The sequence below is a fragment of the Lepisosteus platostomus genome, chromosome 7, assembly GCF_059453375.1.
Source record: "Lepisosteus platostomus isolate fLepPlt1 chromosome 7, fLepPlt1.hap1, whole genome shotgun sequence".
NCBI lineage: Eukaryota > Metazoa > Chordata > Actinopteri > Semionotiformes > Lepisosteidae > Lepisosteus > Lepisosteus platostomus.
In genome coordinates, this window is record NC_142617.1 from 13,325,949 (window position 1) to 13,384,935 (window position 58,987).

General features: G+C 34.7%; 1 protein-coding gene across 2 annotated transcripts; it reads left to right on the forward strand.

Annotated features, from left to right (window-relative positions):
- Positions 1-21,251: 21,251 nt before the first annotated feature.
- Positions 21,252-47,845, forward strand: slco2b1 (solute carrier organic anion transporter family, member 2B1). Of its 2 annotated transcripts, none has more exons than XM_088639370.1 (15): positions 21,252-21,347; positions 25,842-25,942; positions 30,815-30,952; positions 31,384-31,546; positions 32,508-32,735; positions 33,573-33,671; positions 34,900-35,030; positions 38,378-38,477; positions 39,350-39,514; positions 41,222-41,411; positions 42,902-43,058; positions 44,799-44,968; positions 45,920-45,984; positions 46,971-47,091; positions 47,241-47,845. In XM_088639370.1, exons 2-15 carry the CDS (start codon positions 25,856-25,858, stop codon positions 47,449-47,451), a joined length of 2,025 nt encoding a protein of 674 aa, XP_088495496.1. In that variant the 5' UTR covers positions 21,252-21,347; positions 25,842-25,855; the 3' UTR covers positions 47,452-47,845. The 2 variants fall into 2 exon arrangements, with proteins under 2 accessions (XP_088495496.1, XP_088495497.1); XM_088639371.1 differs by having other exon boundaries at positions 21,289-21,347; positions 25,847-25,942.
- Positions 47,846-58,987: the final 11,142 nt, after the last annotated feature.

Below are 58,987 nucleotides of genomic sequence, written 5' to 3' on the forward strand. Positions count from 1 at the left end.
CCAGTGCATTCAATGCCAAATGCAAGAGATTAAGACATTTAACCACTTTCTTTCACTCTTTTGCTTTTTCGGGATATAGACTACATCCCCACAAGGCCAATGCAGTACTGTATATAGAGCCATAAATGCAAGAAAAAAAATGTGAAGAGAACATTAAAATATTACATTTCCTAACTTTCTCTTCTGTCCTACAACACAGCCATACCATCAAACATCCTCTATGTTTTCTAATAATACTAACCCTAACCCTAGGTAAGGGTTTGGGTAGTTAGGGTTAGGGCTGAGATTTTCTTCAATCCAGCCGATCACTCATTTAAGCAGAAAATATAAGTCAGGGCATCAAAATATTATTCTTGAAAAGACTTAGCAGCCTTGCCACAACAAATAAAATGTATCAACTGTGGTACAATTTCATTTTTTGACAAGTATTCTCCTATTGAAATTTTGTGTGGAATCGTGCTCTCCATAAGCATGGTATCAACATCAAATAGGTTAAGAATAAGGAATACACAATAGATATTAGCTACACCTCTTAAAATGCCAGTGCATCCAATGCCAAATGCAACAGATTAAGACATTTAACCACTTTCTTTCACTCTTTTGCTTTTTCGGGATATAGACTACATCCCCACTTAGGCCAATGCAGTACTGTATATAGAGCCATAAATGCAAGAAAAAAAATGTGAAGAGAACATTAAAATATCACATTTCCTATCTTTCTCTTCTGTCCTACAACACAACCATACCATCAAACATCCTCTATCTTTTCTAATAATACTAACCCTAACCCTAGGTAAGGGTTTGGGTAGTTAGGGTTAGGGTTCAGATTTTCTTCAATGCAATCTAACACTAATTTAAGCAGAAAATATAACTCACGGCATCAAAATATTAGTCTGAAAAGACTTAGCAGCCTTGCCACAACAAATAAAATGTATCAACTGAGGCACAATTTCAGTTTCTGACAAGTATTCTGCTATTGAATTTTGTGGAATTTTTGTGGGATTGTACTCTCCATAAGCATGGTATCAGCATTAAATAGGTTAAGACTCATGAATACACAATAGATATTAGCTACACCTGTTAAAATGCCAGTGCATTCAATGCCAAATGCAACAGATTAAGACATTTAACCACTTTCTTTCACTCTTTTGCTTTTTCGGGATATAGACTACATCCCCACAAGGCCAATGCAGTACTGTATTTAGAGCCAAAAATGCAAGAAAAAAAATGTGAATAGAACATTAAAATTTTACATTTCCTAACTTTCTCTTCTGTCCTACAACACAACCATACCATCAAACATCCTCTATGTTTTTTAATAATACTAACCCTAACCCTAGGTAAGGGTTTGGGTAGTTAGGGTTAGGGCTCAGATTTTCTTCAATGCAATCTAACACTAATTTAAGCAGAAAATATAACTCACGGCATCAAAATATTAGTCTGAAAAGACTTAGCAGCCTTGCCACAACAAATAAAATGTATCAACTGAGGCACAATTTCAGTTTCTGACAAGTATTCTCCTATTGAAATTTTGTGTGGAATCGTGCTCTCCATAAGCATGGTATCAACATCAAATAGGTTAAGAATAAGGAATACACAATAGATATTAGCTACACCTCTTAAAATGCCAGTGCATCCAATGCCAAATGCAACAGATTAAGACATTTAACCACTTTCTTTCACTCTTTTGCTTTTTCGGGATATAGACTACATCCCCACAAGGCCAATGCAGTACTGTATATAGAGCCAAAAATGCAAGAAAAAAAATGTGAAGAGAACATTAAAATATTACATTTCCTAACTTTCTCTTCTGTCCTAAAACACAGCCATGCCATCAAACATCCTCTATGTTTTCTAATAATACTAACCCTAACCCTAGCTAAAGTTTTGGGTAGTAAGGGTTAGGGCTCAGATTTTCTTCAATCCAGCCGAACACTCATTTACGCAGAAAATATAACTCATGGCATCAAAATATTAGTCTGAAAAGACTTAGCAGCCTTGCCACAACAAATAAAATGTATCAACTGAGGCACAATTTCAGTTTCTGACAAGTATTCTCCTATTGAAATTTTGTGTGGAATCGTGCTCTCCATAAGCATGGTATCAACATCAAATAGGTTAAGAATAAGGAATACACAATAGATATTAGCTACACCTCTTAAAATATCAGTGCATCCAATGCCAAATGCAACAGATTAAGACATTTAACCACTTTCTTTCAATCTTTTCCTTTCTTGGGTTTTAGACAACATCCCCACTTAGGCCAATGCAGTAATGTGTAGAGAGCCATATATGCAAGAAAAAAAATGTGAAGAGAACATTAAAATATCACATTTCCTATCTTTCTCTTCTGTCCTACAACACAACCATACCATCAAACATCCTCTATCTTTTCTAATAATACTAACCCTAACCCTAGGTAAGGGTTTGGGTAGTTAGGGTTAGGGTTCAGATTTTCTTCAATGCAATCTAACACTAATTTAAGCAAAAAATATAACTCACGGCATCAAAATATTAGTCTAAAAAGACTTAGCAGCCTTGCCACAACAAATAAAATGTATCAACTGAGGCACAATTTCAGTTTCTGACAAGTATTCTGCTATTGAATTTTGTGGAATTTTTGTGGGATTGTACTCTCCATAAGCATGGTATCAGCATTAAATAGGTTAAGACTCATGAATACACAATAGATATTAGCTACACCTGTTAAAATGCCAGTGCATTCAATGCCAAATGCAACAGATTAAGACATTTAACCACTTTCTTTCACTCTTTTGCTTTTTGGGGATATAGACTGCATCCCCAGTTAGGCCAATGCAGTACTGTATATAGAGCCATAAATGCAAGAAAAAAAATGTGAAGAGAACATTAAAATATCACATTTCCTATCTTTCTCTTCTGTCCTACAACACAGCCATACCATCAAACATCCTCTATCTTTTCTAATAATACTAACCCTAACCCTAGGTAAGGGTTTGGGTAGTTAGGGTTAGGGTTCATATTTTGTTCACTGCAATCTAACACTAATTTAAGCAGAAAATATAACTCACGGCATCAAAATATTAGTCTGAAAAGACTTAGCAGCCTTGCCACAACAAATAAAATGTATCAACTGAGGCACAATTTCAGTTTCTGACAAGTATTCTGCTATTGAATTTTGTGGAATTTTTGTGGGATTGTACTCTCCATAAGCATGGTATCAGCATTAAATAGGTTAAGACTCATGAATACACAATAGATATTAGCTACACCTGTTAAAATGCCAGTGCATTCAATGCCAAATGCAAGAGATTAAGACATTTAACCACTTTCTTTCACTCTTTTGCTTTTTCGGGATATAGACTACATCCCTACAAGGCCAATGCAGTACTGTATATAGAGCCAAAAATGCAAGAAAAAAAATGTGAAGAGAACATTAAAATATTACATTTCCTAACTTTCTCTTCTCTCCTAAAACACAGCCATGCCATCAAACATCCTCTATGTTTTCTAATAATACTAACCCTAACCCTAGCTAAAGTTTTGGGTAGTAAGGGTTAGGGCTCAGATTTTCTTCAATCCAGCCGAACACTCATTTACGCAGAAAATATAACTCATGGCATCAAAATATTAGTCTGAAAAGACTTAGCAGCCTTGCCACAACAAATAAAATGTATCAACTGAGGCACAATTTCAGTTTCTGACAAGTATTCTCCTATTGAAATTTTGTGTGGAATCGTGCTCTCCATAAGCATGGTATCAACATCAAATAGGTTAAGAATAAGGAATACACAATAGATATTAGCTACACCTCTTAAAATATCAGTGCATCCAATGCCAAATGCAACAGATTAAGACATTTAACCACTTTCTTTCAATCTTTTCCTTTCTTGGGTTTTAGACAACATCCCCACTTAGGCCAATGCAGTAATGTGTAGAGAGCCATATATGCAAGAAAAAAAATGTGAAGAGAACATTAAAATATCACATTTCCTATCTTTCTCTTCTGTTCTACAACACAGCCATACCATCAAACATCCTCTATCTTTTCTAATAATACTAACCCCAACCCTAGGTAAGGGTTTGGGTAGTTAGGGTTAGGGTTCAGATTTTCTTCAATGCAATCTAACACTAATTTAAGCTAAAAATATAACTCACGGTATCAAAATATTAGTCTGAAAAGACTTAGCAGGCTTGCCACAACAAATAAAATATATCAACTGAGGCACAATTTCAGTTTCTGACAAGTATTCTGCTATTGAATTTTGTGGAATTTTTGTGGGATTGTACTCTCCATAAGCATGGTATCAGCATTTAAATAGGTTAAGACTCATGAATACACAATAGATATTAGCTACACCTGTTAAAATGCCAGTGCATTCAATGCCAAATGCAACAGATTAAGACATTTAACCACTTTCTTTCACTCTTTTGCTTTTTCGGGATATAGACTACATCCCCACAAGGCCAATGCAGTACTGTATTTAGAGCCAAAAATGCAAGAAAAAAAAATGTGAAGAGAACATTAAAATATTACATTTCCTAACTTTCTCTTCTGTCCTACAACACAGCCATGCCATCAAACATCCTCTATGTTTTCTAATAATACTAACCCTAACCCTAGCTAAAGTTTTGGGTAGTAAGGGTTAGGGCTCAGATTTTCTTCAATCCAGCCGAACACTCATTTACGCAGAAAATATAACTCATGGCATCAAAATATTAGTCTGAAAAGACTTAGCAGCCTTGCCACAACAAATAAAATGTATCAACTGAGGCACAATTTCAGTTTCTGACAAGTATTCTCCTATTGAAATTTTGTGTGGAATCGTGCTCTCCATAAGCATGGTATCAACATCAAATAGGTTAAGAATAAGGAATACACAATAGATATTAGCTACACCTCTTAAAATATCAGTGCACCCAATGCCAAATGCAACAGATTAAGACATTTAACCACTTTCTTTCAATCTTTTCCTTTCTTGGGTTTTAGACAACATCCCCACTTAGGCCAATGCAGTAATGTATATAGAGCCATATATGCAAGAAAAAAAATGTGAAGAGAACATTAAAATATCACATTTCCTATCTTTCTCTTCTGTCCTACAACTCAGCCATACCATCAAACATCCTCTATGTTTTGTAATAATACTAACGCTAACCCTAGGTAAGGGTTTGGGTAGTTAGGGTTAGGGTTCAGATTTTCTTCAATGCAATCTAACACTAATTTAAGCAGAAAATATAACTCACGGCATCAAAATATTAGTCTGAAAAGACTTAGCAGCCTTGCCACAACAAATAAAATGTATCAACTGAGGCACAATTTCAGTTTCTGACAAGTATTCTGCTATTGAATTTTGTGGAATTTTTGTGGGATTGTACTCTCCATAAGCATGGTATCAGCATTAAATAGGTTAAGACTCATGAATACACAATAGATATTAGCTACACCTGTTAAATGTCAGTGCATTCAATGCCAAATGCAACAGATTAAGACATTTAACCACTTTCTTTCACTCTTTTACCTTTTGGGGATATAGACTACATCCCCACAAGGCCAATGCAGTACTGTATATAGAGCCATAAAGGCAAGAAAAAAAATGTGAAGAGAACATTAAAATATTACATTACCTAACTTTCTCTTCTGTCCTAAAACACAGCCATGCCATCAAACATCCTATATGTTTTCTAATAATACAAACCCTAACCCAAGCTAAGATTTTGGGTAGTATGGTTAGGGCTCAGATTTTCTTCAATCCAGCCGATCACTCATTTAAGCAGAAAATATAACTCAGGGCATCTAAATATTAGTCTGAAAAGACTTAGCAGCCTTGCCACAACAAATAAGATGTATCAACTGTGGTGCCATTTCATTTTTTGACAAGTATTCTCCTATTGAAATTTTGTGTGGAATCGTGCTCTCCATAAGCATGGTATCAACATCAAATAGGTTAAGAATAAGGAATACACAATAGATATTAGCTACACCTGTTAAAATGCCAGTGCATCCAATGCCAAATGCAACAGATTAAGACATTTAACCACTTTCTTTCAATCGTTTGCTTTTTGGGGATTTAGACAACATCCCCACTTAGCCCGACGCAGTATGTAGGGCCATATATGCAAGTAAAGAAATGTGAAGAGAACATTAAAATATCACATTTCCTAACGTTCTCTTCTGTCCTAAAACACAGCCATGCCCTCAATCATCCTCTACGTTTTCTAATAATACTAACCCTAACCCTAGCTAAGGATTTGGGCAGTTAGGGTTAGGGCTCAGATTTTTTTCAATCCAGCTGAACACTCATTTACGCAGAAAATATAACTCATGGCATCAAAATATTAGTCTGAAAAGACTTAGCAGCCTTGCCACAACAAATAAACTGTATCAAATGTGGTACAATTTCAGTTTTTGACAAGTTTTCTGCTATTGAAATTTTGTGGAATTTTTGTGGAATTGTACTCTCCATAAGCATGGTATCAGCATCAAATAGGTTAAGAATGAGGCATACACAATAGATATTAGCTACACCTGTTAAAATGCCAGTGCATCCAATGCCAAATGCAACAGATTAAGACATTTAACCACGTTCTTTCAATCTGTTGCTTTTTGGGGATTTAGACAACATCCCCAGTAGGCCACTGCAGTATATAGACCATATATGCAAGAAACAAAATGTGAAGAGAACATTAAAATACCACATTTCCTAAATTTCTCTTCTGTCCTAAAACACAGCCATGCCATCAAACATCCTCTATGTTTTCTAATAATACTAACCCTAACCCTAGCTAAAGTTTTGGGTGGTAAGGGTTAGGGCTCAGATTTTCTTCAATCCAGCCAAACACTCATTTACGCAGAAAATATAACTCATGGCATCAAAATATTAGTCTGAAAAGACTTAGCAGCCTTGCCACAACAAATAAAATGTATCAACTGAGGCACAATTTCATTTTTTGACAAGTATTCTCCTATTGAAATTTTGTGTGGAATCGTGCTCTCCATAAGCATGGTATCAACATCAAATAGGTTAAGAATAAGGAATACACAATAGATATTAGCTACACCTGTTAAAATGCCAGTGCATCCAATGCCAAATGCAACAGATTAAGACATTTAACCACTTTCTTTCAATCGTTTGCTTTTTGGGGATTTAGACAACATCCCCACTTAGCCCGACGCAGTATGTAGGGCCATATATGCAAGTAAAGAAATGTGAAGAGAACATTAAAATATCACATTTCCTAACGTTCTCTTCTGTCCTAAAACACAGCCATGCCCTCAATCATCCTCTACGTTTTCTAATAATACTAACCCTAACCCTAGCTAAGGATTTGGGCAGTTAGGGTTAGGGCTCAGATTTTTTTCAATCCAGCCGAACACTCATTTACGCAGAAAATATAACTCATGGCATCAAAATATTAGTCTGAAAAGACTTAGCAGCCTTGCCACAACAAATAAACTGTATCAAATGTGGTACAATTTCAGTTTTTGACAAGTTTTCTGCTATTTAAATTTTTTTGGATTTTTTTTGGAATTGTATTCTCCATAAGCATGGTATCAGCATCAAATAGGTTAAGAATCAGGAATACAGAATATATTTTAGCTACACCTGTTAAAATGCCAGTAAATCCAATGCCAAATGCAACAGATTAAAATATTTAACCACTTTCTTTCAATCTGTTGCTTTTTGGGGATTTAGACAACATCCCCACTAGGCCACTGCAGTATATAGACCATATATGCAAGAAACAAAATGTGAAGAGAACATTAAAATACCACATTTCCTAAATTTCTCTTCTGTCCTACAACACAGCCATACCATCAAACATCCTCTATGTTTTCTAATAATACTAACCCTAACCCTAGCTAAAGTTTTGGGTAGTAAGGGTTAGGGTTCAGATTTTCTTCAAAGCAACCGAACACTAATTTAAGCAGAAAATATAACTCAGGGCATCAAAATATTAGTCTGAGAAGACTTAGCAGCCGTACCACAACAAATATAATGTATCAACTATGGAACAAGTTCAGTTTTTGACAAGTATTCTGCTATTGAAATTTTGTGGAATTTTTGTGGAGTTTTACTCTCCATAAACATGGCATTAGCATCAAATAGGTTAAGAATCAGGAATACACAATATATATTAGCTACACCTGTTAAAATGCCAGTGCATCCAATGCCAAATGCAACAGATTAAGACATTTAACCACTTTCTTTCAATCTTTTGCTGTTTGGGGATGTAGACAACATCCCCACTAGGCCACTGCAGTATATAGAGCCATATATGCTAGAAAAAAAATGTGAAGAGAACATTCAAATATCATATTTCCTAACTTTCTCTTCTGTCCTACAACACAGCCATGCCCCCAAACATCCTCTATGTTTTCTAATAATACTAACCCTAACCCTAGCTAAAGGTTTGGGTAGTTAGGTTTAGGGCTCAGATTTTCTTCAAAGCAACCTAACACTCATTTAAGCTGAAAATATAACTCAGGGCATCAAAATATTATTCTGAAAAGACTTAGCAGCCTTGTCACAACAAATAAAATGTATCACCTGAGGCACAATTTCGTTTTTTGACAAATATTCTGCTATTGAAACTTTGTGGAATTTTTGTGGAGTTTTACTCTCCATAAACATGGCATTAGCATCAAATAGGTTAAGAATCAGGAATACACAATATATATTAGCTACACCTGTTAAAATGCCAGTGCATCCAATGCCAAATGCAACAGATTAAGACATTTAACCACTTTCTTTCAATCTTTTGCTATTTGAGGATTTAGACAACATCCGCACTTATGCCAATGCAGTATATAGAGCCATATATGCCCAAAAAAAATGTGAAGAGAACATTCAAATATCATATTTCTTAACCTTCTCTTCTGTCCTACAACAAAGCCATGCCATCAAACATCCTCTATGTTTTCTAATAATACTAACCCCAACCCTAGCTAAGGGTTTGGGTAGTTAGGTTTAGGGCTCAGATTTTCTTCAAAGCAACCGATCACTCATTTAAGCAGAAAATATAACTCAGGGCATCAAAATATTAGTCTGAAAAGACTAAGCAGCCTTGCCACAACAAATAAAATGTATCAACTATGGCACAATTTCAGTTTTTGACAAGTATTCTGCTATTGAAATTTTGTGGAATTTTTGTGGTATTGTACTCTCCATAAGCATGGTATCAGCATCAAATAGGTTAAGAATGAGGCATACACAATAGATATTAGCTACACCTGTTAAAATGCCAGTGCATCCAATGCCAAATGCAACAGATTAAGACATTTAACCACGTTCTTTCAATCTGTTGCTTTTTGGGGATTTAGACAACATCCCCAGTAGGCCACTGCAGTATATAGACCATATATGCAAGAAACAAAATGTGAAGAGAACATTAAAATACCACATTTCCTAAATTTCTCTTCTGTCCTACAACACAGCCTTGCCATCAAACATCCTCTATGTTTTCTAATAATACTAACCCCAACCCTAGCTAAGGGTTTGGGTAGTTAGGGTTAGGGCTCAGATTTTCTTCAAAGCAACCGATCACTCATTTAAGCAGAAAATATAACTCAGGGCATCAAAATATTAGTCTGAAAAGACTTAGCAGCCTTGCCACAACAAATAAAATGTATCAACTGTGGTACAATTTCATTTTTTGACAAGTATTCTCCTATTGAAATTTTGTGTGGAATCGTGCTCTCCATAAGCATGGTATCAACATCAAATAGGTTAAGAATAAGGAATACACAATAGATATTAGCTACACCTGTTAAAATGCCAGTGCATCCAATGCCAAATGCAACAGATTAAGACATTTAACCACCTTCTTTCAATCGTTTGCTTTTTGGGGATTTAGACAACATCCCCACTTAGCCCGACGCAGTATGTAGGGCCATATATGCAAGTAAAGAAATGTGAAGAGAACATTAAAATATCACATTTCCTAACGTTCTCTTCTGTCCTAAAACACAGCCATGCCCTCAATCATCCTCTACGTTTTCTAATAATACTAACCCTAACCCTAGCTAAGGATTTGGGCAGTTAGGGTTAGGGCTCAGATTTTTTTCAATCCAGCCGAACACTCATTTACGCAGAAAATATAACTCATGGCATCAAAATATTAGTCTGAAAAGACTTAGCAGCCTTGCCACAACAAATAAACTGTATCAAATGTGGTACAATTTCAGTTTTTGACAAGTTTTCTGCTATTTAAATTTTTTTGGATTTTTTTTGGAATTGTATTCTCCATAAGCATGGTATCAGCATCAAATAGGTTAAGAATCAGGAATACAGAATATATTTTAGCTACACCTGTTAAAATACCAGTAAATCCAATGCCAAATGCAACAGATTAAAATATTTAACCACTTTCTTTCAATCTGTTGCTTTTTGGGGATTTAGACAACATCCCCAGTAGGCCACTGCAGTATATAGACCATATATGCAAGAAACAAAATGTGAAGAGAACATTAAAATACCACATTTCCTAAATTTCTCTTCTGTCCTACAACACAGCCATACCATCAAACATCCTCTATGTTTTTTAATAATACTAACCCTAACCCTAGCTAAAGTTTTGGGTAGTAAGGGTTAGGGTTCAGATTTTCTTCAAAGCAACCGAACACTAATTTAAGCAGAAAATATAACTCAGGGCATCAAAATATTAGTCTGAGAAGACTTAGCAGCCGTACCACAACAAATATAATGTATCAACTATGGAACAAGTTCAGTTTTTGACAAGTATTCTGCTATTGAAATTTTGTGGAATTTTTGTGGAGTTTTACTCTCCATAAACATGGCATTAGCATCAAATAGGTTAAGAATCAGGAATACACAATATATATTAGCTACACCTGTTAAAATGCCAGTGCATCCAATGCCAAATGCAACAGATTAAGACATTTAACCACTTTCTTTCAATCTTTTGCTGTTTGGGGATGTAGACAACATCCCCACTAGGCCACTGCAGTATATAGAGCCATATATGCTAGAAAAAAAATGTGAAGAGAACATTCAAATATCATATTTCCTAACTTTCTCTTCTGTCCTACAACACAGCCATGCCCCCAAACATCCTCTATGTTTTCTAATAATACTAACCCTAACCCTAGCTAAAGGTTTGGGTAGTTAGGTTTAGGGCTCAGATTTTCTTCAAAGCAACCTAACACTCATTTAAGCTGAAAATATAACTCAGGGCATCAAAATATTATTCTGAAAAGACTTAGCAGCCTTGTCACAACAAATAAAATGTATCACCTGAGGCACAATTTCGTTTTTTGACAAATATTCTGCTATTGAAACTTTGTGGAATTTTTGTGGAGTTTTACTCTCCATAAACATGGCATTAGCATCAAATAGGTTAAGAATCAGGAATACACAATATATATTAGCTACACCTGTTAAAATGCCAGTGCATCCAATGCCAAATGCAACAGATTAAGACATTTAACCACTTTCTTTCAATCTTTTGCTATTTGAGGATTTAGACAACATCCGCACTTATGCCAATGCAGTATATAGAGCCATATATGCCCAAAAAAAATGTGAAGAGAACATTCAAATATCATATTTCTTAACCTTCTCTTCTGTCCTACAACAAAGCCATGCCATCAAACATCCTCTATGTTTTCTAATAATACTAACCCCAACCCTAGCTAAGGGTTTGGGTAGTTAGGTTTAGGGCTCAGATTTTCTTCAAAGCAACCGATCACTCATTTAAGCAGAAAATATAACTCAGGGCATCAAAATATTAGTCTGAAAAGACTAAGCAGCCTTGCCACAACAAATAAAATGTATCAACTATGGCACAATTTCAGTTTTTGACAAGTATTCTGCTATTGAAATTTTGTGGAATTTTTGTGGTATTGTACTCTCCATAAGCATGGTATCAGCATCAAATAGGTTAAGAATGAGGCATACACAATAGATATTAGCTACACCTGTTAAAATGCCAGTGCATCCAATGCCAAATGCAACAGATTAAGACATTTAACCACGTTCTTTCAATCTGTTGCTTTTTGGGGATTTAGACAACATCCCCAGTAGGCCACTGCAGTATATAGACCATATATGCAAGAAACAAAATGTGAAGAGAACATTAAAATACCACATTTCCTAAATTTCTCTTCTGTCCTACAACACAGCCTTGCCATCAAACATCCTCTATGTTTTCTAATAATACTAACCCCAACCCTAGCTAAGGGTTTGGGTAGTTAGGGTTAGGGCTCAGATTTTCTTCAAAGCAACCGATCACTCATTTAAGCAGAAAATATAACTCAGGGCATCAAAATATTAGTCTGAAAAGACTTAGCAGCCTTGCCACAACAAATAAAATGTATCAACTGTGGTACAATTTCATTTTTTGACAAGTATTCTCCTATTGAAATTTTGTGTGGAATCGTGCTCTCCATAAGCATGGTATCAACATCAAATAGGTTAAGAATAAGGAATACACAATAGATATTAGCTACACCTGTTAAAATGCCAGTGCATCCAATGCCAAATGCAACAGATTAAGACATTTAACCACCTTCTTTCAATCGTTTGCTTTTTGGGGATTTAGACAACATCCCCACTTAGCCCGACGCAGTATGTAGGGCCATATATGCAAGTAAAGAAATGTGAAGAGAACATTAAAATATCACATTTCCTAACGTTCTCTTCTGTCCTAAAACACAGCCATGCCCTCAATCATCCTCTACGTTTTCTAATAATACTAACCCTAACCCTAGCTAAGGATTTGGGCAGTTAGGGTTAGGGCTCAGATTTTTTTCAATCCAGCCGAACACTCATTTACGCAGAAAATATAACTCATGGCATCAAAATATTAGTCTGAAAAGACTTAGCAGCCTTGCCACAACAAATAAACTGTATCAAATGTGGTACAATTTCAGTTTTTGACAAGTTTTCTGCTATTTAAATTTTTTTGGATTTTTTTTGGAATTGTATTCTCCATAAGCATGGTATCAGCATCAAATAGGTTAAGAATCAGGAATACAGAATATATTTTAGCTACACCTGTTAAAATACCAGTAAATCCAATGCCAAATGCAACAGATTAAAATATTTAACCACTTTCTTTCAATCTGTTGCTTTTTGGGGATTTAGACAACATCCCCACTAGGCCACTGCAGTATATAGACCATATATGCAAGAAACAAAATGTGAAGAGAACATTAAAATACCACATTTCCTAAATTTCTCTTCTGTCCTACAACACAGCCATACCATCAAACATCCTCTATGTTTTTTAATAATACTAACCCTAACCCTAGCTAAAGTTTTGGGTAGTAAGGGTTAGGGTTCAGATTTTCTTCAAAGCAACCGAACACTAATTTAAGCAGAAAATATAACTCAGGGCATCAAAATATTAGTCTGAGAAGACTTAGCAGCCGTACCACAACAAATATAATGTATCAACTATGGAACAAGTTCAGTTTTTGACAAGTATTCTGCTATTGAAATTTTGTGGAATTTTTGTGGAGTTTTACTCTCCATAAACATGGCATTAGCATCAAATAGGTTAAGAATCAGGAATACACAATATATATTAGCTACACCTGTTAAAATGCCAGTGCATCCAATGCCAAATGCAACAGATTAAGACATTTAACCACTTTCTTTCAATCTTTTGCTGTTTGGGGATTTAGACAACATCCCCACTAGGCCACTGCAGTATATAGAGCCATATATGCCAGAAAAAAAATGTGAAGAGAACATTCAAATATCATATTTCCTAACTTTCTCTTCTGTCCTACAACACAGCCATGCCCTCAAACATCCTCTATGTTTTCTAATAATACTAACCCTAACCCTAGCTAAAGGTTTGGGTAGTTAGGTTTAGGGCTCAGATTTTCTTCAAAGCAACCTAACACTCATTTAAGCTGAAAATATAACTCAGGGCATCAAAATATTATTCTGAAAAGACTTAGCAGCCTTGTCACAACAAATAAAATGTATCACCTGAGGCACAATTTCGTTTTTTGACAAATATTCTGCTATTGAAACTTTGTGGAATTTTTGTGGAGTTTTACTCTCCATAAACATGGCATTAGCATCAAATAAGTTAAGAATCAGGAATACACAATATATATTAGCTACACCTGTTAAAATGCCAGTGCATCCAATGCCAAATGCAACAGATTAAGACATTTAACCACTTTCTTTCAATCTTTTGCTATTTGAGGATTTAGACAACATCCGCACTTATGCCAATGCAGTATATAGAGCCATATATGCCCAAAAAAAATGTGAAGAGAACATTCAAATATCATATTTCTTAACCTTCTCTTCTGTCCTACAACAAAGCCATGCCATCAAACATCCTCTATGTTTTCTAATAATACTAACCCCAACCCTAGCTAAGGGTTTGGGTAGTTAGGTTTAGGGCTCAGATTTTCTTCAAAGCAACCGATCACTCATTTAAGCAGAAAATATAACTCAGGGCATCAAAATATTAGTCTGAAAAGACTTAGCAGCCTTGTCACAACAAATAAAATGTATCACCTGAGGCACAATTTCGTTTTTTGACAAATATTCTGCTATTGAAACTTTGTGGAATTTTTGTGGAGTTTTACTCTCCATAAACATGGCATTAGCATCAAATAAGTTAAGAATCAGGAATACACAATATATATTAGCTACACCTGTTAAAATGCCAGTGCATCCAATGCCAAATGCAAAAGATTAAGACATTTAACCACTTTCTTTCAATCTTTTGCTATTTGTGGATTTAGACAACATCCGCACTTATGCCAATGCAGTATATAGAGCCATATATGCCCAAAAAAAATGTGAAGAGAACATTCAAATATCATATTTCTTAACCTTCTCTTCTGTCCTACAACAAAGCCATGCCATCAAACATCCTCTATGTTTTCTAATAATACTAACCCCAACCCTAGCTAAGGGTTTGGGTAGTTAGGTTTAGGGCTCAGATTTTCTTCAAAGCAACCGATCACTCATTTAAGCAGAAAATATAACTCAGGGCATCAAAATATTAGTCTGAAAAGACTAAGCAGCCTTGCCACAACAAATAAAATGTATCAACTATGGCACAATTTCAGTTTTTGACAAGTATTCTGCTATTGAAATTTTGTGGAATTTTTGTGGAATTGTACTCTCCATAAGCATGGTATCAGCATCAAATAGGTTAAGAATGAGGCATACACAATAGATATTAGCTACACCTGTTAAAATGCCAGTGCATCCAATGCCAAATGCAACAGATTAAGACATTTAACCACGTTCTTTCAATCTGTTGCTTTTTGGGGATTTAGACAACATCCCCAGTAGGCCACTGCAGTATATAGACCATATATGCAAGAAACAAAATGTGAAGAGAACATTAAAATACCACATTTCCTAAATTTCTCTTCTGTCCTACAACACAGCCTTGCCATCAAACATTCTCTATGTTTTCTAATAATACTAACCCCAACCCTAGCTAAGGGTTTGGGTAGTTAGGGTTAGGGCTCAGATTTTCTTCAAAGCAACCGATCACTCATTTAAGCAGAAAATATAACTCAGGGCATCAAAATATTAGTCTGAAAAGACTTAGCAGCCTTGCCACAACAAATAAAATGTATCAACTGAGGCACAATTTCAGTTTCTGACAAGTATTCTGCTATTGAAATTTTGTGGAATTGTACTCTCCATAAGCATGGTATCAGCATCAAATAGGTTAAGAATCAGGAATACACAACAGATATTAGCTACACCTGATTCATACCCTAATCAAATAGGTTATGAATCAGGAATACATAATAGATATTAGCTACACCTGTTAAAATGCCAGTGCATCAAATGCCAAATGTAACAGATTAAGACATTTAACCACTTTCTTTCAATCTTTTGCTTTTTGGGGATTTAGACAACATCCGCACTTAGGCCAATGCAGTATATAGAGCCATATATGCCAGAAAAAAAATGTGAAGAGAACATTCAAATATCATATTTCCTAACTTTCTCTTCTGTCCTACAACACAGCCATGCCCTCAAACATCCTCTATGTTTTCTAATAATACTAACCCTAACCCTAGCTAAAGGTTTGGGTAGTTAGGTTTAGGTCTCAGATTTTCTTCAAAGCAACCTAACACTCATTTAAGCTGAAAATATAACTCAGGGCAGCAAAATATTAGTCTGAAAAGACTTAGCAGCCTTGCCACAACAAATAAAATGTATGAACTGTGGTACAATTTCAGTTTTTGTCAAGTATTCTGCTATATGAAATTTTGTGTGTTATCGTACTCTCCATACGCATGGTATCAGCATCAAATAGGTTAAGAATCAGGAATACACAATAAATATTAGCTAAAACTGTTAAAATGCCAGTGAATCCAATGCCAAATGCGACAGATTACGACATTTAACCACTTTCTTTCAATCTTTTGCTTTTTGGGGATTTAGACAACATCCCCACTTAGGCCACTGCAGTATATAGAGCCATATATGCAAGAAAAGAAATATGAAGAGAACATTAAAATATCACATTTACTAACTTTCTCTTCTGTCCTAAAACACAGCCATGCCATCAAACATCCTCTATGTTTTCTAATAATACTAACCTTAACCTTAGCTAAGGGTTTGGTTAGTTAGGGTTAGGGTTCAGATTTTCTTCAATGCAACCTAACACTAATTTAAGCAGAAAATATAACTCAGGGCATCAAAATATTAGTCTGAAAAGACTTAGCAGCCTTGCCACAACAAATAAAATGTATCAACTGTGGTACAATTTCAATTTCTGACAAGTATTCTGCTATTGAAAATTTTGTGTGGAATCGTACTCTCCATGAACATGGTATCAGTATTAAATAGGTTAAGAATCAGGAATACACAATAGATATTAGCTACACCTGTTAAAATGCCTGTGCTTTCAATGCCAAATGCAACAGATTAAGACATTAACCACTTTCTTTCAGTCTTTTGCTTTTTTGGGATTTAGACAACATCCCCATTTATGGCAAAGCAGTATAAAGAGCCATATATTGTATTTGAGATGTCCACGTTGTCCTCATTTTCTAGACCAATGAAACAAATGTTATTGTCCTTCTGTACAAATTGTAATGTACTGTATAAATTATTTACTATGTCAGCTCATGATATCGAAAATACAACATATAGAATCAAAGGCTTATTTATCACCTCTCAAAATAGCTTGTCTTTTTAAATTAACAATTATATTTATGTACATTACTAAATAAAATAAAAAAAATATTTGTCTGGGCATCATGACGTACTGTAATCTTGAAGCTTTTTTTTCATTTTAATTTATATGCAGCTACATGTGCTATCCATCGCTGCATAATTTTTCTCAATAATACCTTGAAAAAAGAAAAAGTATATTTTCAAGGAAATCTTTAAATTAGCAAGAAGCTATATTAAGTTAAGAGAGTGAATCATGTATACAATTTACAATATTTGTAAGACCAAAAAGAATGCACCTGAAGCTCAGGAAGGCAGATTTAAGTCAAGTACAGTAAGTCTGTACTGTACAGAGTTTAAGATTCAATATGAAGATTTCTACTGCAATGTTTTTTTAGTGGACATTTAAAATTTATTATAAATATTTTCATATTTTTAAAATATTTACACCCTCACAATTAACTGATCATAAATCCGAAATAAAAACAAAAATGTCAAGAGTATGTAAACACCTAAATATTCCGTCTAAAGTGATGTGAAAGAGAATATGAGAAAATGTCGTATAGTCGCTCTGTGTTCATGTGAACAATTTTCTGTTCTGATTTGTTTATTGTAATATGATTTCCAACATTCTGTGTTTAAGATCCTGATTGTTTTGGCTCTTGAATCCTACCTTTGGGGTGTGTTATCTTTAAAACAGAAATGCAGGCCTCATTGTTTCCTGTTTCTGTTGCCAGAAAGTATTTGTCATGCAATGACTTATTTTGTGCTTATTTTATTTTCTTACCCGTATTCAGATTTTATCCGGGTTTTGTTTTTGTAGTTTCACTTTTCCAAGGTCTGAAAATACAGCTGATTCAAAGACACCTACTGTATATAAAACCTGCTGGCCTGCAGAACTCCAGGGCTGAGCCTCACCTACAGTTTTTATATAGATTTCCTAACTCAATCATTTAAAATGTTAGCTGTGCTAAAATATTAGCTGTGCTAACATTTTGAGTTGTTCTCAAAAGCAGTTAGAATTTGACCTACTCTTTTCTTAAGACATGTAGCAATTATCAGAAAGATTATGCCTTTTCGTGCTGTGGACAAAACAGTTATAAAAGTTTAAACAAGTTAAAATCCTGTATACAGTAGCTTCATGTCCGGTATAGCTATACTCTACAAAGCTCTAGGTCTTGGCAAGCAGCTTCTATGAACTTTAGGGAAATATGATGAATGCAAGTACTGAACACATATCACAAAGTTATCTTTTGGCAGTCCACACTCCTTGGAGCTGTCTTAAATTTCTGTTTAATTACTGTTACCTCTAAGATGGTCTATATTTCCTAGCCAATACAGCCTTAAGATACTGTGTACTGTAAATGCAAATATCCAAGAAAATTCAGGCCATGCTGAAGGGCTTTAATCTGTAGTTAATTTGCAAGAAACTTTATTACTCTCTTTTTGGATGACAATTCTTTAAAAATGAAACAAATTATGCATTTGCATAAGATTTTTTAAAGAAGCATATTGATCACATATCATATTTATCTTTGATTCTGTGTTACTTAATATTCACGTTCGAATTTAGGTTTTACTCCATAATGTCGAGTTACCGAATTACTGTGTTATGTCTCCACCCAGTGGCAATCTAGTTAAATCACAAGCTTTGACCAGCTTTACAGCTGGATCTTAAAATTCTGATAGGAAACAACCTATACATCGTTTCACTTTTTTTCCTGGTGAAAAACTATTTCACTTTTCTACATGAAAAGCAGAATTTTAAAGTAAAAGCAACTGTCTTCTGCATCCAAAGAGAGTTCTACAAGAATATGTAGGCTGGATTTTGGCACATCTAATAAATATGCTGTGATAGAAAATAAGAAAAAAACCACAGCATTGTTAGTACTGATTTAAAATGTTTAAAGAGCTTTGGTGTTGAGTTTGCTTCATATATTAATTATATATAAATATAACTATATACATTTGCTTTAAAACATTTAGTTTTAAATAATTAGCAGTATCTTGTGTATTCAGAATATGAATTAATAATAAGTCAAATAAAACAATCAGTTTGAGACATTTCAATTAGTTGATAGTACAGAGGAACAATTTATTCTTTGGAATATATTAGCTAAGACTTTCCAACATGAGGAGACTTGCTTCCTGAATATTTTGGAGTATGAGATGGATATCAGTCATAGACCTGCGTCAGGAAAGCTGCAAACTTTGGTTGCTATAAACAAGTCCAAAACTAGTTTGCTCCTGATCAAAACGACAGCTATGTTAGTTTTATAGAAAATGGTAATAACATTAAACTTGTCTTATATGTTACATATAGCACATTGCGGCAATTAATAATGGGCTTTCATTAAATTATTATTCTGTACTTTTAAATTACTTTTAAATTAGAATTATTTATCTTATTTAAAATAATTAAATCTATCAAAATCGAAATCGTTACTTGTAGTAAATATCTTGGGATGGTTAACATAAGCATTCATTAATAAATTGGAGATTTTAATGATTGTTGATTATGCATATTACAGTACAGTATGTACATTAAAAAAATGTTATGTATTAAAAACAGATTAGAAATAATACAGAACACTGCAAGTCATCATGTTTTATTCATTACAGTTTTCTGTTATATCATTTTACTTTTACTTGATAACACCTCTGACTTCAGTAGAAAAATGCGAAGCGGTGCCTTTCGCCGTGTGAAATGCTACTGTACTGCATGTGCAGACACTTTTAGCAGTTATGACTGAGTTGTCAGCACCTGTCCTGTGAAATGTTTCTCCATTTTTTGAGGCAAGCAAATGAGTGCAATCACACATTGATTTTGCAATATACAGTACAGTACACCTCTTACTTCCAGACCACCCAAAATATCCTCACGATATTCAGGTCATAAGTTTTCTTAAGTTCATAAGAAACTGTGCATCCCTTTCTTATGCATTTGCAATAAAACAGATTTTTTTCTTCAATAAGGCCTGTATCTGTACGCTTCCATTCTTCCATTCTGAACCCATATCACTTCCAGAGCCTTTTAAATGTTTAATTACTAACAAAAAGGAACACAAAGACAGTCCATTACTTAAACAGAACCATTTATAAAGGGATCTGATGTGAAGTATTTAAAATCTTCAATGGCATTGAGTCGAGTCAAAGCCAATGGACCTCTTTAGAATCTAGAAACAACAAGGAAATACAAACCCTGAAATAGAAATGAAAACTATGAGGACATGTATTTAAAGTTGGGAACAGATGGGACGGTTTAACACAAAAACTGGTTTGGAGAGTCTGGCACAAACTACCCAGCCATGTTGAAAAAGCTAATATGTTGTTTTCTTTCAGCAAAAACAATATAATGAGCCAACAACAATAAAACAGATCGTAGAAATCAACTTAGCTAGATAATCATGAGGTGTACACTCTCATTTGTAACATTTCTTGAGTCCTATGTTAATGTCTTAGGGATCCAGCATGAAGCAGTTAATCCCTTGGCCTAAGGTGTTTTTTGTTGTTATTGGAAATACAGTATACCCTGATATATTTCTGTCTGAACAAACACATGACTTTATATGGCACTTGTAAAAAGAATTTGAATTCCTCAATCCCTGGCATTCATCAAATGGTTTTAATTTGAGGTTAAATGTCTCACTGTAAATTACAAAATTGCATGTTCAGCATGATTCAACGTGAAGAGCAGAGTAGGAAAATGAGGAACCTCTTCTGGAAGTGAAATAAAGTTTTTTATATACTAAGAGTGTTTTCTTAGTTTTCTTGCAGAGTGATTTTAAACAAGCTTAGATGTGTCTTCAAAGCTGTAAATACATTGTTTAAAAAATGATGATTGAAACTAACATTTTGAAGCAAAATACATACAATCCAAACTTAATTTTGAATTTAGATAGAATGCTAATGCTCCCACAAACTTTATTGCAAATATATTGCAATGATTTGTAAGACATAAGAGTAAAAATGCAAACATACAAACCATATCACCATATGGCTGGCAGAGAAAGTATGATCATAAAATGATTGCATGACTGAAAGACATTATGTGTTTTAGGAAAATGTAGTAGAAAGTAGCTCAAATTCCATGTAAATGCTTTGTCCCGCCCATTTCCTCTTTTGAGCAATAAACCTCCTGCTTCTCTTCAGAGTTCATTTTGGAATTCCTTCTTGTAAGAGTCTGAAGATTGCATTATCCAAAAAGGGTTTTCGTCAACTACTGTAAGTTTCTTGCTATTACTATTATTGGTAAATTCATTATGGTAATAGTGAAATCACATACTGTATCTGTTCTTTATAAGAGTGTAGCAGTAGAAACTGAAACATTTGTTCTTTACACCAATAAATTGTAAAGAAAATGTAATTATTTATGTCTGCACAATGCACAGCTGTAAGTGTTAACCAATCACTTGTTTTACAAGCTGATGTTTGCATTTGTTTTCATGAAAAAGGAAAATCTCTTTTCTCCTTAAGCATAGCTTATAAACCAGCAACCACACAAATGCAGATATAATATATACTGTAATTCAGCAAATTAGTTAATCTTTAAGCTTTAAAGTTTCACTTCAATATATTATTTACCGTTATAGCACTTTCTGTGGCACACATTTTGCTTCTAGTTCATTGGTTTCTTCCTCCTGTTTGTCTGACTGAAATTTACTTTAAAAAAGATTTCACTATAACTATGGATCCAGGCTCACTTATGTGGGAAAGATTCAGTTTTCTTTATGTGTTCTACATTTTTAAAGAATGAGATATGTTTTTTCACAGCCTGTTTAGTAATATATTTGTGCTTAAACATTTAAAAATGAGTTTAGGTAATTAGTTTCTCAAATAATGCAAAAAGTACAAAACCTGCACTAGAAAAGAACTCCGGCTGTTGACTTTCTATTCTATATAACCCACGTACAGTACCATTCAGTGCTGGTTTTCTATTATTATTTCTCTTGATATTGTTTCTATTGTTTCTAAATATCAGCTTTGCTTTTCTCAGTAATAGTCAACAGTGGAGGTCTTCTATTATTACAAGTGAGATGTTGCATTTACTCATGAAGCATGTACTGCAAAGTCGCTGACACTGTGTTCTGACCCAGAATCGCCTGTCACTGTGTATTGAGACAGTTCTGAAGGGTTCTCTTCTCGAGGATATAACCAGATTTACACCTCGTCAGTTCTTGCTCTTTCATGAACATATTACTTTATGCCATACTGTAAGTGCACATCTCCACTGCTGCTAGAATACATTTTTCTAGGGGTCTAAAATCATCATCTGAAGCCTTTTGAAAAGTGTTACAGTATTGGTGCAAATAAGCTGATGTTCAGTTCAATTAGGTCAGCAGAAATGGGAAGAAAACCTGCTATTGGTTGTATGGTATTACAGTATATGTGTTGATGTATGACCCTAGATCACCAGATTGATTTCTTTTTCCTGATGATCTTCATAGCAAATGCTCTAGAAACTGCAAGAGAAATGGCTGATAAATCTGATGAAGTGAAGTCACTTAATCCTCTCCCATGCCTTTCCCATCAATTTCACCATGTTGGATATCAGTTTAACTTTTGCCCCTAATTACAAAGGTTTATCCATTTCACTGGCTTGGATTTTCACTTAATTCTTAGCTCTCTTTCCTTTCAAGGGTTCTCTCTCCAAGTGAACATGAATTGAAGGTGCACATTGTTTAATTGATAATTTCTCAGTTAACTGACTCATCTTTCTTTGCTGTAGAGTCTTATACACTCTATAAGAATTTGCCAGAGATTGAATTTAGGAAATGAATTGACATAAACCTCTCTTTTATCATTTCTATAAATAACTTGAAGATGTTATCATGCTACCAACTTCCAAATAAGATTACCTTGTTTTCTACTTCTGCTTTACAAAATGGCCACACGTGAGTTTAAAAATGGTAAAATTACACCTTACAATGGATAAGAACCATTTTTATTGCATTTATAAAATAGAAAAGGTTACTTTCTACAAATAACTTCAGGGTAAATTGCAGATATCCTTAAGGATTAGATTACTCACATTCAATTAACATACAGTAATGGTTGTTTTTTATCTAATTAATGCCGCTTTCTTATCTCTGCATCAAGTTAAAAATGAATCAAGTAAACATTTAAAAATAACTTTTGAACTCAATTAATGTTTATTGCCTAAAGGTAATTTTTTATCCTTGAACCTTTGATCCTTAATCTCTTGCCCTGAATTTTTAAAAGCCTTTATGAATTTTGTCACACTTTTTAATTGGCTCAAAGTACATGAGTTACTCCATTTGGAAAACCATGAGAACAAAAAAAAAGTTACAAATGAGAAGATGCCATTGGTCATCTACTATAAATTTGCTTTAAGTTCCTAAAAGGTCAAATGGGATTTATTATTATCGTATCAACCCTATACAAATTTCTTAATTTGAGAACAGTTTGAAAGTTGCTTGAAACGTAACCTATTGGACCTATGCAGAGGGAAAAAATGCTTACTGTGGGAATGACTGATAAAATGTCTTTCTCACCTGTTTCTGTTCATCATAAATTTATCAATGAGTACATCAAGTAGCTGGGTCAGAAATAAGGCCACACTTAGAAGAGGCAGCATAATGCACTGTATGCTAGGGTTATTGGAAATAGTACCCCGAAAGAAGGGAGGTTTTGACTCTCAGGACTGACTGAAAAAAATAGTTAAAAGTACAGTGTAAACAATCAGATAAAGTCATTGATTAACACTGGAGACTTACTGTAGAAATGAAATCTGTCAGGCACAGTGTTCCTCAAGGACCAGAGTTGGGAACCACTGATATTGTTACTTCTGTCAGAATAGGATATTCCTTTAGGTGGGAATGTGTATTATTAATCTTTGAATCTAGAGCACTCTTCACTATTTTGTACTGTGGAGATGGAAATTGAACACAATTGTCTAAATAAGGTCTTAATTGTGCTTTGTTCAATTTTAATATAGCATCCCTTGAATTAAAGTTTTAAGTACTGTATATAGACTATGCAGTAGCTATTATTTTAAATGCTAAATAGACTGTTTGATGTCGATTGCTTCCCTTCATTGTCAGAAATATGAAATTGATCTGTCAGCATAAACACTGTTTTTGCTACCTGTATGTACCCGCTGTTTTGCTTTGTAATTAACTACTTTACTGACTTGTAACTACAGTACTGTATGTTCCAAGGACTTGCTTTAGTTCTTAGTTAGGCAAGATCTGCCTGGTCTAAATCCATGTTTATGATCTCCTTGAATCATACTGTATTGCCATACAGCTGAACCTCTAGTTTAGGTGTCATGATCATGTCCATACTATTACATGTGATAGAACTACTGTATTGTTATACTTTTAGGCCTATGATTACTTGATTCAGTTTTGTCTCTCTTTTTCTAAATGGGTGCTATCTGTCCTGAGCAACTATTGAAAGAGTTTTGCCATTGGTTTATGAATAACAATCTGATTCTGCAGCAACTCATTATGATGCTCAACACTGAGAAATCCACGGAAGGATAAATGTCATTGTAAATTGCTAATTCTGCCTGTTGTTAGGTCATATAAGCTTTATTTTGTATAACTTAAAATCTTGTATACCCTATATGAATGCCATGAGAACATTTTACAAGAACAAAAACATTGTTTTCTATTTATTTTAAATAGATCATATATTTTATTTGTTATTTGTAACAGTAAAATGATGATTGAACAGAATGTAAGGTAAATCAAAGCCTCAAGAAACAAGGATAGACATATATTGTATTACAAATTAAAACAGTTGCTCCCTTACCATATATCTAAATCAGGTAAAATATCCAGAGAGTTACTAAAAGTTCAAAGAGTATAATTTTCCAGTTGTATTTAAAACCAGAATTACCATATGTTTTTATTTTTTTTGCTTTTGGAGATGATTTCATTGCACAGAGATAGTAAACGTGATCAAATATACATTTCATTCATTACCACTGTATATTGAATTGATATTAAACCCCATTACTTTTAGAACACATACTGTAATCCACTTTCTTTAGAAGTAAACTGCTTCATCTTACAGCTGAATGTGATTTAATTAGAAAGCGTTTAAATAATAATGCATTTAATGTTTTAGACACATTCTCCTTTTATGGTGCATGTGCATGTAAAGCGTCTAAAATTGTAAAATGCATGCATAGGTGTAAAAGGATAGCGTGCAATCTTTCACAGGTGTTGTGTAAGAAGCCTTGAAGGCACTGAGTAAGAAAGAAACTATGATGTCACTGGAATCAAATAACAAGTGAAATTTGTTTTCGATTTGAAACATAATGTGCTAACTAAATATAAAGGTAAAATGCCTAATTTTAACTGGCTGGAGAGATTTTTGTAATATGCCAGTTTGAACATATGCTGGCTCTTCTACCTTAAATGCAAATAATGAATTGTTATTTTTAATTGATTAGTAAATTGATTTTTTTTTTAATTTTGGCATAAAATGCCTACTTTAGGCATAATAGAATAGCAAATTTACCACTTTGCCACCTTCCTAAGGGATGCTCTTTAGGACTAAGCCATGCAAAGACATAAGTTCAACTGAACAGTTTGGATTATGTGTTCCACTCTGGAGTTAATCATTTTAGGCCATTTTACTTTCTTTGAAGGCTGTGAGAGGGTGCAAAGTACAAAGATAAGCAATATCCACACAGGGCAAACAGATGTCCAAACTCATTCTTTCCTTTTGTTGTTTTGATTGAAGAAAAGGTTGACAACATGACTGCTGAAAACCCCCAGAGTAGCAGCCCTGCTGACCAAAGAAGACCAACGACACGATGGAGAAATCCATTTTACAGTATAAAGGTAGAGTATAAAAATTTAGCTTTTGGGAGCACAGGAAGTGTGAGTGATCTCATTTAATGCTAAAAAGGTAACAACATTGGAATCTCACTCTATAATATAGAATATTATAGAGTACCCTAGTATATAGGGTACTCCATGATATAATATTATAGGTATATAGTACCCTAATTCTGTTTAGGTGGAGCAAAACTGTTCTAAATATGAGCCAACCAGTTTGACAATATAACATTACTGACACTCTTTCTATTCTTGCTGCAATAGGAATGGAAAACGATTAGTTCATTGTTAACAAACTTTGGTAGCACACTTACAGTACACACCCCAATTTTGAATCCTTCCTCTTCACTTGCATGACTTTTTTTGTGGAGTCGGGCTGTTGTAAGATCTGTGAATACAGCTTATTTTGATTTTGAGAAACCCACCCCCTAAGGGGTAAATACGCTGGGAAAATAACTTGCAGATTTAGTTCTTCTTGAGCTGAATGCAGGGCTGCAATTAATTTGAAATCGTTGAGGAGAGTTTTCAGCATGACTGTGTTTAACTGTGTGTACTTTTTTTGTAAGATACTACTAAAACTGCTCTCATTCTGCTGTCCATTGTATAACAGTCACTATGTCACTGTATAAGTATAAGTATGAGTCGCTGTATAAGTCACTAACTTGTTTCGTAATGGGAAATACTGTATAAGGAAGTCCAGATTAGCAATTTGTGTTTAAGGTTTTCTTTTATACTGTATGCTTTGAAATCAGGTTGCACGCAGTTAACATTGCTGCCTTGTAGTGCTGGACCCTGGGTTTATTTCCCATATACAATTTGTATCTTCTCCCCATGCTCAGATACGTTTTTGTCCAGGTGCTCTGGTTTCCTGTTATAGTCCAAAAACATACTGATGGGTTGATTAGTTGCTGGGAAAATTAACTCTGAAGTGAGTGTGTCTGTGATCTTTCTGTATGGTGGGATGATGTCCTATCCAGGGTGTATCCTGATCAAGATCATGTTGCTTGCCGGGATAGGCTCAATCTATCCAGTGACCCTTTATTGGATAAATAATCTAGAATTAAATCATTGCTAGATAAATATTTCTATATTATTAGAGAACAGTGAAAATATTGTGCTTATTCTATTTCACTATACTAAAAATACATTTAATTCTTACTGTACACAAAAATCTACTTTTAGAGCTAGTCGTGTCATACTTAAGATAAAAGCATATTTATAGTGCTTAGCTTTTATGTTTAAAACAACAGCTGTCCTAAATGCCATGTTCGTGGTAACAAATTATTTAAATATTTACGAGATGACACGTATTAAAATGATTAGAAGCTCTTGTTAAAACTGTGCTTCTTTGTGAGTCAAGAAAAGCATTAAATTTCTTAATGGGAAATACTGTCTTACATAAAATGTGGTATTATATTTTGCAAAGTGAAGTACATTAGGCTTGCTTTAAAAAACTCCACTTTAACCATATTTTTGCATATATGTTTGAGATTTTTATGTACTGTAGTTTATAAGGTCTGTTTAACAAATAGTATACAGTGTATGGATTAACATTTCCAACAAACAGTGAAATGTTAGAGTCTACACGTAAGAGTTAATTTTAAGAAGATGCACATATCAAATCACTGGCAATAAATAAAGTAAGATACCATAATGTTTCTTGTTACTTATTTTGTTTCTGTCTTGGATTCAAAATTGCAGGTAAATATCCAATTAAATAAATGTACAGTTGTGAGAAAAAAGTTGCGAACCCTTTATAATTATCTGGATGGTTCCTTAAATGTAAGATATGGCAATGTAAAATGTTGTGTGTGTTGTTTGTTAAATAAGACTGTCTTTATTTATTATTATGGCATAGCTGAAGATCAGATCACATTTTAGGAGCCATTCATGCAGAAATCCATATGAAACAATCAACGGTTCACAAACTTTTTCTCACAACTATATATGGGAAATTCAGCTTGTGCTTGGAAATTCTCCAGATGTAGGTGTCCTTTCCCAGAAACCTGATACTATAAGACAAGGAAGGGAAGCCATGTGTTTTGCATCATTGAAAGCATGCATACGTATTTTTGTTATTATTTCCTGAAAATCATTTTTGTGCAGGATCATCAGTTCTGTGTGGCCTGTTGATTCTTGAAGGACAGTTTTCTGTTTAGACTTTTATTGACCTCGCAATCATAGTTACAGAAACTTATCAGAAGAGATTAATCTAAATACCTATTTTCTTACTGAAGAAAGATACTGTACAGTTCTAGTACGTAACTCAAGACACCTTCTCTTTCCATATTCCTGTCAATATATTACTTAACCAAAACTAAACAGTATATCAGTGGAATAAAAAATCTTCATTGATCTGAAGCTGCAGTACCATTCTCTGATTTTCAAGGCTTTATATGCTGCAGGTTTTACACTGTGTTTCCTGCCCAGAAATAAACATTAGAATTGTTTATGCCAGAAAATCTTTTGATCTTAGTAACACATTGTTGAAGGGGGAAATGATAAAAAATGGAAAGCCTCTGCTCCTGCAGTGTAAATTTACACATTAAGGTACCACTGACATGAAATCGTAATTTTAGTGACAGTGTCTTCAGGTGATAAATATGGCAATAAGGCAATACGAATATAGAAATGTGTCCCATCTAGCTATTTTGTTTGCTGGTCAGTGATTGATTCAAGGATCAAAACTAAAAATGCTCAATGTGCAGGGGTAGCTCATTCTAGACCCTCAGAACCTTCTGTAGCCTCCAGATGATGTTCTTCAGTTGATCTTGTAGAGGTCCGTTGTGCAGACTTTGTCAATACCTTTTTAAAGGATTATAAATACTTCAATTTTTCATTAGAGAAAAAGATAATTGACAAAACATATCTATTACATTGAAAATAATCATGAACAATCTAACATACTTCCCTGACTATTCTAAGGGCCAAAGAAGTACATTGAAAGCAAGGCAAATTGTCTTAGAAAGCAGAACATCCCAAAAATCTGTTTAGCAATGCAAATGATCATATTTTAATCAGGATTCAAAGAAGAAGTAGTACTTTTAGTCTCATATTAGTGTGTGCGTTAGAATTTTTCATAACTAGAAAATGCATTACTTCTCCATGATCCTCTTGAAAAGGGAACAAACACTAAACGAGCTCAAGGTTTAGACTTGGCACTTTATGTGTAACAGGAAACACTTCTTCATTGTTACATTATTTAGTTGCTAAGAGGTCAAACATTTTACCATATGTCAATTAAATAATGTACAGTAGCAAAGGGACTTCATCTGAGTATCTTGTATTTCTAATGATTGTTTTGCAAATCAACTGTAATTTTAAGGAAAAAAACTATTAAAACTGGAATCTTAAAACAACATGGCAGATTGTGGTTTAAGAGAATTGGGATGTTTGACTCATAGGAAATATTATTTAAATGAAATAAGCTTAGTCAGTATTACCTTTCCCCGAGTTGTTGAAACACAGACAAGAACTCATGACGTCACTAAACTTCCTTTTTAAATTTTCGATTGTTTTCATGTGTTTCTTAGAGGATTATTTTTTTTCAGCAGACACTTAAAAATAGTTTTCTAATACGGCTTCTGCCACCCTTTACTGTTCTGCACACATTGTATTAATGTACACGTCTGTATTTTCCTCAAGATTTAATGTAGCATAAACAGAGCAAACATCTGGTGCACAAATAAAAATAAAATAAATTCGCCACAAAATGGTGCTCTTAATACACTCAAGGAGTGCATCAAGTGACCTGAAGTAAAATGATTCAAACAGTGGCTGCAATAATTTATGGTTTAACTGGTAACAGATATGCAAAAATATTTTTTTCTTACAGAAACATGTAATGGTGAAATGTGTTGATTTTTCTCAAGGACTGTGTTGCTTACATTTCTTTCGCATTTAATAAAAAAAATGTAGCAGAGTGTTTGAATGCACTGTAAGAGAAATGAGGTCATCAAAAGCTGCTTTTAACATAGTGAGTTTCAACAGATGCATTTCAAATTGCACTTACAATGTGTATGCCTTGTGTGATATACTACTGTACATTCTCAATACATTGCTCAGTGGTAGCTGCACCCACTTGCTGCATGAAAGGCAGATGAGACTTAGGGCACTGCAGGCAGCACGCTGGCAAGAGAACAGAGCAGTGCTGCGCACAAGCAGACGGGTCCTACAGCAGGCTAGGGACTCTGGGAAGCAGTGCTGGTCAAATTCATGGTTGAGCAGGTGGGGGTCAGGCCAGTGAAATCATAAAACACAGTCCAAAGAACAATGGGGAAATCTGTAAGACAAGATTTAAGCATGACACGCTCTAGGCCAAATTAAGCTAGGTAGAGATACTGAGCCGAGGCATGATCCTGAACAAGGTAGGATCAAAGCCGAGGTCAGAATTCCAACAAAGCATGGAAGAGAAAGAAAGCTAGGAAAGCTCAAAGATAAAACTCTGTAATATACTGTATCTCTGAGAAGAGTCAGAGAAGCCCTTAAATATCCCGCCTGAGGAGGAGAGGTAATAGTCTCCAGGTGATCCAGGTCACCAGGTCTGTCAAATTGCTGTCAATGGCAACCAGTGCTGAGTACTGGATAGATCAGTGGCTGGCTGCCACACCAATGTCAGCTCACCCCACAGAGCAGCAGGAGCAAGCGTGGCAATTGGTGAGGGTGCATTAGTGGTAATGTTAAAAAGCAGGGAAGAGGTGGATGCTGCACATTGGTGGTGGTGGAGGGGAGTCCCCATTACCTGTAAAGCGCTTTGAGTGGAGTGTCCAGAAAAGCGCTATATAAGTGTAAGCAATTATTATTATTATTATTATTATTATTATTATTATTATTATTATTATTATTATTATTCAACCTGTTCCATTTGTATTACAGGTTTTTGTCTTCTGCCATGGACTTCTTCAGCTAGCCCAGCTTCTGGTCTCAGGTTATCTAAAGAGTTCCATCTCCACAATTGAAAAGAGATATGGACTTTCCAGCCAGACATCAGGCCTTTTGGCTTCCTTTAATGAAGTAAGTATAGATGTACAGTATATATACTTTATCTTAGGTGCACTGTACCAAATAATTTTAAAAAATACTGTAAAGCTTAAATAACATTTTCATTGATTAATGGATTGTAATAGCAGTGCACTGCAGAATTATTTATTGACTTCAGACATAAATCATGTGATACTTTTCCTCCTACGGAAGTGAATAGAACTAATCCTCCTGATACAACTACTGTTCATAAGACAAACTGTCGTAACACGATTGAGGAACAAGTCTTTAGTTGTTTTTAGCTTTAAAATGCTTTGTTTGAGGGACAGCTGCCTGACCTTATGGAAGAGGAAGTCTGACCCTCACTGCTTCCCGATCAAGCAATAGGATATTGCAGTGGCAGTAGATCCAAGTCTACATTTTCCACCAAATGCCTTAATGTTCGATGTGTTTTTCCATTTCAGGTGGGGAATACAGTGCTGATTGTATTCGTTAGCTTCTTTGGAAGCAGAGTGCACAGACCACGGTTCATTGGAGGTGGTGCTTGTATTGCCAGCTTGGCTGGGATTCTGATGGCCTTACCGCATCTAATCACTGAACGTTACGAGTATGACCAATCCATTAATAGTGAGTTAAAGCACTGCTTGTGCTGTGTTAGTCATTTGTTTTCTCACAGGTTACTGTACTAGAATGAACTTTGAAACTCTCAGCTGAATATGTTTATTTACCCTATAAAGAGGTGTTTCTTTTTTTTTCTAATACACTGACATATTAACTGCAGTGGGTGTTTCTTTTTAAATATGTTGACATTAACTACTGTACAGTGCTTTTTTCTTAAATGCACAGCACAGGTACTGAGGAAACAGAAAAGGCAAACAATGAAGGCTTGTTTGAAGATATAAAGCATGAAAGATTAGAAAACAATAAACTTATTTTCACCTCACTCAGAACTAAGGCACTTATTGTACTATGTTGGACTTCAGGAAGTGCAATATTTTTAGTGTTATCAGATTGCTCTGTCTTGGCTTTAGGATAATGATATTAAAGTGGTCTTTAGAATTCTATTTCATGATTATTTCATGATTGAGGCATAACTGTTAAACAGAAATAATTTTAAATCTATTTCTCTATTTCTCACTTTATTATATGTAAAAATCAGTTTCTCTTTGAATCTTTTATTGTAGTATTCTGAAGTTATTTGCTCTTTTCAATGTTCTATATCATAAGGCTAACATTCAACATGAGAAGCTCCTTGATGAAAATATTATCCTTCAATTTACTGTGGAGAAATAAGATAAGGACTCCAGCAAAATAGATTATAAATGAGTCTGTTCTGTTTAAGATTACTCAACCTGTTAGTGCTATTTCCACCCACAGTGCATAAATGTCAGGTAAAATGGATTACTTTTGTGGGTGAACATGCAGCAAGGTTTGAAAATTAAATAAACATCGAAAACATCTGCTTTTACATTTCATTACTGAGTGAAATCCAAGAAATGTGATACAGTTGTTCAATAACTAATCTTCATTTTAATATGGCTGCAGAACCTTCCTACAAACAATAAACTTAAACTTTTTTTTTCTGCAGACCACGACAACAACAGCACAGATATCTGTCAACTGGATGCAGGATCCTCACATATGGAACAACCTCATCACAACTGCTCTGCAAGGAAGGAGATTGGCCATGAGAAGGTCCTGCCTATTATGTTTCTTGGCCAGCTGCTATTGGGAATTGGTGGCGTACCAATACAACCGTTTGGTATCTCTTATATAGATGACTACGCAAGCAAAAGGAATTCCCCATTGTACATTGGTGCGTGCAAATTCCAACATTTTTGTGTAAAATATATTGTGAAATTCAGAATACAAAATGAAACATAAAAATGATTAGATGTAATGTGTAAACAGTACATACATTTTTTGTTGTTTTCCATTCAAACCTTATATATTTTTTAACATATATACTGTATATGCAAATATATGACAAGAAACCATAGATTTCACATGAAATATGCACATATTTAATCAAGAGGTGCACAAATGCCTAGATATCCCAAAAACCTGCTTTATATACCACAGTCACATGTTAAATATTTTAGGATTTAATGAAATTCCCAGTTTTACATTGATACAGTTATACTGTGTATTTTTGTGTGTGTGTATGCAAAGACTAAGAAACTAAAGTCTTCTGTTAATCGTGAAGTCTAATCTTCTTTTTTTAATGCTTGCAAAACACATAGTAGTCACACTTGTTTTATAATTTAAGTTTCAGTTTATGGTTTTCATTAATAGTTAATCTGCATTACATGGAATTTTAACCAAAAGTGTTGGAGATCTAATCTCACCCACTCCCTCTTAGCTCTTACTCATTGTACATCATTTTTGCATCCCCCTCTTTGCCCTCTCTTCACCCCTGCAGAAGCTCATTAAAGGGAAAAGGGGATGTTTACAACAATCTTATTTTTATGGATAGGTAGTCATTCTCCTTAGACAGACAAGTTACATCAAAAACTTTTTGAATCATGTCTCTTCTAAATCTAAATTTGAGTTTGACCTACTGTAGTAACTAAACTATTAATAGTAGTTTAAATAAAATTTCAGGAAAAATACAACTTGATTAAACGTTTGTTGTTTTATTCTTCCTTCACAGGAATACTCTTTGCCATCACAGTTATTGGGCCAGCTGTAGCCTTTTTGTTAGGATCCTTCATGCTCCGTATCTATGTGGATATTGACAAGATTCCCTTTGGTAAGCAAATGCAGAAAACAAGCAAATGGAAAGATTAAAATTATCTTTCTGATTCTAGATGCAGGGATTATTTACACTGAGATCGTTATCTAGTAAATAATGTTCTTGCCTTAGAAGGGAGGCATTCATTAATGGAATTTTATAATGAACATTTGTGGTCCAAGACAACTATTTATACTGTACTGTATATGGCACTGTCCAAAATGCATGATCATTGGTATTCATTGTTAACCCTACCATAACGAGGTCTGTATGTGATACAGTATGTTCGGTGTCTGCAGTTATTCATTAACAGGAAAGAATACAAACCTAAAACATTTCTCTGGATTCTTAGTGCAAAAGACAAACCAAAGACAAGTTCACTCAAAAACCACTCTAAATACTGGGGTATACCGGGCTATTTATAAACAATCATAGGCAACTGAAATATTATGTATAATATTCAATTTTGTTTCAAGATACTATAATCATGAATCTATAATGCTATACATACTGTAGCAGAACCCATAAATAACTTTTATATATGAACAATATCAAAAATTCTTACTTCTGCATTTTCACTGTATACAAGTCAAGAGCTCTGTCTCACTGAAGCACTGGGCATACTATCATGAACACTCTGCACTACCTTGAAAGCACACTGTCTTTACAAAATAAAGCATAAAAAATCAGAGTAATCATTCCAAAAGCACATTAACCTAGGGATAAAGTATCCTGCAACTCTGTCCAACTGTTGATAACAATAATACTGTAACAAATGATGGTGTCACAAGGGAGTTTAATAGTCTCATTGGTCATTAAAAGTCCCGCATTATATCTGCATACAATACATGTGTTGACTTCCTTTCTAAGGGTGATGACATTCTTACTTGTAAAGAGATCTCACTCTGGTAGAAGTTTAATTCCAAAAAGTATTCCAGAAAAGGGATTCATCAAGTTCATTTCGGCAATTTAAAAAAGTATTTCTGTCCACATTGTTTCTAAACTTATGAATTAAAGTTATGAATTAAACACCAATGGGCACACCTTGAGTAATTGGTAGTAATTTAAATGCAAATGGTATGTTTGGGCTGCATATTTAAGTGGCCTGTGATTTTAGTAATGAGTCATTCACATAACATAAACAAATGGAAAGATAAGCGCAGGTGAAAAAAAAAAAACTTATGTAAGAAATGTTCACAGTGGGGACACAGAAAGATTCTTTTGATACTTCTCTTTTTTTTTCCAGATAAAATAGTTTTAAAAAATGATGATCCCAGATGGGTGGGTGCATGGTGGCTGGGCTTCTTACTGGCTGCGTGTCTGCTTGCCCTGGCATGCATCCCATATTTCTTTTTCCCACGTGAGATGCCCGAAGAGGTGAGAGCATCATGTGTTTGAATGCCAACAACCATAGAACAGAACATTTACCATGACAAGCTTGTGCTTTGATGAAGCTGCCATGCAAACAATTATATTTTTTGTTATTAATGAAACTGTTTTATCTCTTCTCCATTTTCTTACGGCTTCTTCCAATTCGTGGTTGCAGGGGATGGCACACACAGACACAGTCACAAACACACACTCACACCAGGGCTAATTTTCCCTGAAGCCAATTAGCTTACCTGTAAATCGATAGACTGTGGGAAGAAACCCCTTAAATTTATTATGGTTTCATGCTACAGATGTATTAGTATTATAGTTACTGTTATGTAGCACTGTAAAGAAAATGGATATTCATAAACTTTATCTCAGTTGCATTAGCGATTCAGCTTCAATTTAACAACTGTCCTTAATTGCACAGATGACGTTATTGTTAATTACGTTACACTATTGGAAACAATTGGAAGGCTAATTATGCTATATAAAGGCAACATAATGCTATCCAAGAATATACTGTAAGGTCATTTACCATCCTAGTGTAGTGTTTTGTTATTATTATCTATAATTAATCTCATACGTGTGTGGGCATTTAGCAATATGCATTGTCCCAAAGATTAGTTATTTTTCAAGGAAATTTGGAGTGTACCTAATGTTAACTCTTCATAAAATCTCTGCTTTCAATGGATTTTTATGTTCAAAGTCGCTCTTAACAACACTGCAAGGAGGAAAAGTTGTGTTCTGCTTTGGTTTTTCAGATTCCTTTGATTAAAGTACAGTATTTCTGCCCACCAGACTAATTAGTTTATTCTTTTACAATCATTTTTCTTATACATTAAAAAATGTATATAGCACTTGTTTTGGAAGAGTTTTGACAAGGTTAATTTAGGCTTTCTTCATCCGAGTCAGAAAGTTAATGCTGTATGAATGGAACTATTAGGAAATGGTGTGATATACAGTACAATGCCATCAAGAACACGAAGCTTATTTGACTTTGTTGAAACTTGCCGTTCTGTCTATGGGCATAATTCCATGAAAATGACACCTTCATCTCTCTGCATCAAGGTCTTTGACATCAGAAGTATTTTATTAGTCTGAATGTTGCCAAATTATTGTGTAATTTTTACATCACTGCCAAAATTTAAAGAAATCTGTTTTTGATACTAACTGTGAGAACTAAACAGAAAATGTAGAAAAAAATTGAAACTAATTTCTTAGCAGTTTAGTGAATGTCCCAAATCTAAGATAACCCATTAAAAGCTGTTCATTTCCTGAAGGGTTATGATAACCTTAAAGGTATACACCAGGTGAGCAAGGCAAGACCAACAAGAATTGTTGTCTTCTTGTCTTGTTCAGAAGCCAAATACCAAAGTGTTGTTTTGAGTGAACATTCCCATGGTTCCAATTTAAAAAAGAATTTGAAAAATTAAAGTCTACTTTTAACTTTCAAAGTGTTCAGTTTGTTTCAGTTGCTTCCGGAAAGAGACAAGGTTAAGTTGCTAGGAACTGGAAACATTTTTATATCCTATTCTGTAGACAATAATGAAGGAATAAAAATACGTCTCACTTAGATAAGGATTTCAAGTGCAGAAGTGAAAAAATATTGTAATAATACTAAAGAGGACATGTCTGACCCAAGATTATACTGTGATGCTCTTGACAAATGGGCAAGTTACAATCAAACCAATGATTTTAACTATGGTTATTAATGTTACTTACTGTAAATCACCCAAAAAAAAGAATTTGTATCAGAAATTTTATCCACCCAATGAAAAGCATTGCTATTATCTCAGTAAAGTGAATGGGAGTGATCCTCGGTTTTGCTACTGTGTACAGTATCTCCTAGTCCTGGGAAAATAATTGATTTACGAAATTGAGTTCATATCATTTATTCAAAATGTTCTAAGTTGTTTTATTTTACAACACCAGAAATGTCTCATGGAGAGCAAAAAGACAAAAAACAAAGACAAATTCCTAATACAAGAAATTGTGCAGTTTATGGCCAATAAAGTGATCTTATCTCATACATGATATGTGATATGTGATATGTGATATGTGATATGATCTTATCTTATACAGAGGTGGGATGGCTTCCTACAGCACAGATACTGTATCTAATGTTGTTTTTAGTAAAATTGAAATGTAGTCCCTGAAAAATTCCAGAGCTAAATACAGTAGGTTTTAGTTATTATGTTTTTGCACACAATGGCCTGTTTGAAAGCAGCCCTAGTTTCTTTTGGTGGTCAAGCACTTAATGTCCAGAGCCACATGCTCTCTTCAGCCAGAGAAACAAATTCCCTTCTTCCGAATTAGAATATTTTTAAAGCATGACTTGAAGGTTTTAGTCATTGAGGTCAATAGGAATCTAAGCAGAAAGGTAGAGTGCATCCTGCAAGCTTCTCTTTTGTATTGTTCTCATTGTTCTCTTTGCTGGGAATTACAGTTTCCTTCCCACTTTTGCTGGTTCTATAACAAATGGGAATTTAACAATTGAATTAACACAATTCTCCACGGAGAAATGGGCTGGAAAAAATGGGCTTTCATTGTTTGTAACAATGGCATTTTCACTGAAGATATAAAAAATACAATTATGAGTAATACAAACGTGTTTTGAGATATGTGACAGATATAATTATAAGAAATGGAATTATTGAAGTATTTATGAATGCCTCTTGGAATAGTATTAATCTGAGAAATGCTAATTAAATGCTAATTTTATAGGGTCAATTTTTTTAAATAAAAAATATTTTCATTAAATAGCAAATCCCTATTTTGTATTTGTGGAATAATATTGGGACTATTTAAGATAACACTGAAAAAGACATAGCCTTATTGTTAAAAGATAGCATTATACTGTAAATAAATGAACATTCACCCCATGTAACAGGTGAGGAATAAAACATCACTCATCATGGAGCTTGTTTCTACACATTAGATTTTATGATTCTGTTGACAGAATAATTTATTATTTATTTATTGCTAATGGTGAATTAAATTAGCATTTTCAGTCATGCAAGACATTCACCTTTAAAGCACACATCACAAATTTGGCAAGAATAATGTTTTGTTTCAAACATAATACAATTTAGAATCATGGTAGTAATTGTCTTGTTATGCTAATATACATACTGTGACACATGTTCAGATACATACTACAAGACTAGCAATTGCCAAGTAGGGCAAATACATTAATATTAATACATTACAGTAGTTGTGTAATGCAGCTGAATTTCCAGTGACTCAGAAACACAGTGTTTCCCCATTAAGAAAACATCTTACTGCATCACAAGAATTGATTATTTGATCAAAATGTTTGTGAAGATTCACAATGTACATCTCTTTTAAAGCAATCTACAGAGAGCACCATGGAAACAAGAAATTCAGTTCAGGAAAAGAACTCCAGATCTGACCCACTCAAAGAACTTTCACTTCCAGAATTCATGAAAAGTAAGTTGTTTCACAAAGTGAAAAATTATGTACAGTAAATAGTATGCAACCATAGGAAATGTATACCCTGGTGTGTTTGAAATGGCAAATGGCACGCGGAGACACTTGTGCTGTACATAAAGAATAAGTGATTGTAAACAATTATGGAAATATACAGTAAGATGGACAGTATTATAAAGGTACAGTAAGTATGCTGGTAACAATGTTAGTGAAGAAAAGCAATGACGATTTCACTTCTGAAAGAGAATAAATCATTTAAAATATTTAAGCATTACAAATCTTATGTAAAACATTGGATTTTTGTAGTGTTTTGCAGATAATTTCTTCTAAGTTTAGGTCAATACATTCTCCATGTTCCCTGGGACCATCTTATTAATGAACCATGCATATCTGCACTGCACACTCTACAAATCTGATTAACAGGAGGCAAATACGTTACACGATGTTTCCCATATTTGGCTCATTAAATATGTTTTTACGTCTAGCATTTGTGGAACATATAGAACATATACTTTAGAACTAGATGACAGAAGGTTCAACCCCTGTGTTTTTTTGTCAGGCAACAAAGATCAATTTTAGATTTATGACTCATAACTGCTGTGCTAATGTTTTGGGTGGTGGTTTCTCTAGCTGTTTCATGAGTCTGTATGTCAAGACAGAACTAGTTCAGACTTTGGCATATTATAAAAGATAAAATAATTCTTTTCACAAGCATAAATGCTAGAACTCAAAGGGATCCATTGTACAAGTCATTATAAGTGGACATTCCTTTTTTAAATTAACTTACAATTTGTTCATGTGTGTTGAACCCACTGATTAATTTTCACAGTCCTTTGAGCTTAATTTTAGATGTAATTCTCTTTCTGCAACAGGTTTCCCAAAAATAATGCTGAGGACTCTTAGAAATCCCATATACCTGCTGGTGGTTTTGGCACAGGTAAATCTGTCTGCCATGGTAGCAGGACTGGCTACATTCATGGCGAAGTTTCTGGAGAAGCAGTTCACCAAAACAGCATCATTTGCAAACATGATGATAGGTAAGCAGAAAGATATGATTTGTGAATAAGGGAAACTGTACACCTTACCCACCCATTACAAGGTAATGCAGACCCAGTGTTTGATAGAGGGTTTCCATTAGGTAGAAAAAAAGCATGTGGTATACAATACAATACAATGAATATAATTATAGTGTTATTAATTTCTTTAGATACGCGATTCGATATTATATTCCCTTTTAATCAAATTCTAAAAGTATACTAGTTGACTCCGGTATCACGTTAGTTAAAGACTTCGATGCTTAAAATGTTTAGGGAGAAATGGAATACTGATGTGTATTTTTTCTTTAAAGTACCGAGACCAGCCATATACTGTATGTTTATGTTCCAAAATTAATATCGTTTATGGCCTTCACACGCTTTACAGTATGCTCCTATGCTTTTTATGCTCAGCTACTAAGATTTCCCTTCAGTGGTAAAATTCCATATAAATATTCAATACTTAAACGGGTACAGTAAAGACATTAAATATACACATACATACTGTATACAGTACAGTTTGCATACAGTAATATGTTTATATTCCTAAATCAATCTCTTTTATGAGCATGTGAAAGGCATGGTGAATCGGAGATTCTCAAAAATTACTGTACTTTGCTTGATTGGAAACAAATGCGTGATTGGGAAATGATGTGGTGTTACTTTTACAAAGACGGTCAATTAAAAAAAAATGTGGAACAGGGCAATACTTTGAGTTTACAGCTTGTCCAAGGTCATTCATTATTAATACTATTAGTAATATCTTCATTAAAGACTTTGATGGCGACAGCTCAAACATGAGAGGTTGAGCTTTATTAGCTCCACCTTGCGGAAATTCCGGATACTATTATTTTACTTGAGGTACTATACGAGAATTTACGGTAACTCGCGGTAGACTGCGTAAACCGCACCGGAAAATAATGCGGTATCGCCTGCTCATTTTGAATGGCTGCATCTGTACAGTAGCTGAATATTGGATTTGTGATTTGTAATTAGCAGAAGCACTGACAGACTAACCCTCTGAGAAAATTACTAACAAGAAAATCCAGTCATTTGTTCAGGATTGTGGGTTTTAAACTATAAAAGGATGACAATACAAATTTTGTAAGGTTATAATTGCCCTTTTATTCACCAGGACACAGTGTGATGGGACATGCAAATAAAATGATACTCTAATACAATGATTCTCACAAACAAATTAGCAGCATGGCCTGATTGATAGCAGGAACAATGATCTGCGTGTGGAAATTTTCATCTGAAATGTTTAATTTTTACAATATTTTCTTGGAATTTGGGATTCAAGAGCAGGTTGAGCTCTGTGATTGCAGGCACGTGTGCTGTTAGACAGGGACATGCTTGTCATAGATGCAGAAAACAGCTTACTATGGGGCTGTGCTGCTAGTAGTGGCCTGTTAAAAGACAAATGGCTTGAAGGTGGGCAGGTCAGATAAACCTGCCTGCACTCTCTCACTGCTCCCTCCCCATGTGCTGTTGCATGGTTTACAAATCAGATGGATATAACAAAAGAATTTGTGATTCAAAAATTAAACAGTTAAAAATTCAAAAATTCAAAAATTAATAGCAGTTAAAGACAATTTCAAAACCCTTGTCCCGTCTGTAAGTGTCCCTGTGAATGCTTAAAGTCATGGCTATAAATACAGCAATATGGAAAGTGAACATTGAGAATGTTTCTGTGTTTCCCTCCATCAGGTGGCATAAATATACCTTGTGCAGTGTTGGGGATTGTTGCTGGGGGAGCAATCATGAAGAGGCTGCGCATGTCTGTGAAGACCTCAGCTTTGATGAGCACCTTTGCTGTGTTTTCTTGTGTCCTGCTGGCCATCCCCTTGCTCTTCCTTGGATGTCCAACTCAAAAAGTGGATGGTATTTATCCCAAAAGGTAAAGAGTTTTCAGCCTGTTGTAGTTTATTTTCCAGTCTGAATCCAGTGGCTCTAATCAGCACAATCTCACATTTTCTCTTTTAGAATACAGTGCATATAGTTAATGCTTTGCATATGAAAAGAAGTTTTCAAAATAATACATTAATAATACTGTAAATACTTGTGCTTTATGTACTGTATTTGTATTAATACAAATTTCCATGTACAAGAATTTCAAAAGCATCTACATGTCTTTGATGGATCACTCAATTGTAACACACATTTGGGTGATATTCAGCAGCCATTTGACACATTACCCATTGAAATGATAAATTATGTTAAATGTAAGATGTAGGTACACTATAGTAACTAAGTGGAATTAAGCCAGGACACTGGCCTTAGTTCAATTAGGACTTTTAATATCTGTCTTACAGCACAGTGTCCCTATTCACTGAACTGGGACGTTGTATCAGTAATTGAGTCCAGATTGCAGAATGCCATTTAGACTATTAACACTGCTTGCAACAGCAACTTGATAATATCTTAAAAATATACATTTATGTTATGATTCTAATCCCCAAAAGAATGTTAAAAGCAGAAACAAGATGGCAAAAGAAATGTTTTATTAGCTTATCAGTGTAACAAGGGACTATATACATTATGCATATCCTACTGTATATACTGACATAAACAGAATTTCTACTTTTTTATTTTGTTTTTAATAACATTACTTCTGACTTCTTGTTAGTGTGATTCTTCTAGCTGCATCAACATTCTGAAGCTTTATGCTTTATCAAGACCCGCCACATTGTTGTGTAATGTTTTATTGTCTTTAAACACTTTTCACTGAAAAGTTCAAATCCCTGGCTGTAACAACTTAGTACTCTCTCATTGTTAATATTGAAAAATTCTTAGTCATTTTGTTAACATGTTTTCCTTGGATTGAATTGCTTTTTCTACACCATAAGACTTTTCTCAAGAAACTAAAATGGAAATGTTTTAAAAACACTTTTTATATTAAATTTATGAACTGAGCCCTATGAAAATGCGCTCTAAATAAAAGACATTAAGTTATTTGCAGGCAAAACCCAAGCTTACTATGTACTATATATGACATTGTAGAAATGTACACAGGTGTGGTAAGAACAATAAAAAATGCATTTCAATTTAATATAAATCTGAAAGGTTATAATGGCTTATATGGTTTATATATGGCTTATAATGGGTTTATTGAGGGCTGTAGGCCTGTTTTTTTATTCTCCAAAGTAATTTCAAATTAAATCAATCAGATAATGGGCCCAGACCAGTATAAAGTATCTAATGTTTTTCAACATCTTTTTATAGCCGATTGATACTGTATACAGTATATCAAAGTAGATTCCTAGACATATTTCTAAGCTGTCGTATAGTGACATTAATCATGTAAAGTAAGTGGACCTTGGGTAGTACAACTCTTTGTGAGCATAGCCAGACCTTGTAACACACTTTTAATAACTTCTGCTTTTTCAGTAATGAGCAGGGATCCATGTCAACATGCTTCAGTAATTGCTCCTGCCAAGAACATGCATTTAATCCTGTGTGTGGTTCCAATGGTGTGGAATACCGGTCACCTTGTCATGCTGGCTGCAGGACTATAAATATGGACACAGAAGGACTGAAAGTATTAGTAAGTATCAGCATTGCTGTTTTGAATGATGGAACCATTCTCTTTTTTAGAGAAACTGTTTAGTTCCTGTGTGGTGCAAGCTGATTCTTCAGCGGCAGTTTTCATGTTTATAGATACACTATTTAATAATACCACCTTTCTTTTCTTGTTTCTGTTAATCTATTACTTGTCATCTGGTTTGTCATCAATCATTTATGAGATTTTAACAGGGTAGGATCTACACAACTCCTAGCCACACCAAGCGCTCTCTTTCAGACAATACAGCCAAGTGTAGCATTGCTCATAAAAAGATCCATATGGAACAGAATTCCTAACCAACACAGAAAATGAACCATCTTTCCATTTGATCCATTTTCTGACTGCTTATTCCAATACAGGGTTGCAGGGGAGCCAGAGGCAAGCTACAAACACAAGGCAGGATGCACCCTGGATAGGATGCTAGTCCATCGCAGAGCACACTCAGACAAAAACACAAGACACTCATACAGTACCAGGGTGAATTTTCTCAGAAGCCAAATCACACCCAGAGTAAACCCCCCTAAAATGGGGACAACATACATAGGCCATGCAGATAGCACCTCAGGAACTGAAGCGAGGGACTCAATGCTGCAAGACAGCAATACTAACCATTGTGCTATCATGCTGCCCATGAAAAAGAACCTCTTTAACTTTTGTTTCCCTGCAAAATGGCTAACTCCTCATAAACAATCTGCACGGTGTCTTCTTTTATAATGACACAGGAAATCACGGGAACTGCCAACCCCGCTGAATTTAGCAAAAATACTGTCTAAACATTGTTATTAATTAAAGGTCCTCAAAGTAGCAAACACGTCTTTCGTCATGTTCCATAAAGTATTTGCAGACAATTCTTTCCATGTATTAATATTTCCTGTAAAATCTCCTACCTCTCACTGAAAGTATTCAGTTTTCTCTTTTATACCAACATGTTGATGAACCTATTGATCATAATAAAAGATAAACATCTGATCTTTTGCACAAGATAAGACCACTTTATTGGCCCTATAAAATTTATTGTATTAGGAATTTGTCTTTTTCGCATACCCCAACTCGCTCTACATGAGACACACAAACAGGGAGAGAAGCTTGGGGTCAGAGCATAGGTTCAGCCATTTATATGGCGCCCCTGGAGCTGTTGGGGTTAAGGGCCTTGCTCAGGGGCCCAACGGAGTAGGATTCCTCTGCCAGCTGTGGGATATGAACCAGCAGCCTTCTAGCCACAGGAGCAGATCCTTAGCCACAGAGCCACTGCACCGCCCTCACTTTTTCTTATAATGAAAAAGCATGATAGCATGAAAGAACACATTAACCTGAAATATGGGAGCATCATTTTGACAGTTTTAAGCAAGAATCACATAATCAAGAATTAAGTACAATAACAGAACTTCTCAGAGGATTGCAAATACAATATGACCTTCTACAGAGTCACTACAATCATTTACAAATGGTCTGCTTGTATTCATTTTGCTCTGAAAAGGTACACAAAAATACCTTTGTGGGCTTACAAAATTTGTACACTTTCTTTTACATAATGAAAGTTATCATCAAGCATTCAGGCTTGTCTGGACACAGTGTTGATTGGAATGAGAAGATTGATTATGTTTTTTTTTTTAACTCATAGATAATACAAAAAAAGAAGTTACCACTTAATTACAATTTTGTCTGTGACCTTCCTTTCATTTTGCAACATACTGTACTGCAATTTTCTCTGTCTTGTAACAGAATTACTCTGGCTGTACCTGCATCTCCGTGCATCCTTCGAAAGACTATGCATATCCAGGCTCATGTGGGACAAACTGCTCTAATTTCTTCATTCCTTTCATGATATTATCAGCCTTAACAGGCTTTGTGGCATCATTCTCTCAGACTCCATCCTTCATGATGGTGTTAAGGTATTCTTTAATAGTTTTTAAACTATTGCAGTCATTACTGAAAGTGGTGCTATTTTGAGAATTGAACTTAACTTTTTTGTATTCTGTTTCTTTCTGTGCTTATAAATATTAAGTTTAAGGTTGCAGAATATGATATGTACTTAAAAGTACATCATAGCACACGAAGAATATGAAAGAGGAATGATTAGAGAAAAAGATAGGCATGATGAGAGGAGAAAACCTAGTTTAACTCAGTAAAAACAAAACAAGTACAGCATGAAAAAAAGAAAGACTGTCTGAAAAGCAATGTGTCATGGTCATGCAAGACCTAGAGAGCTTTTCAGTGTTATTGTACCATGCCAGTCATTTCTCCTACCAATCCCAGTATAGCCCACAAATAACCTACATCTCTAATTGATTGATTGTCTGTAAGGCTGTTGCAACTTAAAACAGTGTAATTATTCCTTTATTCTTGTGCAATGCTGCCAAGTCCTTATCAAAACAGCAAAACATACAGGCTCCTGCATGAAAGGTAAACCTTCTTTTATGACAGAAAAGTAAGAACATTTTGCCAGATCAATTCTCCTACAATTTCAGTTCCTTCAAAGGATAGATTTATTTATTTTTTTTTGAAGGGAGAAGTTAAATCTCACTTTTAATTAAGAAACTATTATTTGAATGTATTATCTAAAATGCTGTTAATGATGAAATACAAGTATTAATATGCCTTGACTTTAGCAAGGTGAATTGGAAACCTTCTCCTTATTTAAGGCTAATTTTACAAAATCTAATCATAATTCACTCCCATCCCAAGAGATCAACTTCAAGGAGACTTACTTATGCCTATAACTTTCGATAGCTGCTGTTGCTGCCAGTTTTTCTATATATTATGTACAGTAGCATTCTGTAGATACACGATTCCCGTGATTTCAAATCTTGCTCATGTCTACCAATGTGTCATGTCTTGTACAGGACAGTTCCACCAGAAGACAAATCCTTGGCTCTTGGGATTCAGTTTATGCTTTTCAGAGTGCTGGGTGAGTAAGAAAGGAAGAGTTGTTTAAAAAAATGAAATTGCTGCCAAGAACAACTGGTTGTTTTTGATGTCGGTTTTTCATACTGAGGAAATATGATCTGCATGGACAAGTTATGTGGTGCTCTTCATAGGAAGAAAATACAAACTGGTAAATTGTTGCAATTCAACATTCCTTATGGGCAGATCAATAAATCTCCATGATTTTAAGCATGACGATGAATATGTTTTTACCATTTAAAAGAGATGTTCACTCAACCTAAGTAGAAGAAGCAGAAAAGACATAGGAGAAAGTGTTAGGAATTTGACGTAGAGTTTCTCCTCATTTTTTTAGGGAAAGTGTTTTAGATTATAGAGCAGAGTCTCTACTTTTTGGCTCCCTTGACAAACAAAGCAAGCAATGACATGTCTGAAGGTTTTGTTTATGAGCTTCATGCTCTGTAACTAGGATAAGCAAAGTTGAACCATGTCACCGACTAGTGTATAGGATAGACACTAGATAGAAAAGATAACTATAAGACAGGTTAGGACATGAGATGGTTTGGAATGGCCCCTACATAAGGTTTAATTTCATTCTTTAGTTTCTGTGTGTGTATATATTGTAAATTCCCACCCCAAGAAAATCAATGACTGATTTAGCATGCAGTGAGAGGAAGAAAGCATGTCTTATGCACTTAAAACACGCATGGATCAATGAATCAATTAATCAGTCTCAGGCAGACACTATGTAAACAGTACTGTAACTGGCATTTTTCTGATGAAGTTCATGAGTTTATGGATTTTTTATTCCATCCATAGGACAGCAGATGGCCTAATTACAGTTAGTATTTTTGAAAGCAAATACCTAAGTACTGTATAATTTCACTGAATAAAAAAATATCTTTAAATATTCAATTTCCTTTAATCATCCAACATGGTAAAAAGGGTATTCTCAGTTTTGCTATACTGTTTCTTAAAGAAATAGTACTAACTTATCATCTGTTCTTGAAGCTTGGATGCCTGGTCCTGTTTTGTATGGAAGTGCCATTGACACAACATGTATTCTTTGGGGGAAAAACTGCCAAAAGAAAACTTCTTGCCACTATTATGACTTGGATCTTTTTAGGCACAGGTAAGAGCCTTCACACTGCATGGAAAGTACATCTATACTAAACTCCTAAATGAGCAACTGTGTTGCAGAATAGAACAAGTAAATTGTCTTCTTCTGTAGAAAAATATATAGCTATTAATTATTTTTCTCCCTGAAATTTTGTCTTCTAGGTATCTTGGACTTCAGGTATTTTTTGAAATTGGTGCCTTTTTGTGCTTCCTGATGGTGTTTTTGATATTGAGAAACTTAAAATCTCTCAAGGAAGAGAAAGAAAAACAGGCAGAAATGGAGACAAAGGAAAAAAGCCTTGAAGCCATCAAAGCTGTCAAGGAGCCTTTAATGGACAAGTCAAGTGAGAGCAACACACCACAGAAAGTGTGAAAGACAGGATAAGACACCTCTCAAGACCTCTTAAATTTTCTTAATGCTCTAATACAGGAAAGAGAAAACTGATTTTTCTCCTGCATTCCACTTGAAGAGTTCAGAAGAGTTCTTTCCTTGTAGAACCAGCTGAGCTTGATTTGCAGTTGCAAAGGACAAATGACAGATGATTGGTAGGTAAAAGGTGGCAAGAGGACGACATGTATTGAGAAAATGTTCTTAGCAGCCTTACTTTGGGAGTGCCACCTTTAGGCCATTTTCCGTTTTTTTGTTTCTTCAAAAATCTCCTCCTTGGTTGTGTAACAGCAGTGATTTACACACAACTGAAATATACAGTATAAACAAAACTGTATGGATGTGCACAGAAACTGAAAATAAAACATATTATATTGCACATGTACATATCTGGAAACAATATAGCTACAGAAGAAAAATACTACTTCTATAAATCATAATTAGATGCTTTTTTTTAAAAGAAAAGTGATAAAAGTGTATGTCTGCTGCTTGCCGGTTTAGGATCCGGCTCTCCCATCACCCTGATTTGGATAAAGCAGTTAGAAAATAGATGGTTGGATGTTATAAGTCCATACCCGAGTCCTGCAAAATAATGTGTCAGAGTGTTGATGCTGAGGAAATAAAACAATAATTGTCAGGCATTCTACATGAAAAGTGCATTACAGGGAAGATTATACTGCTGATCTTCAGGTTCAATATGTCCCCCTTTCATCAGGTTAGAAGGGTGATTTAATGTTTGATGTACAGTACATCAAACAGTACAGTACAGTACAGCTGGTATGAGCCAGCTGAAGATGTTCTATTGCATTGGTAACCCTCAAGAATGTCTACACCCATTAATTTGTGTTTCAGAAGTCCAGGTATCAGAAGAACCATCTGTTATCCAAAGCTCCACAGCTTTATTGAATTAAAAACACAGTTAGTTTTCATTGCACTGGATCTCTTTCTTATGTATTTGAAGCAAATCCTTCGCTTAGTAGGGATTTTTTTTATTACGCACATACTCAAATTAAACCTATAAATCTTCTAGATAGTGGCCCTTTAGATGGGGATCTTTTCCTGTAGTGGCTGGATAATCTAAGTAGTCTCCCATATAGGTTTCTCCTCCTCCCACTTTCATGCAGAAATATATTTCAGATAAGTTAACCATTGGACTAGAATGTTCTATAATCTTTCCAGATCCCCAATATTCTAAAGAATGCTGTATGTGAAACACATTCTCTTCATTCCTTACGAAACTTCTTCATACCTGTTTTGTGTGATTAGATAGTAAGAGGCATTAAAATAGCTTGAAATGTCATTGCTTCCAAAATCTATCCATTGCATTTTTCATGCCTCCCAATATATAATGTCAAAACATTTTTCTATTTTTATAGACACAAACCTTAATTTTTTAAAGTACACTACTAAGCAGTATATATTAAAATTATTAAAGGACTGATTTGTGATTTATGTTTATGATATGTAAGAATCAATGCTTTATAATTATTATTTTTTTATGGAAATTATTCAGAAACATTTTAATTTCTCATATTTACCAAAGAAAGACTAGGTTTATTAACTCTCTGAGAACACCAGCCTCTTTATCTTGGCTCAGATGTATAAGCTTGCTGTTTTACCAGTTAAAACTGAATAAATCCAGCGTCCAGTGCTTGAAATGCAGTGAGCATTTCAGAGTACTACTGTATGTGCTTTCATCAGTTGTTCTGGGCAGACAAGGGTGCTGTCAGAGTGGGCAAAGTAGAGCAACATTTAGAAATCCCAAAATACAGAGGGGTTATGGAATGAGAACATTATTTTTTTAGTTATTTCATAAAATATATTGCTGAACCACTTTCACATTGTTTCAAATTCCCCATAAAATGCCCCCTGGAAATTGTAGTAGTATGGAGCAGTGGTCAGGGTTTTGGTCTCATCACTGGACGTTTGTGTGTTCATGTCCCAGGTGAGAAAGTGCTGACATACTGTACCCCTGAGCATGGTACGTCATCTGTACCGTACAAGTAAAATACCCAGCTTTGTACAATAAATGGATGCAAAAGTAAGTTGCTTTAGGTCAAATTGTCAGCTAAATAAGAAATTAAAGGCCAGGCTTTTAGATGATCTAAAGACAACTTTGATTTAGAACATAAACTATTAGATAATAAAGGATTATCTAATAGTTTTATTTTTTAAATAAGAGTTTAAACACAATTACTTTTTTGTAATTTTGACAATTACTACTGAGTACTTTTTAAGAATGGATTTCTGTATAGAGTAATTACTTTGTGACTGAAATCAAGACCTACTGATTTTTATAATATGTGAAATTTTATTTTGAGACTAGAAAGGATTCCATCTGGTTAGCAAACCTTTTTTGCTAGAAACAGCTACTGATATTCATGAAACATTAATTCAGGTGTTCATAAATTCCATAAAATGTGAAAAAGTAAGCTTCCGTAGTGTGCTAGGTCTCATAATGTGAAACATAAAACTTTCACTGTAGGCTACAAAATGACCTTTATAACATTTAATTTTTGCTCCCAAAAATGTGTATAATATGTATAAAAAATACTGCAATTTAGTTAGAAATATACGAATTACACATTGAAATGTTGTATTTGTTAATGCCTTTCACATATTTGTTAAAGATGACCATATCAATGGAAAACTAAATACAGCCTTTAGAAATTAGTCTTAGTATCAAGTCAAATGTCTTCATAACATAATGTATTTTTTCTGCAAAGTATCCCAGATCATCACCACCAGTTCCGTTTTGAATCATAGAAGTGGCTTTATACAGTTTAAAACATTCTACTGCTAGATTTCAGGAAAAAAAATAGTTCACACTAAATTTTAAGTGAAAGTGGAAGTTTAATCAATACTTACTAAACTGTTGTGAAGTGTAAATTGTATTTCTGAGCCATTTTGTGTGTTTTATACTTAAAGGAAAATTAATAATAAAATATCATATTCTCTTCATACACCCTATGTATTCCTTTTTCTTTTCCCCCAGTATTTCACCTTCAGTATTAAGTCGGAATATATTCACATGGATTCTAACCCTTTAATTAAAAGACTTAAGTTAAAGTATTGTAAAATACAGAGTAAACATTTTTTTGGTTATTTTTTTAACATAATTTTTCAGTGCTACAGTATATACTGTACTACAGACAATTCTAGGACACTTCAAACATTGAAATACAATTGAAGTGGTATGCATTTTGGATGACACCAGCTAAAATAGGCATCTCCTGAACTGTATTTATAGTCCTGTAGATTTTTTTCTCATGCATTTTTAACCTGGAAATCTAAATCTATAAAAAAGGATGTGATCTGTTTCCTCAAAAGGTATTCCAAGTTAAACCTCCATGTAAAGTTAATAATAACACTGCTATATTTAAACAGAATTTGATATTATTGAATGAATGAATAATTCAGTGATAAACTGAGGAGGGAAAAGTGCCTTAGAGAAATGGTGCATTATGAGGAGCTCCTCAGAGTTTCAGGAGGGTCACAAAGGACAAACTGCACATAAAGAGCAAATCACTAGATGTCTCTGGTGATTTATTTCAATTTTCAGCCATGTTGACTAAATGGCTCCCTTGCCACCAGACAGCAAAAGGGAAAATTAGTACTACTATGTAGGTAAGCCTCATGGTGCCACTATGACTGTTAATTTGCTAGTCCCTAGTGAGGCCAGTTTAAGATTTCTTGGGTTAAGCTTGTCCTATAACACTGTTTTTATTCACACCTATTTTCAGTGTCTATTTTTTTCTAGTTTGATCCAGATGCTCTACAATGGTTCTCCTTACATCCCATGCTTGCTCATAAATATATAAGGGAAAAAGCGTTTTCTGACACCAGCTCATCAGCACTTTAATCTGTTTACGAATTTAATTGGAATGGGAACAGTAAAGCTCCCTCTGATTAGGGATGGGACCCCTTTGCACTTGCTGTACATATAGTTGTGCTGCTATTGCAGATAGCACTGCTGCCAAAATGATGCAGGCCTAGTCCACTTACAGAGCAAACTATCTGTGTTTCATACTATTAGATTTGCAAATATATAAACATAACCTAGTTTTGCTTTAAAATGACCACATAATTTCAGTGATAAAATCTAGTTGATCATATTGGGAATATTTGTATTTAAGTATATTTGTATTTACTGTAAGGATTTGGCATGGCGCTATTTTCAGAAACAGCTCAAATCACTACTGCTAACTACACACTATCCTTTCATTATCAGGAAGCCATTATTGTGATTTGGTGGAGGTTGTGGCAAATCGGAGCCAATCCTGAAAGTACACTATAGGATACAAGCTGAGAGAATGAGAGTGCATGACTGTTCACCCCAAATCAGTTTGCTTCTGGGCAAAACCCAGCCAGCATGACTTTTAGACATGAGAAAAACCCACAACCTAGTTAGAACATGCAATGTCCGGAAAGACAGACAAACTGTACAGCGCCTTAATTTAATTCAAGATCCTTGAACTGTGAGGCGATGGTGTTAACTACTGTGCTAGTAAATGCGTATATTTAATACAACTCATAATCATAGACAAAGCTTGAAGAGGGTCTTACAATTGGACGTGCACATTATACTGTAATATCTCTTCATAAACTTGCATTTGTGTGATTACCCCATTGGATTGTCAAGAAAGTAGAAAAGAAAATCAAAAATAGCCAGTGGGTTTGCTAGTTTCTCATAGAATATCTTATTTCCAAATCTTTTAGACTTAATATTTTAGCCCTATTCCTTCAGGAAAAAGAAAAACACTATAATGGAAGCAACCAAGATATCTTATATCCGTGGAACTACCACGGTAATTAGAAGAGACCACAGATTGTTCTGTGCACTTCAAAACAGAGTTTACCTTTTCCAAAACACTGTTGTAAACTACGCATGTGAAACTGGGTCAATTTAAAACTTTAGCTGTTACTATTTAGGACAAATAAGACACAGGACAGAAATGATTCATTTGATCCAGATATCTGGTGACTATATTGTCCTTGCCCAATCAAGTTTTTCAAAGTCAGGGCTTATATGAAGGTTCTGGTTTGTCAAAAAATTGGAATTAAAAAGTAATAAGGAAATTGCTTACAATAATAACATTCATTTTTTGCTTCCAGTACGTACAGTAAGTGGGTAGTCAGTTGGGTTCAGACCACTTTTGGGGGTGATCTAGGTCCCCTGTTTTCAAAACCTGTACTGTACAGGTCATTTTGTAGTGCATTATACTGAGCTCATCTTTATTGGTTTACCTAATGCCATTAATTTCTCTGTTACTATGTCCTAGTAGTAAAAAGAAAGAAGACATTTACAGAAGAAGTTTTAAAGGGCAACATTTTATTTTGATGCATCATCATGTGTTGAGGGCTTTGAAAATAATTTTATTGGGAATATGTGTTTTAAGAAAAACTGCCTCACTGTTATTTTTATGTGGGCTATTGGCATGACAGCCATGATTAATGAAGCCTTCAGATATACAAAGTCTGGAAGCTTAAACATTGTGGACAATTGTGCAATCTAATGAGTTTTCTTATAAATTGCTTCACAGAATGAGTCACTGGCAATCTGCACTCAAAGATTTACTTTGGTATTTTCTGTATTCATTCAGAATGTTATCTTGCCTAATCTATCATGCTAAATATAAAGAACACAGTTGATTTTTCATTTGCTATTACAGTATGTGAAATTGCATTCAATGTTTTCTGAATTAATTAGATATGACATGCTGTAAGGTCAATGTGCTTGCTGTATTTAATGTGACAGTTGACTTTTATAAGCTATTTTGTAAATTTCTAATATATTGGGATTCATTCTTGAGACCTTCCTAGGAGCATTACCACAGCTTCACAGAAGAGAAATACAATTGTGTTCCTTGTGCTTTTTTATCTCTCTTATTTATCAACTGATTAAGTTTGAAATTAATTTCATTGAGAAAACTATAGTGTGTCCTTTGGGGTATGTTAAAAGCAAGTGTGGCCATAGACTGCTCTAAATAAGCTTAACATTTATGCTGACAGATTGATTTTTAAATAGTGGGCAGCAATTGTCATTGTTGTAAGGAAACTAAGAGTTGTATACAAATACTGTATAAAACAATGTTAGGAAATAAAAAAATACTTTCTGTACATAAGAAAAATGGTCTGATGGTTGACCCTGATTGATTCCAAAATGTATTGGAAGGCGTCCATCTGAAAAATTAAGCAATAACAAAATTTAATAGGGAGTTGTTTTAGTATGGAAGTATGCCAATTTTTTATTTTTGAAACCATGCTTATTTTCAGAGAAAATGGCATACATTACTGTAAGGGCATACACATATATTTAATCAAAGTAAACTTTTTTAGTTTACTTTAGGCTGCCCATAGTCTAGGCTGGGTAAACAACATGTCCACCAAGGCCAAAATGAGTGACTGCTCATTCTCTTTGGTTCTCTCTTGTGGAGCCCTTAATGCCATCAACATTAAATTCATGTTATTCAAAATTCAAATAATTTAAAACATTAACAGAGGCTAGAAATAATGTTTGTGATGTATCTATCAAATGACCAATAAATGTATTTTGGTAATAGACAGTTTTAGAAGTGGTCATTACAAGAGTACAGTAAGTCAATAAATAAGTGACCTGATATGACATTGTGACTGATCGTACTTTTGGCTAGGGTGGCCCTGGGAATCAGAATGTTTTTTACAAAAAATTATTGCAGGCCCAGTCCTCCTCCCCTTTATTACAAAATCTTCTTGTAGCACATCCTTTTACATACTTAGCATCACTTATGAGCCCCATGTGATTAGATGGATACTCCTTCACCAATATCCTCATAATTAACTAATAATAAAATAAAACATAACATTACTTTATTAACCCTTTACAATTTCTTGCATTAGGAATTATCTTTTTGCATATCCCAGCTTGCTCTCCATGAGACACACAGACAGGGAGAGAGCTTGGGGTCAGAGTGCAGGGTCTGCAATTGTACAGCTCCCCTGGAGCAGTCAGGGTTAAGGGCCTTGCTCAGGAGCCCAACGGAGTAGGATTCCTCTGCCGGCTGCGGGATATGAACCAGCAACTTTCCAGCCACAGGTGCAGATCCTTAGCCACAGAGCCACCACTCCGCCCCAAATTACCACCCATTGAGCCCCTTTATGATTGTTATAGGTCTTTTGGTGGCCTCTAGAGACAGGCTGACTGCTTCTACAGTCCCCTTATAAATCTGCCTGCCACAAGTATACTTTTAAAAAGACATTCAGACTTTACAGTTTGAAGTTTAAACCAGTTGAATGGCTTTTGAACACACCTTTACAATCTCACAAAAACAGAATTTTGGATTCAGTCCAGCTTAGAGTGACCAGATAAGAGTGATCGTGCATTCCCAGGGTGAAAGAACTACCTAACTTTGCAAGACTAAGTGCATTCAAAACTGAATAATGGGGAAATATATTTAAAGCATAGAATAGGAGGCTTGTTTTATTCAAATAGCGGAAAGTAGCTATAAGTCTTACTGTCAAGTCATCGTAAATTCCGTTCAATGTTTAAAGAACAGGCGAAAACCTACAGTATGTACAGTACATGTGTCTGCAGTTTCACATTAAGAATAACATACATGTACATTTGGAAAGCCGTGTCATTTCCAATTTAACCTGGGAATGTTCACTAACACTGTGTCGTACTTCGTGTATACAAAAAAATAGTGTGATGGTATTCTTGTTGCATTAAGTTTAATAACTTGACATGAGACAATATTATTTTATTGCATGTGTAAGGGGTCTAAGGGTTTCCACCCTTGCTGCTCCTGCCCTGCCAGTTCATCCCTCACTGCCTGGGTGCCAACCTGGGTCTCCGGCGTCACGCAACCAGGAACTTGCCGACTGAGCTAAAGAAGACCTCCCTCAGCAGGGGTGTTTATTCATTACATGTGTAATGCAAGATTAATGTAGTAGGCAATATTGTTCACAAATGAACTCTCTCGTTTGAACCCAATACTATCTCATATAAAAGCAATGAATATTTTTTTCTCCATGGCACTAATAAGCTTTCATATATATTGCCCCTAGAGGGGATATTGTTTGTTGTTATTGTTATATTCACTGCCTGCATAAACTCTGCTTCTCTGTAGCTAACAGCACATATTAAGATTACGTGGCAAACAGCCACGTTTGCTCAAACCCAAGAAACTGCCGACCAAAGTAAATGCAGACTTCATGAAAGGTTTTTATTATTAAATTACTCTTACTGGATCTGACTTTTGTCTATGAGATTTTGTTTTGAAGAGTTTGCTGATTAGTAGCAAATAAAAGTCAGTCATTCAAGCACTGAATATCAGGAAGAAGTTCAATTAAAAGGCGAGTCTTACTGTACATTTCTACTGTTTAATTGCTGTACAAAAATTGCCTTATACAGTAGTTGAATAAATTCAGTAAGTATTTTGAATTATATGTGCAGTATATAAAACATTCTCATACCCCCTTTAGGATCTTTATATGCCTGGTGCCCCATAGGCTTAGAACTCCTGAATTAGACACGAAAAAAGAAATAAACTAGATCTGTGCAATGGCCTGTTCTCACTTGTCACTATTTTTAAATTCTTATGTAGCCTGCAGCAAAAATGCCATCTTTTAAATCTAAAAAAACTTGAATGCTTCCCATAATACTATAGAATTTCACCATGACTACCAGTTGAAGCTTCCTGACCATTACATACAATATGTACTTTTTAAGTATTAATCTTATATTATTTTGTATAACCTTTTTAAATTTGCACGGTTGTAATTTGATTGTGGTGCGTTTTTATCATTACAAAGCTTTTTTAAAAATATATTTTTAGTAAGTATTGTTTTATTGTAAGTAATACTTTGCTTATTGTCTCAACCACAAACATTTTTGTTTTAGTATGTCATACTGGGAGTTAGTCCAAATAGCATATCCACATCACTCTGTTAAAACCAAAGTAATGCTAAGTTTCTTTTTACTGTACCCCTAAAACCACCATGCAATTATGTTTAAAGTGATGGAAATTACCAAATTACCAATACTTCCACAACCAGTAAAAAGTCAATATGCCTGTGAAATTGCCCAAGTCTGATGACAGAAGAGACTGCAAAGCTTGCCGAAATTCAATTGAATGTTTCATAAAGACAAATTAGCATTAATTATGTACTTAAGGACTAAGAGAGGTGTTTGCTGAAAAGACAGATACTGTACATTGATTGAGGTTTAGTAATTTAGAAAACCCACTGGGCATAATCACTACTGAGATCACATTTAGCCAACTTCATTAGATTTGGGAATGTAACTATAATGTAGTATCATTATTCCATAATTATCCTATATAGCGATATATAGGAAACATAGGAAATCAGCAATACACCCAGATAATAATATTTTCATAATATGGAATATTAGTAGCTTTTTAATTACTGTATACTGTTCAAGTAGTATTGTTTTTGTTGTAAAAATAGATTTTTGTGTATTTAGATTCAAATTTCTAAAGTTTTGTGAAAAAGCCCTATACAAAATTTATCTGAATGTATTAAATATCAATAAGAACATAACATAACACAAGAGTAAGCCCCAGCTAATCAGCTACAGTAATTGAGCAGCTACAGTTTCATCCAGTCATTCCTTCAAAGAAACAAGGGTATTCCCTTAAAGAACTGCATAATCCCTCAAGGTTTACTACAGGTTTCTCTGTCCAGCTCCTAGTAAAGTTTTAAATTTCTTTTTATCTGTTGAGCTGAAGCATTTGCATTAGTGATTTTTGTGATTGCAAGATACCGGTTGAGAAAACTGATTTGAAAGTAGATAAACCCCCTTGGAAGCAACTTAATTATCTCAATCAAGTTGATTTGTACCTATGCTGCCTTCAGAAGTGAAAATTGCACTTTGATTGCATTACTATACTTTGTGAACAGAAAAACACACATATACAATAAATTAACATTACTAAAAAAATCCCCAAAAAATTAACATTACTAAAAAAATCATGTCAGACGCATCTATTCTGTAAAAGTGGAATAAAATAACATTAAACTTTTCCTCCTGAAAAGCCTATAGTGTGAACTCCACCAGTTAAGCAGATGGTATTTAAAATGCTGGCTAAATGAATTTACCAGGATTATATATTTTTTAATCACTTTCATGTGCAAAAAATAGCGAAAAGGTCATGGTAATGCAACAACGATTCCAGGAAAAAGTAGTATATTTTCATAGCCCTGGTTCCTTGGAAAGGAAAGCACTTATCAGCAATATGAAATGCAACATCACAGACTTTTGCTGAAGTCATATGTCAAAACAACCAAAATGCTCTCGATCATATCATACTGACCCATCTTTTATTACCTAGAAGACGGCAAGACATGATTGAATCTATTCCCATTTTTAGCCTGATTAGAAGCTGAATGAGAACAAACCAATAAGGGCAATAACTCCATTCTTTTTTTCAGGCAACCACGGTTGTGTAGAAAACCTAGCTTCCCTTTCAAGGATGAGATGCAGGCAATAGGTATAAACATAACACTAATTACCAGAATAGGTCAGGCTCTACAGGAAGGAATGAGTTAGAGAGGCAGCAAGATTAAATTAAGGTCCCAAGAGGGTTCTAAATATTTAACAGGAAGTTGAAATGTCCAAGCTCCATAAGAGAACTGAGTAGCAAGGTGGTATAAGCTAAAAGTTTTTCATTCAATCCTACAAATGCAACAAACCTTAAGCACAGAGGGATTCTTCCTATCAACCAGTGGGAATGTACTGTACTGTAGAGACAGGACAAGTGAATGTGCCCTGGTTCAAAATCACATGCCAGGAGGAAAAAGCCTCCATTTTGTCAGAATACTGGTGCCATGTGGAATCTGTTTGGTCACACAGATGAGACCTGATCCAGATTGAAGCCTGGGAAAAAAGACAGAGTGACCACAATGCTCCCTCTTGATTTATATAATGGACCAAAGTCATGTACTGTACCTGGGTAAACTGGGAATAATGAGGAGAAGCTCCAGAAAAAAACTGCCCGCAACACATTTGTGTGAAGTACTATACATGGCAGGAACCAAACCTCACAAGTGCCATGTCCTATCCATACAGTGGCCACTCTAAGGAAAGTTCTGTGTCTTATAAAACTTCCATAGGCACTTCTTGGTCATGAAAGGCTTGATCAAATGGGGCACCTTCATCAAGATTTTGAGGACACACTTCTATGTTGGTAGACAGGAGTTAGAGATTGTCATCATCTAGTTAAGAATTAACCACAAAAATTGTCACACATATAAAAAGCCCAACAGTAAGACCTGCAGAGTTGTCACTATCTGTCCCTGAAGCTGGTGATACCCCTATAAGGACAGCATTGCCCCTACAGAAAAATATACCAGGGCAGACATGAGAACCCTGTTTCTCCCTCTAAAGGTTTCGCAATCATCTCCCCCAGTTGAGGGCATACATGTTCTGCACTAGGAGAGGGGCCACAGCTGCTATGTTTTTTAATATGTTTTGTACCGCTCCCAGGTGACACAGAAATCCTGAAAGTTACAGTATCCA

What these genes read in the sequence shown, in the direction of transcription:
- slco2b1 (XM_088639370.1), top strand. Translation starts at nt 25,856, where the DNA reads ATGACTGCTGAAAACCCCCAGAGTAGCAGCCCTGCTGACCAAAGAAGA. An exon ending in GTATGACCAATCCATTAATA is followed by an intron (nt 31,547 to 32,507) that starts GTGAGTTAAAGC and finishes TTTTTTCTGCAG; the next exon opens with ACCACGACAACAACAGCACA. An exon ending in ACTTCCAGAATTCATGAAAA is followed by an intron (nt 38,478 to 39,349) that starts GTAAGTTGTTTC and finishes TTTCTGCAACAG; the next exon opens with GTTTCCCAAAAATAATGCTG.